Consider the following 71,391-nt stretch of genomic DNA (forward strand, 5'->3'; position numbering starts at 1 on the left):
AGCAGAATGAGGCAGCACAGAGGGATCTGCTTTCCTGCAGCAAACATAGGCTGTTACTCAGAAGAATAATAGGGCCCTGTTGCTCTGGCTGCCAACCCCAGGGCATTCTCAGGGAAGCTCCCAGACTGACCTCCCAGTCTCCCTTGGCTGCCTCCCTGTACGCCTGCCCAGGCTGGCCAGCCTGGTCATTGCATCCCCCCACACACTCCCACAAGAATCTTACACCCTGTCCTTTCACGGGTCCCAGCCAGAGATCAGGACAAAAGCTTGTGAACCTGCACTTGAGACTGCTCCCATTCAGGAAAGTGTCTAATCATATGTCTAAGAGTGTCCTGCACAGGGATGCACAAACACACCAAAACAGGAAGATTTTGCCCTAGAGACACTTGCTGCCAGAACCTGGAAGCCTCTGGAGGCCATAGCTCCTTCTTCTCTCTCCTCCTGTTCCCCAACACTTCTGGTCAATGTGCTGGGCTGTGTGCCAGGGGAGCAGATGTACTACAGCATGGTTTTTACTCCCATATCATAGCTGTCTCCAGCACTGATTTTGACCATGGTCATTTTTAATACAGCAGCTGACTTGGCCACAAGTGAAAAATAAAATATGATCTCTTGCAATTGCAAACTGCCTAAAGCCATCTGAGCTCCTTCTCCTCTGGGAACAAGAAGCAGTATCTGTGAAGTTCCTCTGTATCCAGTGCATCTACTAGCCCAAACTCCATTCCTTCTTCATTAGATTTTCCCTCTTCATCTCTTCAAATCATATTGGGCAGCTGCAGAAGCCAGGATGAATTTCTGCCAGGTTAGTACTTGTAAAGCAGCAGAATATTAAATTTTTCAGCTTGACCCTGCTCCAGTGCTAAGGTTTTTAATGAATGCTGCCTGTTGCTTGTGTTAAGAAAAATCACTTCCAAGTCTGAAGCTCTAAGGAGCATTTGCTTTGTGGCTGAAGTTTCTTATCCTGATATCAGACAGAAAAGTATATTTTATTTCAAAAATGATGATGGAGAAGTAGCTTTTGAGATTATATTTGCAGGGAAGCAACTAAGACACAGCTTGTATATTGATACAAAATGTTGCAAGGCACCAATTTCTCCATTCCCCTGGTTTCACACTGCAGCATCCAGCAGCTTTGCCCCTGTGGGGTGAAGGGCTGCAGCTGCTGCAGCTGCTGTGAGGCTGGATGGGACCACCCTGGCTCCAGCTTCCCTCCTTGCTCTCCCAGGAGCAGTGAGGATGGGGGGAAAGAGGGAGGAAGCTACACTGCAGCTTCTTTCCCCATGGAGTGTCAGGGACTGCAAAGACAGATGGAGGCAAGGGGCCAGAGAGGGGACCAAGGTACTCACTTGTGGTGGTTGCTTATCCCCTTTCAATGTACCCTCTGCTGAGGACAGCTCATGTTCACAGCCAATGGCAGCCCTGAAAAGCACTCACAGAACCTACTTATTTGGGATGGAGAGAGGAAGAAGAGAAGACAGGACACAATGTATTTATTATCCACCCCAGACATAAACAACAAGCTGTTAATTACCAGACTGTAGCACATACAGTTGTAGCATACATGGTTTCTACTGGAAACTGTTGTTTAAAGAAAATACCAAGCATGGTATTCCTTTGGCTTCTGGTTTGCCTGTACTGAGCATGTTGCTTGGTACTTTAGTACAAGCCTGGTACATTTCCAGTTAACCAGAATTTAGCTGGGAAGAAGCCTGAGCCATCCACCAGGTTTGCAGATGGGCTGGGAGAGGGGTCAGGGAAACTGGATTTTGTTCCACTCGACCTCACACTTTCCCCCTGTCTTCAGGGAAGATGCTGAGGGGGGCTGAGGGGGTCATTCTAACCCAGGTGTAGGTCTCACACATCTGGCCTCATTGAATTGGTTTTTAGCAGCTGCTCAGTGTCCAGCAGTAGAAGTGCTTATCCAGTGGGAATTAAGGGGAGTATCTGATTTCCCCAGATACTTTTGTAACTTTGAGACGAGTGAAAGAAGCTTCAGTTTGGTTCTTCCACTTTTGATGATATTTTAATAGTCATTAATTAACACCATTGTGCATTCAAGTACTTGAACACTTGTGGTTTAGATGCAACTTCAACCAGCACTTGAGGATGGGGATGAACATCATGGTCCATAGCCAACCAGCTGCAAAGCACGTACACAAGAAGTGACACACCACCATCTCAGGCAGCCATTTGACTCACATTGCTTTCAGCTGCAGCTTCTTTTCTTGCTATTCCTCACCCCTTAAGAATCTCCACTTGTTACTTCATCATTTTCTGATTTGAGGCCAAAAGGTGAACCAACCTGGGTTAGCAATAACCTCATCTGTATGGAGGCTGTTTTCAACACAAATCAAGTCTTCAGTCTCTTCATTGTGTGTCTTGACAAACAGTCTCACTGACACAACTGAGAGAACAGGGCTGGAGAGAAATGAGTGGGCAAATGCAGAATGAAGTCTCACTTGAGCAAGACCTCCTCCAGAAGTGTGCATGCCATCCAGGTGCTATTTCCTGCTCATGCTGCTGCTGCTGCTATGCTTACTGGGGCTGCCTATTGCTCACACTCTCCAGAACCTGCGTGGGCAGCACAGTGGTAAATGCACTCTAAATATGAGTATCAGCAACTGCTTTACATCTGCTGAAGAACTGAATGTGTAATGGAGAAGGCAGTAGTTCAAGTGGTAATCTCAAGTTTTTGCTGCAGTTGGTTCCTCAGTGACTCTTCCCTAATTCCCATTTTTTCTAGTTCTACTTCAATTTCATACATTAAAACACATAACAAAGAATTTCTATCCTTGTTTATGAAAATTTGTAGCCAGAACTTTAGTTATTGAAATAGCATGGACTTAAGTATAATTGGTATGAATTTTCTGATGAAATTAATCCAGATTTTACTCCCTTCTTGAGAACAACGAAATACGTGGTGGTAACTTATACTTCTACAAATCAAGTACTTATTGTCCACCTACATTTTTTCAGCCTTCTTTCAAATCACTTTATCTCCTGCTCTCCAGAAGAGAAAATTTCAAATGCTTAAGTTCAGCCTGTAAAAGTTGTTCATGGGTTGGCACAGAGTGTGAGCTGAGACAAATGTTGTCCCAGGCTATCTGTCACTTCAAAAGCCATCACTCCAAAAAAATGAGAAGCTGATTTTACATTAAGGCATCCATTATCAGATCCTATAGACACATTATAGTGGAGACTTCTATAGGTTGTTTAAGGACCAGGTTTGTATTTATGGAACCCAATGAATAAAAAGAGGGAAAATTAATTTCCTGTTTTGAAATGAGTCTCAATTTTATCATAGGGAAAACTACATCATGAAGCTGACTGCAATTTAATGTACACAGCTTTCCTATTTAGCCATTAAGCAGATTATTCTCTGCTGGATGGATGTGTCTTTCCTTTTAATGTTAATGATAGTCCCACATATGCCATGACAGAATAAATGTCAAACTATGTGAACCATTTAATCCCTAAAGGAAAATGGAGTAAATCCTTCAAGCAATGTAGGATCTGCCAGCAAAGTGATGAGAGCCTGTGAAGGGTAAAGACCTTCTAGCAGAGCTGAAATGTAGGGATGTTGTTTTGCCAGCTTTGGCAGCAAAGACAACTGAAGATGTTCCCATCCATCCTGTTGCCATCCCTGTCCCCTTGTGCTGTCATCCCCTGCTCTATGAGTTGAAGCAACTGTAAAAATGAGCTCCTCACAGGCCTGAGGTTTAAATCACCCCTTCAGAAGAAACCAGAAACCAGGTTGCCCATGTTGGTGTTTAACCCAGCTCGTTTCACAGTTCTGCAGACAGTTGTACCAGAGGCACTGGGAGCAACACACAGGGCCAGAGTCCAGGAACAAGCAATTAGGGAAGGGCTGGGGAGAAAACTTCCTACACTGGCATAGGAGGGAGCAGGCATGCTGAAGGATGTGGAGTTATGCCAGGGTGCCTGCCTTGGCACACAGCATGGCTCTGCCACCTCTGCACAGGAACACTGGCTCATGGAGCTGTGGCTCACCCAGCTGATGAGGTGAGCCACAGCTTGGTGAGCAGGGCTTGGTCAGCACGTGGCTCCTCACCTGAGCCTTTGCCTAGGCTTTGAGGTGGACTATCCAGTTCTCCTGGATCACAGCCAGGTTATTCAAGGTCCATCCCTGTTGTCTGCCCTCTGAGGCACCTCTAGAAGTCATGGACACATGCCAGGGTAGCATGACAGGGGACTCCATGACCCAGAAAATCCTGAAGATGAATAGAAAAGACAACACCAAAACATTCTTTGTAGTTCTCTATGTAGCCATAAAGCAATTGTTTAGATGGACAAAAAGAGCATGAGCTGGATGAAAACCAGCTCTAAGATTCACTGATTAAGCTGAAGAGGAAACTGGGATTTTACTCTTTTAGTAAACCACTGAGCTATGTCAGTAAAATCAGCTTTAACTGTGTATTTTCACAGACATTTCACAACCTAACAAGTTTATCAATAAACAAACACAGTGGAATCCTTAATATCTTGAGTGCTATCTTGCCAGGAGGTCAGAGCCACTGCAGAGGAACTAAGCTGGTCCGGCCCAGTCTACTCCCACAGACTGAAAATCCAGTGGGTGACCCCAGTAACAGCCTACCTGCAGACCTGGGATACTTTAATTCCCTGTTCTTTGTCACAAAACATGTATTTATTTAAGAAATAAAGAAGATTCTTGCCTTTGGAGTTGAGATACTTAGAGGTCTTTTCCAACTTTAGTGGCTCTATAATTCTATGATTCTGTGATTTCTGAGGTAACCCTCATGGAGTTGAAGGAATGCAGTCAATCACAGCAGAGGGGAATTAAACCAGACCTTTGTCATCAAACAGAGAACAAGTCATTAGATCAAGTTGTTTCCTCGCCACACAGGGCCTTCTTCCATGGATGAGTCAATCCAGATTCACGTGGAGTCTCTCACATGGTACCAACAGGATATGAAAGAGAAAATAGCCAGGAGGGTCCACACTGCAGATCTGGCAGGTCCGCCTCTGCAAGCCCTGTTTGCCACCCCACCTTCTCTTGGCCTCCAACACTGATGAGGACTTTGTAAAGTCCTGATGTGTTGCTGTGGTCAAGACACCTCCACATGCCAGCAGCTGCTGGCAGTGGCTCCTGACCCTGGATCTGACCTGCTCTTCTGGCTGGCTGTGGTTTGGTGAGCCACATCCCTGCTCCCACATTCCCTGCACTGGATACCATTTGCTGCAGTAGTATCAGCAGCAGCAGACAGGAGCAGGGAAGAAGACAGAGGACCGTTCAATGGATACTTGAAAGAAATGCCCACCTTAGCTAGGAGGGGCTGCGCTGTCCATCAGAAAGGCTGTGAATTGTGACCTGTTTTGGAGGTGACAGTGGAGGTGTCAGTAAAGATGTGACTCTGTGCAAGGTTGTCCATTCAGAAGCACATGCCCTCCATCTCCATTGCCAGGATAGCTAATATGAACATTGGTTATTTCATCAGTCTTCTCCTTCTTGGAAGTTTTACTTCTCTGCCATCACAGCTAATGAATCATTTTTATGAGATACTGGGAATGCAGATTGAGAACATTTAAGTACCACTGCTGGAAAAGAGTGCATGCATTCTGAGAAATGGCAGCTAGGTGACAGGCACTGACTGGAAGGTTCACTCCGCCAAGCAGTAGCTGCAAAGGCAAAGGAGAGCAGGAGTTCAGGGATGTGCAAGACTGCATGAGCTGCCCATCAGACATGCTGGCTTCAGTGGCAGTAGTCAGGAGCACACTATTCACATCTTCTGTGTGATTTGCTTGCGTGTCTAAATGTCTGATATACAACAGCAAGCATCAGGCCACTGCAGATGACTGAATGGCTGAACTTCGTCACTTTGCTTTGACCGTACTCTGGGCAGGTCCCTTCTCCATGGGTAAGGCTTGCCATACAGCATACAAACAGCGCTGTTGCAGGGTCAGTGGGAGGGAGGAGACTTTATTAGGAAGGAAAACATGACTTTTATTGTTCTGAACGTCAGTTGGTGGTGAAATGTGTGACAACATGTACAAGTTCATGCAAATGGACATGGTGACAAGCTGTGCCAAGGGTGCAGAGGACTTTAGCCTCAGCACTGCAGCAGTGCCTCCCTCACAGAGCAGCAAATAGCCCTGTCTGTTCAGTGTGGTACCTGGCTGGGTGTGGAGCACTCTGGCAGCAGGATAGCACATAAAGATAGTTGTAAGGATCTGGGGTCCTGCCAATGCTCTTTTTGCAAAGATTGAAGCTGAGTGACAGGGGAAGGGGCCAGAGGCTGGCTGCAGCTCCTGGAGCAGATCAGGTGCACAGCACCTCACTGGGGACTGGTGAGGGGGAAGAGGGGCAGTGGCTGCTGTTCATTGCTTGGGTTCCACACTGACAACTTTTCCTCTCTCCAGAAACACTCCAGTTTTGAGATGTTATCTCCTCCACTTCTTAAGTGTCTCTGAAGACTGTTTAGTGGTGGTTCTGGCAGTGTTAGGTAAAAGGCTGGACTCGATGATTAATTAGAAGCCTTTTTGAACCTTAATGATTCCAACCCAGAGATTCTAACGCAAGTCTATTCCCAGTTTCCCTCTTGAGCTCTTTAATGTGCTGATGGACAAAAGCATGTTTCTGGGGCCTTTGCTGATCTGCTGCTGCAATGCAGTCTATCTTTTAGCAGGGATGCTGCAGGGGGCCTGTTACCTACTTGGTTGCTCATCTCTGCCTGGGAGGGCTTAGGGAGTGCTGATGAACCCTGGTTAATGATTACTGGTTCTGCAGGTAGTGCCCTCCCTTTTTTTCGATGACATAACAAAAAAATTGTACACTGACAAAATCTAAAGGAATTTAGCAAGAGCCTTGCTCTGGTGATGCCCATAAAGGTGCTTCCTGCAATCCTGCAGAACTGGAAAAACACACACTCGTGCACTGGTCCTGATGCAGAGTTGGAGAGGTCTCAGCAAACATTTCATCATCCCTTTTTATATCTGCAGCTCATGGATTGCTGCATCCATAAAACTGTCATGCCCTCAGGCTCAGATATTTTGCAATGGCAAGAAAGAGTCCATGGTCTGTGCTTTGTAATTTAGGTTTTGCATAAATAATTTTATTGCAGCCTGCTACACTGACTTCAGAAGGCTCAAAAAACAGAGCTGAATTCATCAAGGTCAAGGCATTCACTTTCCATAGCTGGAGGCACATGGAGGAAGAGATATGTGACCAGCAACTGGTTGACCACCCTAGGCATGGCAGCCAAGAGGGTCATTGACAGCTGGGTGACACATCAGCAGCCTTTGTCATGAGATTATGTGAGCTGGGCACAAACCCACATGCTCAGCTCCCGGAGCTGCCACTCCCCATCGCTGCTACATGACTCACAGGCAGCTCAAAACCTTCCCTGATAAGGGGTTTGCAGAAACAAAAAGCAATACAGTAAACAGGGAGTAATAGGATAATAAAAAAGAAAAACCTTCAAGAAGAGCCAAAATGAAAATTTCCAAACTTTTATTAACCAAACCAGACAGTGTGAAGGCATAAAAGCTGGCACTGATTTTCTGTGTGAATTGCTGCATTTCTAGCACTATGTGTCCTCCTGAACCAAGACTGCCAGTCTCTGCTCTTCACTAGAGCTGAGCATATGATCCTTAAGGATGCAGAAGAAAATGGAGAACTGTGCTTGGAGGGTTTCCAGCTAAACAACAGGGAAAAGGGCAGCCATAGGCTTGAGTATGCTGACCAGGAGAAAAGCTGGGGAGAAAAAGGCATATTTTGCCAACTGCACGCCCAGTGAGCAGTGTGTAGGGTGAACGCAAGCTCACGTCCACTCAAGGTAACTAATTTTCTCATTACTGAGAAGTGTGATGCACATGTTGGCAGTGTCCTGCAGGCACTGGTTTCAGGTCTCCCCTGACAGGGCTGCTTGCTGCAAGGCAAAGACATGGAATGCATGGACAATGTCTGCTGACTGGATATGGAATGACTGTAACCTGCTTGTCAGCCTCAAGTAATTTCAATGTGGCAGAGATTGAATCCCTTACAATGCCATTCCAACCCCAGAAGCTGAAAAAGTCCAGGGAAAACTCAGCTCCACCTCCAGTCCTGGGCTGGGGTGGCAGGTAGAAGGAGTGCCTGCATGAAGTAGGCTGGGATTGCAAGGATCTGTGCAATCAGAGGTAACATCTGGTCAGCAGCTGCTGCGTGGCTGAGGCCAGCGTGGCATGGTGCACACAGGGGAACACTGAGAGCAGAGCAGTGTGACCAGCAGCCACACCACTGCAGCACTGGAGTGCACACATACACACACAGGTATGGCTGGGGCAGAGCTCTGCTGGGACATTGCTTCTGCTGCTGTACAGTCCAGCTGTGATTCCAGAAGAAATGGGTACCATTGGAGGGGGAGGCACCACCTTCCACTGCCCCATGCAACTTTGACAATGCTGGCACTCATCTTCCAGCTGCTTCTCCCCCTTGCTTCAGGTTCTCAACCTGTCTATCTGTCTGCAAAGGAAAAGCCTGTCTCCAAAGCAGGACTTCCTGTCCCACGAGATGATTATTTTCTTCCCCAGCCTGATCCCTTCTCCAGCAACAGTCGAAACTGTCAGAGAGAACAAGCAGGGTCTCACAGGGCAGCAGTAAACTTGCTTTCATCATTCCTGCAAAGCTACCATCAGCTAGAGCGGTTTCAAAATGTAGGCTCTGCTGACCTCTAGGGGACTGCTACAAACCCAAAACCATCAAGGCTTCCAAGCTCGTGGCACGTTACAGCCCTTCCCAGGCTCCTCAGGAGCCCTGCGGTGGGGATAGCACAGCTGACACAACCCGCTCCTTGTCTCTTTAGCACTACTAGGAGCTGTAAATAAAATCCTGGCTACCACACTGCCTCTTCCATCTCACCCTTATGGCAGCAATACTTCAAGAAATGTGTACAAGAAAGGTTAGGCTGTTGGGGAGATATTGCCTGCTATCAGACTGCCTCATGTAAGTGCTGCTTTTCAGCATGGAGAAGCACTCTGGGAGTTTGGGGGGTTTCAGTATCACTTTGTCTAATAAAAGGTATAAAAGCCTTGCCTTGGTGTCACAAGTACAGCACTACTTGGTGAAAACCATGGATGCATATATCTAGGCATTGGAAATAAAGTTAAATGTGCTTTTTTATGGCATTTCATCACTCAGTAAACAAGTGCAGAAGCAAGAACCTTGTCACAGAATAGAATGAATGTGAAGAAAACGTAAAATCTGATGTGCTCCTTAAAACAGCCCATGGTGCTGCCAAGGGCAGTATCAGCATTTCCCAGCTGGCTGACTGAGGACAGCTGTGCTGGGGAAAAGAGCATTAGGCAGGAGCCAACAGTGGCAGCACATACGGCCTACCTCCAATGGACCTGCTCTTGATACAAAGCCAAAGCCTATCACAGCCCTAGAGTATCCTAATTCCTTGATCCAGGGAAGGTGTGACATGACATAACTTTGGAGAGCTGGAGTGTGGACAGACTTGAGCTGGGGAAAAAACTGTGCTCATGGCAGTGCCCCCAGCTGCAACCACCACCTTGCAGGGCAGCTCCCCACCATAGCAGGGCAGATGGCTGTCCCTGGGCTGAGGTCCATGTTACAGACAGCTGATGTCTAAACCATTTAAATTCACTTGACCTTCTGACACAGGCAGAAGCCCATCCAGCAGAGCTGAGGGCAGCAGGTTCCAAGCAGCTGAAGAGGTGCCTGGGAACAGCACTGCTTCTGCAAGAGCAGCTGTATCTGTAGCCAGAGCCTGAGTGTCCCAGTGGCTTCCACCATATGCAAAAGTGTCTCAAGAGGCTGTGGGGCCTGTGATGTTGGGATCATGCTCCAACACGAGGGAGGCAGTCCTGGCAGGCACTCCATCAGCCACAGGAATGACTTTATAGGCAGTGCTTGGGGTTCTGGGCACACCAGGACATGTAATTAGTGTGCTCCCATGCAGTGCTCATGCCCTGGGAAGTGCCAAAAATACAAGGCAAGTGCTAAGTTAAAGCAATTCCTCTTCCATGGGCTAGATGTCAACGCACAGAGGCTCATGACAAAAGGTAACAACTGACTTGACTCTTTCAACTAAATCAGGGTGAGAAGATGTCAAAGTGGCAATTAAGAGTGAAGTGTTTAAAGAAAAGAGACAAATTATTTGAACAGAATCACCATTTTCATTTCAGCATCGTTACATGTCTCTTAATTACAACAGATGTCTCCCTATTCTGTGCAAAACAGAAAAGGACCTGCGAGGTCTGAAATACTGGCTCATACACAAATACTACCACCAATTCCTGGCTTCTGACAGCAAATCCACTGCCTCAGACTGTGCCAAACCAAACCACCTGATGATTCTGGGTCCATCAGGGCTGGCTTTGCAGTGCCCAAAGCTCAGATGACATCGTTTTCTCCTCCTTACACCTATAAACACCATGTGTTATCCTACCATGCAGCAGCAGTGCCCACTAAAGTCAGGCCTGTACCACATGCATTGTAGCTGTGTTTTAGTCCCTCTCAGATTCACAACTGAGTTAATTTTGCTCGCAGAGAAAAGACACCATCAGTCATCAGTTTGGTAAGCTCTTTAATGGGAAGCTCATGGTGTTATGACACTGCTGGATTTGACACCTTGGTGGTGGACGAGGAAGGAGGATCAGAAGGCAGGCAGTGCTCCACTGTAGGCTCACATCTCTGAAAGTGCTGAACAAAAGGGCAACTTCTTTTGCTGACTCCTTTCACAGCTTAATAGTCCTGAAGACAGAGAGGTCTTCCAGCCAGAAAAATTATGGAAACCACACCAAAGACAGCCTTGGCACGGCATGGCACAACATGATTTCTGCTTGGTATGTTGAGGGCTGACTAGTCCCTGCATCAGTAAAGGAAAACTTGACAAAAGAATTGCACTGACTGAAATCCAGAGCTGACATTTCTACCACCCCTGAAGATGAAAGCTTCCTTTACATGCAGTGTTACCACAGATCTTTGCCTACAGGAGCATGCTGGTACAGAAAGGGAATTTCAAAGTTCAATGTATTTTACATGAAACCAGTAAGGTTTATCATAGTCAGCAATAACTAGTTCAAAGAAGTTTGGGGTTTTTTCTTGTAGACAAATGAAGGCCCTTTTTGTTAATCTATTTTTTTTTATGTCCAAGCTCGTACTGACAGTGTAGCGTTACACAGCTCTGTAAAAACTGTGGTTTGCAATAATGCAGATGTGCCTTTAGGGGCTGTCTTTCTTCAAAAAAAATCAGCAATGAGAAAAAAGTCAAACAGATCATGTAAAAGACAATATGGCTCACTGAACTGGTAAATGTGGTTAAGTGAAGAGGCTTCCTCTGCCCACCTGCCACAGACATCAGACACCAACAGTGCAACTAAATCTTGAAGTCCAATAAAACCCCAAAGTGACAGGATCTGCCCTCTAAGGACCAAATTTAAGGACTCTATTTAAATATCTGCATTGGAAGTGATGTCTCCTGAGCCTTCAGCTCCATGGTTACCCTGCAAGCACAACATCAAGTCCAGCTTGTTACAGGGTCTAGAAATTGCTGCCCTGAGTCACTCCTGCCTGGCTCTCACACAAAGCTTTCCCAGCTGCAGCTCTCTGCAGAGACAGGCTGCTGGGGAGGAGGGGAGATCCTGCCAGAATTAAACACATAAAACAAAGCATTTGCCTCTGCTCAGCAATTTACAGAAAGGGGCATCCAGCTATTGCCCCTGAAGGGATCTTTCCCAATTTCCCATGTCCTCTGGCCAGACCAAAAACAGCCAGCAGAGAAAGAGACCTCCCAGTGACCAAGGCAACCAGACAAGTCTCATTTTCTGATGTCCAACCTGGAGAGTCTCAATGGGTTATGATTTTCAGAGACTGGATTATCTGGCTAGACATAACTGCCTGTGAAAAGATACTGGGTTTGGCACATGAATGACTGCTGTCTTCTGCACAACCCCTGTCTGGCATGGACCACTCACTCAAGGGACAACACATCTCCCATGCCACCTCATCCCCCTGTACAGAAAGGACAGTGTGACTCACACTGTGCTCAACTGCAGCTCCACTGATGCACCTGGCTTCAAGCTGTGGGATGTAAGAGGTGCTTCTCTCCTCCTTCCTATGCTTCCCTTCTTCTGGGAGTGAGAACTTCTGAGAAGAAAAGAATGGTAAGGATGGACAGGAGGGAAATATGGACACAGGATAAGGATGCAACTTCACCTCCTGCCACTGCTAAAGCTAACACTGAGTAAAACAGCCATAGACATCAGCCCTGGATCCCAGACAAAGACCAGGAAAGATGCTGAAAGAGGCTGGGAATATGTCCTGAATGGCAGCTTTCCAAAACAATGTCAACAATATTACTGTAATCATTTTTACTGTCCCAGTCTCATGTCCCACCTTGCAGAGGGGTAAAGGGCAGGGACCTACTAAGCAATGCTGCAGCAGAAACTCCTCCCCACTGCCCTCAGCCACCCTATGACACAGCACATCTTCCGTGGGTCACAGTGGCAAGATGCAGCGGCTGACATGCGTGTCACTGATGCAGGCAAGCTAACTATGGCTACTCCCAGAAAAAGTGGCATTCTTACATGCATGAGACTTTCAAAGGCACAGCACTATGCATGGAGGGAAGCTGCCTGGAAAAGAGCTGAGAGCAGGACAGAAGGTGGAGCTGAAGTCTGGTAATGGTTCAGGTCATCATGCTCAGGGTTGAGCTATTCCCCCTGTTTCTGTGAGATAACACTCTCACAAATTTTTTTCTCTCATGAACAAGTCCTTTTAAAGAGATGATACTATACACCTAAAAAAGGAGCTTCCTGCACCCTGACTGCTGCTCCTACCAACTCACACAATATCATAATGCTGGAGAAGAGGAATAGGCTTTTCAGCTTGCCTTCTCAATCCCTTTCTTCCTCTACCATCTCAATGCATTAATCAGGCACGACACTAACAGGAAAATACCACTGAGCTCAAGGCCTCAGTAGTGTCCCGAGGAGCTTTTTCATAAACTGCGTGATCATAAATGATCATCGATATGCAGATATTTGGCAGGATGGCTTTGGCTGTCTCACAAATATCAGCATCTCTCTCTGTGAAGGAGCTTTGCTCACTCTTGCCCCTGCACTTGTCACAGTTCTGAAATCTGCCTTTCCATCTGGCAGATGGAAATCCCATGTATTTCTCATCACCCAAGCAGCACTCTGCTTACTGCATTCATGCAACCCATATTCAGAAGCACCAGTTCTGCAAGAGGCTCTGCTCTGCTGTATTTATATTTACTTAGAGCATGAAATGCCTATGAGAAAGGCCAAGGGAAAAGGGAAACCCTTCTGTGTCCTTTCATTACCAGTTTGTTCTGAGGATAGGCAATGATTACGTCTATCTCCCTTCACCCATAGACCTAAAGTGCTGTATACACTGCTGGACAAATAATACTAACAGTCCCCTTTAGAAAAGGCTTAAGGTGGGACTTTCAAAGGAGTTATCCTGCACCTCTTAAATTTTCCAGAGGCCTGCATGCATAACTGGAGCCCTGCCCTGAATTCTCAGTCTGAGACCCACCTATAGCTCAGGGCAAGGCAATGGCAGAGCTACAAACCCACATCTCACTGAGTACCCAGGCCTGCAAGCAGTTATGCATGTGTTAGCACATTTTGTGTCTCAGTCTGGCAGCCTAGTCACAGGGTCATGCTACCCCTGATTAATTACTGAATGGCTACTAATGGCAAGATGTGGTAGAAGGCAGGGAAAAATAAAATACAAATGAAATACAAAAACATTTTGTCGTACAACCAAACCAGCTCCACACCTCTTGCATCATTTGGCAAATATGGAAAAGTAACACAGTAATACAGAAATGTATTTGGTCAAAGTAAGGAATCAATATTTTTTGATATAATACATTCTATATTAATGCTCATTCACATTTATTACATGTAAATCAAATCTTCTATGTATAAAATTCCAGTTTATTCTCAGTGCTGCCTGGTCATGCTTCAGTTCAGCAGCAGGGCTCAACACATTCGGCTCCTAGCGAAGTGAGAGGAAATGAGAGTGCTCAGCTTTCTGCAGGGCCAAGCCTCCTCACACATCCCCTGGTCCTGCAGGTCCTGCCTGAACAAAATCTCCCTGCCTTCAGTGGGAGTTTTGCAGGGGACAGCGCTGCAGAAGGGCTGGCTGTCCAGCACTTGCAGTCTGTGTGGAAATCACTCAAATGGCACATGACATTCCAAAGAAAAAGTGAGTTAGTGAATACAGAAAATCATAATAACATATCTACATAATTTACAGCATTGTTTGCTTGCAACTGTACTAATGCTCAACTGCTCATTAACAATTCAATCAATATGCAGGAAAAGGTAGCAGAGTGCAGTACATATTACAACCTGCATGCAATTACAACACTGGATCTTAGTCTTTCCTCATTTCATGAATTCCTGCCTATCCTGCTGCCACCAGCACCCAGTTCCCACTGAGCCTTGTGGAGTCAATCCCTCACAGCATTTAGGCCAATCCCCATCTCCGCCACAGGCCCCTGACACCACGCAAGGCGCATTTAGCAGCAGGCCCCCAGCTACCACCCATGTCCACCCTGCACCCTCCCCTCTGCTGTGCCAGCACTCTGTGCAGCCACACGCTGAGCCAGGCTGTGGGACCAATCCAGCTGGAGGCCTGCCTGTCTGTAAAAGGCACAGGGCTGTGTCCCAGTCAGGCCAGGCTCTCAGCCCAGCTCACTGTGCAGGTGTGAGTAGGGTGCCTGCACCTGCACATCGGTGCCAGCCACCTGCCCCTCAAACAAATGGGTGAAGTGCCCAGCAAACCTGAACAGCAGGACTTTGCCTCCAGCCTGCACAACTGTAAATTGCTCGCTTGCACTACAGTAGAGCAGAGGAAAGTCAGCCCTGTAAGGTCTACTTGTGTGAGCCACAACCCAAGGGTTGGATGCTATGAAGAGAGTGGTTCTTCCAATGGAAGGCTCTGTTTAAGGTTGTAGCATCTGTCCTAGCTGGAGAAGAAAGAAAAATTTAGGGGCTTAAAGCAGGGGTGGAAACCACTGGTCTTACACTTTATTTCAGTAAGCAAAAAGCCTATTGCTGCTCTACAGTGTTATACAGTGAACTGCCACAGTTCTCACATCACTAGTCCATAGAAAAGGTGCTGCAACTACCATGTCTATGCCTGCATGCTGAAAGAATGTACAAAGTTGCATTAAGCTCTGATTTTCTTCCATATTTCTTTTTTATATTTTTAGACTCTGACTTTTACAGTGTTGCAGACACTTCAGTGCAGACTCCGGTAACACACATCATCCCAGTTATGGAAGATCCTTGCCTCTGACAGAAAAATCATGTGCTATGCATCTCTCAAACATCATAAATGTAAACCATCAAGAAAACTTGCTCTCTTTAGTAACCCTGGAAAAAGAGTCTTTAAAAAATCTATTGCAAAGGAAACATCATTAACAACAGGGTTTTCAAAATGATGCGAGTTATTTATAGGAATTGTCCAAGCATTTTCTCTTCTCTCACTCTTTGTTTTTACAAAGCTAATTCTGTATAAAAGGGCTTTTGAAGCGTGTGACCTTCATTTTACAATTTTTAAAAAACTGGAAAAAAAGGAGTAAATTTAGAAACATCGTTCTTGATTGTGGAAAACAGCTGTATTACAACAGAATTACCTTTGCTTCTTATATTTTCAGTACAAAAGGCAAGTAAATAAAGACACCCTGCATCTTCAGTCTGGCACTCATCCAAGTTACTTGGAACTACATAAAACAGGTAAAAAGTATGAGGGGTCATCTTCTCCTTCATACTAAGAGCCTCACCAAACCCCTTGGGGAGCAAGTCCCCTGATAAGTAAAACCTCATTAGATTTTATATCAGCTGAAGCAGTATTTTAGCTCCCCTCAAATAAGGTGTACATGCCCAGACTTGCTCAAAGGCCCAGGAAGAGGTCTGGCAGAATTTTAAGAGCCAGGTGCTGGTTGATACCCTTATGGCTTCAGTGTTAAGTTGCATTCAAGTTGCGTTCAAGGAAGATTCTGGAAACTACAGGCCTATCAGTCTCACTTCACTGCCCAGTAAAATCATGGAAAACATTATTCTGGAAGGTATATAAAAATACCTGGAGTACTGGTCACAGCCAGCATGGCCTCATGAAGGCGAAGTCCTGTTTGTCAAACTTGACTTCTTTTTATGACAAGGTAATCCATCTGGCTGATCAAGGGAGGCAAGTTGATGACATGTATTTGGAGTTCAGTAAAACTTTTGATACTGTATCAAAAGCATCCTTCTGACCAAAATGTCCAGCAAACAGCTGGATAAACATGTCATGGGATGGGTCAGTAAAGGTTCATAGGCTGGGCACAAAGGGTTACAGTGAACAGGGTGACATCAGACTGGTGATCTGTCACCAGTGGGGTTCCATCCTTGGCCCTGTGCTCTTCAACATCTCATTAACAACCAGGACACAGGACTTGAAGGAATACTAAGTAAGTTTGCTGATTACACTAAATTGGGAGGAGCTGTCAACTCTCTAGAGGGCAGAGAGAGATGGGCAATCACCAATTGTGAGAAGTTTACAGGGGCAAGTGCTGGATTCTGCACCTGGGACAGGACAACCCTGGCTGTGTGTAAAGACCAGGGAATGAGAGGCTGGAGAGCAGTGCTATGGAACGGGGCCTGGGGTCCTGGTTGATGACAAGTTGAATGTGAGTCAGCAGTGCCCCGGCAGCCAGGAGGGCCAAGCGTGTCCTGGGGGGCATCAGGGACAGCATCTCCAGCTGGCCAAGGGAGAGGACTGTCCTGCTCTGCTCTGTTCTGTTCTGCACTAGGGCAGCCTCACCTTAAGTGCTGGGGGCAGTTCTGGGAGCCACAATGTAAAGAAGACATTTAACTATTAGAGAGTGTCCAGAGGAGGGCAAAAAGGATGGTGAAGGGTCTGGAAGGGAACCCTGGTGAGGACTGGATGAGGTCACTTGGTTTGTTCAGCCTGGAGGAGACTGAGAGGAGACCTCTTTGTGCTCTTCAGCATCCTTAGGAGGGGAAGAGGAGGGGAAGCTACATGTCTCTTCACTCTCATGACCAGTGACAGGACCCAAGAGAATGGCCTGAAGCTGTCAGGGGAGGTTTAGGTTGGTTATCAGGAAAGGTTCCTCACCCAGAGGGTGGCTGGGCACCTGAACAGGCTCCCCAAAGAAGTGGTCACACCACAAACCTGACAGAGTTCAAGAAGCATTTGGATGACATTCTCAGGCACATGGTTTGACTCTTAGGCTGCCCTGCGCAGGGCCAAGAGTTGGACTCGAGGATTCTGATGGGTCTCTTCCATTTCAGCATATTCTATGATTCCGTGACTCTAATGCACAATGCCACGAGGTCTGAGTAATAATTTGGCAGTGTATCAAAACCAGCAAAGCTTAAAGTTAGTTGTCATGCAGAAGTGGGACAGGTGACAGCTATTTTTTACTTGATTTGTAGAAAGCAGCACTTGCCTTTGGATCACGTGGCGTCGAAGTACCAGGGCTGGTTACAATGTGTGCTGCTGGTACCAGTTATTCCCAGGTATTAATTCAGCACTTGGAAACTCAGGTGTCAGTGAAATTACATCAATATGTCTGACACCCCCTGGATTTCCTATGTCCTATTATTTTTGTTAAGCCTTCATATGCACTTCTGCAGCACCAACCATTACTAAACTACTGTTTTTCAGGAGAAGTCTCTCCATGTTTGGTACTTTGTCAAAAACCTATAGCTGTTGAACTAAAAAGAAAAGCGCAGGCGGTGTTTGCTCTCTGCGTGGTTTCCTTGGAAAGGTCACGGGTGAGGACTCTCCCCACACGCCTCCTACATTCTCAGTACTCTACATTCATGTCAGCAAACACTACTCCCGAACACAAATCGAAGAGACAAGTCAGCGACAAAACTACTTCTAGACTGATAACGGCAGAATGCTACCAAGACAATTCCATAGAAAACCCACTGAAGCAGGAGCAAAATTCAGGTCACTTCTTAGCAAAGCTCATCACGGATTATTATTTTTTTTTTTAAACCATTTTTTGTAAAACTTTTATCTTGGCAGCCAGATATCCCCTTGTGATGTGCTAATTCAAACAGGCTAACGTGGGACCACCTGACCCCACCTGGTACCAAAGGCTTCCGAATTTTTTTATAGCTTCTCAGAAAATCACTGCTGACTGACACCCATCTGTTGGTGATCGGCTTCTGGCTCCTCTTCTTCCACATCTGCGTTATATTCTTCAAATGCATCATCATCAACATCTGGAAGCCCAAGTAACTACAAAGAAGAGAAAATACTGTGTAACAGTGAATTACCCACTTGTGCAGCTTTGCTGCAAATCTTCACACAAATCCTACGTGCACTTCTTAAAAACCTCAAACCCTGGAATAACAGTACTGCTTAATGATTTTGACTCTCATTTTTTCCCTCCTGGGATAAAGAAAGATTTGAAAATGCATCCTTACACCAAATTAAGCGCTCAGAGACCGGAAGATAAATAAAACCAAAACAAAGCACTTGCAAAAAGCTTCACATTCTTCCCTGAGGTCACATTATGAATTGTTGAGTGTTTAGACTTGGCAGTGGTTTAACTTCAGAAAGAATCATGATAATACTGTAGCAGTAGTTGTCTTGGTTTAAGTTTGTTTTTCATCAGCCCTATAAAAGTAAAGAAGAAAACATCCTCATGAAGGACTGCCTAGTGTGGAATAGGCAAGGAGTCCCTAAAAGCCCAAAGAACCCATCATGTCAAACGCTCTTCTTGAAGCCTTCACTCCATCACACCAGATAAAGTCTTGCCTGCTGTGTGAAGCCCTTGCAGTAAGAATTACTGTGTATTCTACTGAAATGCTGTCCCTTTAAACTTCTGCAAATTAGATTTAGGCTTGCAAGCAATTGCCAGTCCATCTTGCTTGGATAATGTTTGGATGCCTCCACCTGATGGCTCCAACCACTGCAATGTCACCTCTTTGGTAGAGGAAGAAGAGCAAACAGCCATGTTTGAACTTCTCCCCTCTCCCCCCAAAGGTTGCCACGCCAACAGAAGTCAGGAAGACAAATAAACCAAATTACAATCAAAATAATGCATCTGTTGTGGAAATCTCAGATTCCTCCACTAACAGCTATTAATAGCCACAAAGCAAAATCATAGGCCTGGCATTACTGAGAATACCATGTATTTAGCTTGCAGGGCTGGAAGAGCAGCACAGATGCATGTAACACCCTCTTTAGTGATGCAGCTGTTAGCTCTTGAAAGAGGAAAAGCTCAGAAAAATCGTGAGGAGGGTGACACTCTTTAGGTGAGAGCATGGAAATGAGAAGGCTGCAATGAGGCAGATTTTCAGGGACTTAAACTGATTCAGTCTGTGATCGACATTCAAAATTATTCAGTGGACATAAATAAAAGGCATAGAATTAGCTTCTGGGTGCAATGAAGTTTGTATTCCTCACTGTCACTGGGAGAAAATCAGATTTTTGTTACAGGCTTTCTTTGGCAGGGAAATGGAAGGAGAAATTTGCTGACTAAATCCCCTCCTTCGCATTTTAAAAATACTTACAGAGAGACCCCAAATGGAAAACGTTTTTGTTTTCTGACAGAACAAAGTAATTTTTCCTTCTGCATACATATTTTTCAAATCAAATGTTTAACTGAACATGAACTGCTGAGTTAATTTTCAGGATATGGGGGGGTTTTTTTGTGTTGAAGCTAAAATTAAAATACTCAATTTTCAAAAGGCAAAATTAAGGACTCTTTCTAGACCTTGTTATACACCAGTATTATTTTTGATAAACTAATCTGGTATATTCAAATTAGATGTGAATGTTGTACTCCTGTTTGTATCACCTGGCAGAAAGAGTTTTGATTGCATTTTTTTTTCCCCACCTCTGGTCATAATTCCTCTTTGATTTGCAAGGAAATGAGTCACATGAATCTTAATTTTATGGGATACTATACTGCAAAATTAGCATGGAAAACACAACGTGCACCACAAGAAGTCCAAACACACGCACAATCCCAAAGGATGGGGAGTATATCCTGCTTTTCACACATCCCCTCTCTCTTTGCCATCAGGAAATCCAGCTCCTCTTTCCCTGGAGGTGTATATCAGAGGGAGCAGTGTAAATCAGAGTGATGCTGTAGGCTTTAGTGGTTTTACAGAGGAAGAATGGGGGTGAGGTGGGATGGGATTCTTCTCCAAGGGAGATGCAGTTTCATTCTCTCGCAGACATTTTATGACCCTATCCAAGCCACCAAGGACCTCAGCCATGCAGGTCTTGCTTTTAGGTGTCATATCCTGTTGCTTCCCACAGGATTATCATGGCCCCTCACTGCTATTAACCCCTTACTGCTCTCTGGACTGCAGTGACAAATCAGCCCACACCTTCAACACCTGAAGGGAGAATCAGGGTCCAAAGCGCAGGGAGCTCTACAAACATTGGGACAAAACAGAAGGAGGGCATACAAAAGGTAAAGACAAAGTAAGATGATGAAGATGGCCTGGGCTGATCCTAGATTGACTCCCTTATCTTCTTTCCCACACACTAGTTTCTGCTTCTAGTCCATAACTGCTATGTATTTTGAAGTATCAGCTATGCAGTAGACTTGAAAGGACTTAACTGCAGTGGAAAACATGGAGAAAAGACATAAAATAGAAAAGTGCTGTAAAAAGAGAGAGCTGATTCATCAGCAGAAAAGCCAAGGGGAACCAAAACTGCCAGGCAGGGATGCATAGCTTAGGAGGAGGTCAGGGGCATGGTGAGGAGGGAAGGAGGGAGGGTAACAACCAGCAGCATTGACTGAACGACAGCTATTTATTTCTGCTGGCCAAACCACCCATCTGGAGGTAAAGGAGAGTCATGGGACATGCATGAACACAGTGCACATGGAATAAATGGCTTTTACACTGCAGACTCCCCACTTCAGATGTAGGCTTTCCAGGCTGAAGAGGAGCTCAGTGTAGGACCCCTGGAATCTGCTGCTGAGTTGTATGACTCATGCCTTGGTTTCCTGCAAACTTTGCCAGTTGGTGTGATGTCCTTCAGGCATTTCTTGTATTTGTCTTCCTTAGCCCTTTCAAAGTGCCCTGATTTTACAAATAACCTCTCAGTTACTAACTCACGAAAGCAGAGTGACACTGTCTCCTACCAAAAGCTGGCACACAAGCACACTGTAAAATAAACCATGTACAAGACTGAACTTTAGCAGTCCATGTGATGCTACACTAGAGATAACCAGTTCTGTTAAATCCCTGTGGGAACGACTACATCTCCAGACAGATATGCTTCAAAGCACCAGCACGGGCACCTCCTGGCACCAGAGCATGGCACCTCTGACACCAGAGAGACCAAAACACAGAAGGAGATGGGATGCTCTGAGGCAAATAATAGTATTTGAGCCCAGTGCTATTGGTTGATATCATGTGCATTTGTGGTGTCTGGCACATCTGGATGCTCCCTGAAGAAGTGGATAATAAGACAAATCACAAAGTTTTGTAGAAACTGACCCAGGAAGGCAGTTTCCTGCCTTGGGTAGAGAGAGCATGCCCCTCATCATCTTCAGTAAAGAAACACTTTGAGAGGTGTGGATAGTTGTTGCAGGCAAACCAGCACTTTTTAAAAGCCTTATCTAAATAAATATCCTGCTTGGCACTGTGTTTAGGCACATAAAACATTAGGGAGAGATCCTGAGAGCAGCGAGGGACAGTGAGCAGACCTACACCACCCTCATTGCCTTCTGTGCCCAGGGAAGACTGATGAGCAGAGGGAATTTTCTGTCTCTCACTGAGAGAGATGCCAACTGCTGGGCATTCATATTTTCACTGTCTCCAAAACACAGGGCCCAGCAGCATGAGAAGCCAGTCCCTTCCCACTCCACAGCCCCAGGGCAAGCTCACGGAGACATGGCTGGGCTGTTATCATGAATGTGCAGAGCAGGGCTGAGCTGAGTTACTGGAAAAAGTTGTTTTTGGAGCCCTCAGTTATGGGAAGGCAGATGCTCATGCTGTGCAAAACGGCATGAAAAGCTGCAGATGCACTGCCACTGTTTTCTTCTAAATATTCCCCTTCAAAAGACCCCAGCAAAGAATTTTGGAACTGTCTAATAATCACAGATGTCTACTGGGAATACCAAAATGAAGAAGACTTTCAGAAGGTGCTTTACAGTGCTTAGCAAGAATCTGCTAAAAACCTGGTCCCCAGTGTCCCAGACTGAGAGCCAGAGCCACCAGATACTTCAGAAAAGTCCAGTCTGACCTTCAGTTGCAGTTTCTTCCTGAACTGCCATTTTTCACACTGGAGTTTGCCAGAATGGTCTCTGTCAGCTGATTTGCTGGGATAAAGAAGAAATGCCCTGCAAATGCACTGGTGCCTTGAAGTTGACAGCAAGGTGGTCTCATTAGTAAAATGGGTCCAGTTCAGAAAGGACAGGAGACACTATGAAGTGATGCCAAGGAAATAATTTCTCAATCTCACAGAAAAGAGGTTTAGAGGTTTTGTTCTGGGAAAGGCCTGAGAGTGCAAAGTAGATGTTTCCATACATCTACTGTAATACCATTCAATTTTTAAAATCTTTCCTCCCATGTATGTGCTATTTTTAATAGTTACTATTAGGAAAAAATGTCAATACACTCCTTAATTAGACTTGTCTACACACAGCCATACCTCAAATAGTAAACCCTTACGCTGATGCAAATCTCTCAATACTGGGTGAAAGGAGAATCTGAGAAACTTAATATCTGTGGTACAACCACGAGAAAATGAAGAGGTACTTGATTACAGTCTGAAAGAGGTTTCTGGCAACTGAGGACACCATTTTTGTGCAAACAAAAACAAAATTAAATTCAACAGCTAGGAAGCAAAACTAGAAAAATGCAGATTGTAAACAAAAGAGTTATTCAGAGCACCATAACCAGCCATGAGAAGAAAAAGTGCCCAGCAGTGTTGTATCCTTTAAGTCACCTGAAGACTGCATCAAGAGTCAGTGTCTTTTGGAAAAGACACATTCTAGTTTAGCCTCATTTTATATGGTCAGCTGTGGGAATCATGAGGTGAAATGTGATGTATTAATGAAGGGCTCAGGATACATGAGCATAATGGTTCCCCTTGCTTTCAACCTTTTTATTCTGAAGAATAGCTCAACTTGCTTTGACTGAAGTCAATTTCTCAGTAACTTAAATGATGCTGGAATAAATGTGGTTTAAGTGAAATAAGTAATCTGTACCAATTTAATTAAGTCTTTTTAAGTCCTCCTTAGTTAAACCAATGGAAGTTCCTCATCAAAGGCACAGCTTCCCTGAGCAGGAGAAGAGAGCTATGAAGATCTCAGAGCCCAATATTGTTCCGGAAAGCATAATTATATTTTTTGCATGTTTTCACAATTACAAGCAGCTGTAGTGACAGATCAGATTTCCAGTCCTTTCTAAGAAAAGTGTGCATCTGTTCTATTTATTTCTAGCCTCTCAAAGGATTCTTTAAAACGATGCTCTTTTATGTCGACCAGCTGTGGTGATCTGTGCAAGGGTGTAACATAGGGAGGGCCAGTGTTTTCATATCGGTGCTCCAGGCCCTCCCTTTCACATTAAATACTTGAGATACATCTCCAGTCTTCTCAACTAGTCAGCCAGAAAAAGACAGGAGGGGAAAGCTGAGTATAAAAACATCCATTGGTGAACTTTCTTATGAACACGACAGGAGAATGGCTCTGGCTACAAACCTTCCCCTGCTTTGCACCAAGCCCTTAGCCAGCCTTAAACATGCAAAAGGAGTATTTGGCAGAAATGAAGGACAACGGCCAGCCTAAGACACCTCACCCTGATGAAATCCTGGCTTTGGCACAAATCTTAGTGTTAAACAAGGACAGAGAAAGCTGAGTAGCAGCAAAACAGGAAAATACAGGCCCCTCCCCACAAAACCCAGTTTCTTCTCAAGCAGTGACCAAACCAGTGCGTGCAAATACCAAGTGGCAATCATCCTAACAGCAAAATCTGCATCACTTGGGGGAAAAATCCTCAATCATAAAATAAACCACCCTGAGGAGAGACCGTACTTCCAGTTTCCCAGAGGTTTACTCTTGCTGTTCATATTCTTGCAAAACTCTCCAGTTCCAGTGCCAGGAAACAACTCTGCCACAAAGTCCCATGGCGCTGACTCGTATCCCGTTCCTTGGAGTCAGAGCTGTATCAGCAGGATGCGAGTCCCTGCCCGCTGCCACCAGCTGACACATCAGTTAGCCTGCCATCCCACACAGGAATCTCATCCTCTCAAGCACACAGATGGAAATAAAAAGGCAGCTGACTTCCAAGAAACAATTTCCAATTGCCTGATGCTAGCTTATGCGCTAACACTACTGTACCCAGGCAGCTAACTGGAGAAGAAAAACCAGCTTGCTCTATCCAGTGCTGTCCTATTAAAAGTCACAGCTAACTGTCAATGTTTAGAAAGGAAAAAAAAGCACTTACAGGTCTGAAGGATTTGAAGACTTTTTCCAATATTTCATGGAGCGTCTTTTTCCCACAGGAGGAGATGTAGTCCTGTGCAAGCTGCAGGAAAGGTAAGCAGTCCTCACTTTCGCTCCACACATGCTGAAAGCCAACAGCAACACAAGAAAGGAAAGGCATTAACAGGAATTCACGCCAACCTTTCCATGTGATTTTATAAGGTGACATGTTGTAAACATCTGCCAAAGTACACCGAACCTCCTGCAGCTCAGACCCGCCCTGGGGACAGGCATTGCAGGCTCTTGCAGAAGCCATGTTTCCGAAGGGGAACCTGGATTTTATTAACATGATGCATCAGAAAACAGGGAAATCGATCCAGAAGCAGAAATGGCTCATGGTTGCACCAGCCGTGAAGTGTACACGCACTTGGCACACACACGTTTTACCTATAAAGGTGCTTTTGCTCAACATCAGCCCTGCTCAGACCTGGGAGTCATGTTGGGTTTTCTCTTTTTCTGCATCATCTGCTGCAGTGAAGCCCTCAGGAAGAGCTAAAGCATCTCTTTGTCTTCTGGCATTAGTGCAAATATGATGCGACCCTGGAGGTGGAATTTGATGTGTAATTCTCTCGACGATGCAGAAGAAAAGATGCAAAATCTGCCTGCAGGCTAGACACAGAGCCAAGGAGAGATGTTTGGGCACTCACAGTATCCTGACACTTTGAGCCTCCCACCCTGTTTTGAGATTTACTCCTCCTGGAACACAATCTTCTCTTCCCAGGCAGGCACATTTAAACACACTTGAGACCTTCCTGCTCTGGAGATGCTGGTTCCCCAGCCTTACACTCAAAGCTTCTCTCAAAACTGATGTTTATTCTGCTGCTGGGAGGTTGTTTGAAACAGAGCTGGCAAGCAATGGAGGGAGCACCCAGACAACAACAACGCTTCCTGTGCCCAAGGGCACACGCTAATGCATCATCTTAAACACCTTCTGTTTGAAAACTTGGTGCATGGGACTGTCTTAGGCAGCCTGCCACACAGAAAGTGCAATACTGCCAAATTGGTTTGAGACTCTTGTACCTCTCTTTTTGCACAGCAGCTCTTTTCCCCGGAGTGCCTTTTACTTGCTATAAACAGCAGGTTATGCTTAAACAAGGAAGAGGAAGATCTCTCCAAAGCTTAACTAACATTCAGGGAAAGACTCAAAACGACAGATGTTTCAATCCCTAGCATAAGACTTGCATACTGCCTTCCTCTTCAGTGTGAGTACCTGCCAGGGACACAGTGTTGCACTTAACGAAAGAAAACAGTATTTAACATCACCTAAACTGCACCTTTAAGATAAAACCTGTAACTGCTTTGCTATGAACCTCACTTGACCTACATTTTCTTTGCTGCTTGTTGCACTTTACAAGCATAAACATAGTGAAATGTTTTGTTATGAAAAAAACCCTGCATTACCAAGTAGGTTCTGCTCTTTCCATATAACCAGAGTCATGTCTTAACCATTCTGGCAATAAAAATAAGTTCTTTACAGTCTTGCCAACTCTCAAACACACATACCACAAGTCTCATGATGCTTCATGCCATCTTAAGAGTCATGGGCCTTGTAATCCTATAAATATACAACTAAATCTCAGTTTCTGTTTACAACAAAAAAAAAGAAGAAAAAAAATCTGCGCTTTGTGATTCCTATGGCCTAAAAAGGCAGAACGTACATGAAGTGAACTGAAATGAGCCTTCTTTAAAATACCAAATGAACACTTCCAAATCACATTTTAAAAACAGCCTCTGGAGAAGGTTTTGGAGGTCTGGCCCATGATTTCTTCATACTTGGGGTTAGCAATAACTGTTTAGTTACTCCTAAACGTCAGAGCTGAATGTTGCTGCTTGGCAATTCCTAGCTCATGCCAAACCTGTTGCAATTGCTTATATATATAAAACAATTATGACTGCTGAGATCCTCATTCTTGTTTAAATTGTGGCTTCTTTTGACTACCAGAGCTATACACAGGAGCTTCCACACAAATGAAAATCAGGCCCTGCCCTTTAATAAATCATTGCTGGTTCATTCCCCAGGGCAAGTTAACCCCGTGTTGTCCAATTGTGTTTTTACAATCTCTTTTCAAGCTGCACCACATTTGAGACACCAGTGTGAATTCATCAGCAGTAGGCAGAGGAAGATGACCTAACACAAGAGGAAAACCTAAGAGAATAACCTGATCACTGAGTTTTTGAGAAGATTTTTTTGCATAGCATCATAGGACAATTAGCAAGTAACAATTCCAAAAATCTCTCCATCTGCAGAGGATTTAAAATGTTGACTGTAGCAACAAATGCATTATGAAAAGTTTCATGTGCCATTTGTGCACACATCTCATTCGGAAATGGGCTGATTTAATCTTCTCCCTCAAAAACCTCAGCCATAATAAAGAGCAGGGCTGTGATGTCTGTAGGTTCAGCTGCATCTACAGCTCTCTGTGGTGGCTCAGTGCTGCACCCAGGCAGCACAGGAACCCTCTCAGCACTGACTCACCCATCTCCAGAGGAACCTGCAAAAGGAATTTCAGCCTTTCAAAATAAAAACAAATGCAATTTCAGGATTCAGCTCCTGCTTAGAAAGTTCAGTAAGACTGCATAAATGGACATGCTTTTCCTGGAAAACCCGATGCCTGAGGATCTCTCTGCAGCGGGAGAAGGTGGGTGCTGGCAAACTGGTGGAGCACAGTGCTTGGTTGTGGCTGTGCAATTAAAAAATATTAACTCCATCATCAGAGTATTTGTTTTCCAAGCTTGCCCAGTTTTGCTCACTGTTGCTTTGTGTCACTACAAAAGCACACAGCCACTAATTTCCACGTAAGATCATGGTTGAATCATTTAGTTCAGCATCCACACACAGCACATAGTCGAGGAAATCAATAGTGTTGTATCTGGAGGGGTTTGCTTTCCCTCACACCTTTACATGACTCAGTGTAGCTGGATGACAGAATCACTTGCTGGCCCACCTTTCTCTAAGCAGCCCACTTGTTGTGCAAGACAGCAAAACTTTTTATTTATGGGGATAATTTGACTTGCATAAAATATTCACACCTGCTGACTCTGTTCTGAAATATTTTCAGGAAATCTTGCAGCAATATGGCATCATATTTTTATTTATTTCCTGAAATATTTTCAGGAAATCTTGCAGCAAGATGGCATCATATTTTTATTTATTTTATTTAGTTACTTTGAATACCAGTAATAACATGGTGACAAAACTAATGACAGACTGCAAAGAATAGCATCACAACATCTTTCTCCTTGATTATGGCTACACAAGTCAAATTAATTTCTCGAGAACCTCAGGATCATCAGGAGCTGCATAGTACATTGTTCAGCTATCTAAAATGCTGATTTGGAGTTTCAGTGTCCAGGTGGTACTGAAAATGCCAACAAGCATCTACATGGGTCTCCTGCATTTCTAGCATGTTAAAAGCCTAGCCTAAAGATATCTTTTCAGGAAATGAAAACTATCAGATTGATATGATGTGGGATCTCTGATGTTAGACAAAATTTAGTGTTTTTCTCCCCCAGATTGCATCTTGGCAATCTTTCCAAGTTTTTCTCCTCTCCTCTTTCCTTTTAAGTTCATCATGCTCATCATTTCCTCCTTACAAGTGGGTTATCATGGAATTCTCTGGCACCTCCTACATAGCTTTTTAAGTCGCATCATTATGAAATGACGATGTAAAGAAAGAACAAGAATACCAGGCATCAGATGCTTATTAAATGTGAGGCTCCTTTATAAGAAGCACAGGGTACAAGAAGGCTGTGAAGTGTGTCACTGTGAATTCTGTTCATATTTACTCACTTTCACACTCCACACTGTGTTAAAGGAGCCATGCAACAAGGCTTTAAAGCACAAATGATAATCAGTCCCTTGGCTTGTATTAAGTCTCCTTAAAATAAACTTTAGCCTGTGATTGCACACAGAAGGCAAAGTTATAATCTGGAACATTAAAAAAAAAAAAGGAAAGTGACTGGAAAAAACCAAGATAATCAAGCTGGGAGAAGAAATTAAGTCCCACAGTGCCCTAGGAGAAGGAAACAGGATGCTGGAGAATCTAATCACTAGTGGGTCTTAATCATATTAAAGAAACACCATCTCTTTAAAGAAAAAGAATTAAGAATGACACCTATCTGCTTGTCTTAAAAGTATTAGCATTACAGAAAGTGCCTCAACTAATAAGGCTAGAAAAGACAGAAGAAAACATCACTTTTAGTTTTCCAGTGCTTATGTTCCAGATTTGACAGGAGTTGGCCCTTTGCTCCTTTTTGCTAGTGGTGACTCTGGGCAGGGAGTTCTTCCCACACCAACCGTGGAATGAAAATATTAAAAAAAAAAAAAACAAAAAACAAAAAACAAAAAAAAAAAAAAAAAAAAAAAAAAAAAAAAAAAAGGGAAAATGTGATTTCAAACACACACACAAAAAAAAAAAAAAGGCCAGCATTGGAATAGGGTCTGAAGCTGCCTAAGATTTTTTTTGAAGTTGACGAGACTTTGTATGAAAGAGCTCAGTCAATTAAATTATTGAACAGCATATAAAGAAACAATACATGTTTAAGAAAAATAAATGGACTTTCTTTGCCTTTTCCAATATAATTAATGTTCCATCTCAGTTTTAGCCTAGTGCTGCACTGGATTCATATGTATTCCTGTTTAGGAGTGCAGCAGGCATGGCCCTTCTGGGTACAGGCATCTCCAGAGAGCAATGAGCACTGGGGTCTGACAGGCTCAGAGGTGCTGGGAAGACAGATGCACAGAGCTGTTCCCACAGAGGACTCAGAGAATCCACATGCTGAGATACCCCACTGCTACATCTGAACGTCTCAGGAATCCCTGGACAGATGCATAACTAAACTCCAGACATCTTCTTTCATAATTCAGCATGACCATCTACTCGGCACAATAAATAAATAAATGTCATGCTCGCTGGGATCTGTGCTCCTGGAGAAGTCACTCCACTGCTCTTTGTTTCCACGGACCCATCTGTCAAATGGGCTCACTCTCCACTTACCTGTTGGAAAGGGAATTAGCGAACATTTGTCAAGCAAGTGGAGGGATGAAACTTGCTTCTTGAATGGAAGAACCTACAACATTCCTACAATAATGGTGCTAGGAGCTGTTTTGTTAAAATAAGCAAACCAAAATCCCTTCATTGAAGTTAACTGGCACTTGGCAGCTTACAAACCCCGTGGCGAGGCGCCGCTTTTCCGTGACTCTTCCTGCACTTCTGCTCACCACCGGGAGGGTCTGGCCGAGGCTAAAAGCACCCCCCGACCCTTCCCAAAGACAGGGCTTGCGGTGCCGGAGCCTTTTCCGCACAAACTCGGCGCGGAACTCCGCGGGGGCCGGCGGGCGGGGGCGCCGGGCCGGCACCTGCACGGACCCCGCGGCGGGCCCGGGGAGCGGCCGGCGGGTAGGGGGGAGCGCGGCCCTCCTGTCATCCTGACTCCATTTTATTTCTGCCCATTCTCCATTTGCCGTGACAGCCCTGCCAGTCCTCCCGTCCCCGCGCCGTGCCCCAGCCCCGGCACCCCGGGAGGATGGAGGGGCCGCAGGGGAAAGCGGCAGCTGCAGCCCCCGCGGGGCGCGGGGCGGGCTGGGGGCACCGCACCGCTCCTCCCGCCCGCCCGGAGCCCGCAGCCACCCCGGGCCGGGCGACGGGGAACGGGGGGGTGGGGGGGGTGTCCCTGCCCGCGGGGCCGCCCCCCACCGGCAGCGGACTCCATTTTGCAGATGGTGGGAGGATCCCCCCGGCCCCGCCGCCCTCCATCACCGCATCCCTCCCTCCCGGGCACGGCCCCGTCCTCCGCCCCCCCCCGGCGCTCCCCCTCGGGTGCTCCCGCCGGGCTCCGGGGATCCGCACGGACGGAGCGTCCCGGAGCGGCGCGAGCGCTCCCCGCGCGGCCCCGCAGACGCGCGGGGGGAGCCCCGCACGCCCGTGACCCCCGATCCCCTCACGGGGCACTCACGAAATTGTCGCCGCAGGCGGCCTCCGGGCACAGCACGTAGAAGGAGACGCCGGGCTCGGCGTAGAAGTCCATGCGCCGCTCCGTCTCCTCGGCGGCGATGAGCTGGAAGGGCGTGCGGGCGCACCATCGCTCCGCCGCCTCCGCCAGCGCCTCGAAAGCCATCGCCGACCCCGCCGCCGCCGCCGCCGCCGCCGCCTCCCGCCCGCGTCCCCCGCGCCGCCCGCGCCTCGCGCCGCCCCGCGCCCGCCCCGCGCGCCGCCCCTCCCGCCCCCCGCGCCGCGCCTCGCGACCCGCGCGCGCTCCGGCACCGGCCCCGCCGGGATCGCCACAGACAATTGGCTCCCTCTGGCAACTGGGGAGAGGGGAAAGCAAAGATAAATAATAAAGGAAAGCCCCACGCATGAAGGCGCTGACGGTCAGACCGTGCCTCGCCTCGCCGCTTCCCATCCCTCTTCCCTGGAGCTGGGCCGGAATCTCGGCAGCGCCCATTGTGCTGGGCACACGGGTACCCCCTGCTCTGGGTTCCCTGGGAGCCGCCCACGTGTGGGCTGTTGGGCTGCCCAAATACAGGCAGAATCACCCCGTGACATTGGAAAGCTTTCCGGAGGTTCCTCCCAGCCCGCTGTCCTGTTAACGTGGATCTGCGGGTTTACAATGAGGTTTGCATTACTCTTCCAAGCTTATCCCAAGGGATTACCTATATGTCCAGCCAAAGCATAGGAGATACCAAAGCTGATCTGCATTTATAAAGGGCCTTAGCTTTGCATTGGCGTGCACTGCGCTGCAAAGGAAAACAAATCCTCACAGGCCTGTGTGGGTTTTCAGCGGGAAGCCCAGGAATTCACAGAGATGAACAGGAATTCATAGAGGTGAACGGGAATTCACAGAGGTGAACGGGAATTCACGGAGGTGAGCGGGAAGCACAGAGCCCGTACGTGGCAGTGGGCAGAAAAGTTTGCATGGACAAAGAGAACAGTGGCCTCTGAAACAGCCCAGTGACTGTTTCTGGTCTCCTGAGTGCTGTTCCACTGCATTCCCATGGCAGGTACCAGAAGCCCAGCTGACTGTGCCAGTGTCACGCATCGAGCGCTCCCATCTATGTATCAGTTGGTGCATAAATCACTCGATGTAATGGTGAGGTCACCAGAGGTCTTTTCCAGCCTTAATGACCCTGAGGTTGGCTCGGCTGCAGCGTGGTGGCAATAACGATTCTGTGATCCTAAGCTGCAGAGGGAATGTGGCTGAGCATGGCAGCACCAGCAAGGCTGCTACAAGGACGCATTCCCACTGCCTCTGGCTGACCTGGGGCACACCCAGAGCACCCACAGTGCTGTGCTCAGCCCCACGGTCACTGTGTCCTGCCACTGGCTTGTCACAGGTCTGGGCATGGGTGCAGCAGACCTCGGTGCTAGTGATACCAGGGACAAAATCCTCTACTGGCATTGCAGCCCAGCACTGAAGTGCCAGGAAATGCCAGCAACATGACTGCTTGTGCAACTGTAACTCAGCTCCTTTATGCAGGGTGGGATGGCAGTGCTTGCTGTTTTTTCCACCAAGAGATTTTCCATATTTTGGATAATGCCCTCATTCGTGGGGTGCTCTTAGAGTGGTAAGTGCCGAACACTCCTCATTACACTTAGAGCTGTGTTCTGGATGTGCAAAACATGGTAAAAATTATCAGTGTTCCAAAACTCTTCTAGGTCTAGGTGCCTTAAATCTCAGAATCTGTGTGTGCTGTTGCAGGTACTTATCCTGGTCCTGGCAAATGAGGCACCATCAGTCTCCTACCTCCTGCATAAGTCTGGGGAGGTGGGTGCAGTAATACCTGCAAAGCACTCGCTCTGTGCAGTGCCTGTGGAAGACCTGTGGCTCTGCAGGCAGCCTGGGGCTGGAGCAGTGAGTCCTGAATAGCTGGAAAGGAAATCCTAAACCTCTTGCCACTTCCTGAAGGAGCCAGGAGTCCTGCAGAAAACCAAATGTTGCCGCAGGCTGTCAGGGTTCCAGGTGTTGGCACAGCTGTGAGTCCTGTGCAGGACTTCCCTGCTTTAATATTCTTTCATCATTGGGTATTTGGTGTTTTCCTTTCCAAACACATTTAAATAGTTAGCACAAAAACAGGACATGGAAAAATCTTTTCTCCTAATATGTGACATTTACAGCTTGCCTGCAACCAGCGGGCAGGGAGCCACCAGTGGGGCAGATATCTCCCCTGCCACAGGGCTCAGCCACCAAGGTCAATCCCAATCCCACTGTTTCTTTGTGCTTCCCAGGGATCTGGCTTTGTTTTCTATTCTCCCCAAAGACTGTGCTGGCATTGGGTGAGGATGTGGTGGTGGGAGTGAAGCCTTGCCTTTCCTGCCACTGTTGGGGCCATTGGGTTTGGGGCCTCCCAAGGTGGGCAGCCAGGCACCTGTGTCCTCCTGTCTGGCAGTGCCCTGGCCCATAGCAGCAAGGGGAGGTCATGGCTGTGTTGCAAACAGGCACAGTTTCAAATAAATGGGGTCTCAGTGTTAACTCTTATGATTTATGTGCCTTTTCAAAGCCCCACATGAGCATCTTTTTAGTCCTTAAAACATGACTTTGAAGTATGTGGTATTCATTAGCTCCCTTAGGTGGAGTAGGGAAACTGACAGGTTTCAAATGAGATTTTAAATATCTTATTGCAGCATGCACTGCAAAATCCTTTGTCACGTTTGAGGGTGCAGCCATTCAAATCAGACAGATGTGATTATTTGTTTATTTACATGTGATGAGTCTCTCTGCTCTAACACCTGTACCACAAAAGCAGATTGTAAAAACAGTCTGGTAAAGGGGAGTGCTTTTGGCAATGCAGAAGCACTGCTTGCAGAGCAAGCCAGGCTCAGTGGCCCTGACCATTGTGCTGATGCCAGGGGCTGAGGGATGGACACGTGGATGTCAGGCAGGTGCAATGCTCACAATACCCTTAAGCCTCTCCGCAAGTCAAAATCAGAAGCACCTGCTGCTTCTTTTACGAGATGAGGAGATGGCCAACAGTGCTGTACAATGCCTCAGCTTCTCTGGAATAGTGTCTACTGGAATCACACACATGGTTTTTCTTCCTACTTGTTTCAAATACCCATGAGCATCCATGCCCCAAAGCACGGCCACATAAGGGGAGCAAGTACTTTCTTGGGAAAGAAGGGGGGAGGATCAAGGAGCTATCTGCTGTAGCAAAGATGGTTTACAGAGGAGAAACCAGAGGAAAAGTAGTTTCCCCTATCCTGAGGGGATGCACTTCTGTTCCCACCTCCTTCTGAAACGTAGCAGCTCTGATGCTTGCCATTGCCCTGATCCAGGCCATAGAGAGGGCAGGGAAATGTTGCTGGATCATTTCAGAGGGATGCCAGTAGCCAGTAAGTATGGCCAGCCAGAAAAGGCATTTCACTTTGAAGAGCATATGGAGAGCATTAGGAAGGGAGAGCACGTGCACTGCCACAGCCATGCTAGTTGGAACAAAAAATATAAATACCAGCATTCTACTGGTGACTTCTGGTTTTTGCAGGTTCTACACCTCCACAGAAATTAAAGAGTCAGGTGAGAGGGGAGTGTCAACATGAGGGCTGAGTGGATAAACTAATTTTCTGCCTTTTACATGGATTGGAGGAGGTGTGGAGGGGAAGGTTTTCCTAGTACCTCGCTCACAGGAGTTACCCTTACTAAAGCCCTTGCCTCTGCAATGCCTGCTGATGAGTGTGGTCTAGAAGGGTAAGGAGGGGCAGAGTACCTTGCTAGGTGTTTTCCGTTTCTCTGCTCGCCCTGGATACAATGACACTGGGAAAAAAAATGTAGGGAAAGCGAAGCAAGAAGCTGTGGAAGGTGGAGGAGCAGAAGGGTTTCTGAAATGTGCCAGACAAACACAACTCACCTGCAGTTGTGGTGTCTCTGAAACACCGAGCCGCTGCTCTCCTCTACAGTGGGTTAGAAATCTGACAAATTCCACTCATGGACTGGCCACCTTCAAGATGTTTTTTCTCTTTTTTTCTGATGAAGTGCCCTCATTGGTCTGCTTCTGGTGAACTGCCAAGCAATTCGCATTAATTCGCCTGACCAGCTGTAAGAACCCAATTGCCCTCCTGCAGCCCTCATTAAGCACCCTCCCTGCTGATCCAAATACAGAAAGGTCAGGAGGGTGAGCTCCAGTAAATTACAAGAGATACACCCTTAGCTGCTGTGCTGTGTCAGCTTGTTCTCTGGCATCTCTACGCTGTATCCTCAGCTTGGTCTCCTAAGGAAAGATTGGTTCCCTTCTTCCAGAAAACAAAAGCATCAAGAAATCCTAGGGGAAATAAAATAGGTGAGGAGGGTTGATTCCTTCGTGGACAACCCCTCATAGACCTTCATACCATGGACCTTTAAAAAGAAAATATTTCTTATTGTTATCACTACTGGTTCATTCACAAACATGCTTTTCACACATCCAGAGCATCCTTCACACTTGCACTTGCTTGAGAGAGGTGCTGGGAGAGCTGTCCCTGCAAAAGCCTACACAGGGCTTCCAGTGGTGTTTGCACCCTCACAGCATTTCCACTGAGCCTTTAACACCATTACATGTCCTGCTGCAGCACAGCAGCAGGGTGTTGTTCCAGGACTCAAGCTGAGTGACTGTTGGCCAACAGATCAGTTCTAGGCTGGAATCCAAGAGCCAACATGTTGGTATCTTGCAAATTGTTCCCACACCTTACTTCCCTGCTCCTGGAGATACTCAGCTTTCCAGACAGCAGTCTGTGTTTATCTTGTCTCTAATGAGGAGCACAGCTGTGGCTGTCCTCATTGCTTTAGGTTCCCTTTCTTTTCTTTTTTTTTTTTTTAACCCAATGGTAAAGGGAGTTGAGGATAGAGCAAGAAAATTTTGACGAATAATCCAAGCCAAGAACATGTTGTAAAGGGAAAATGAGTTAGAAATGCACAATTTCTCAATTAAATTAAAATGTTAGAAATCTATATAAAATGAAGATCCTGCTGCTCCCACAAATCCTCCTTTTGAAGTCAATGGTTCAACATCCTATGTATTTGGCAGTAAGAAATTAAACACATAAACAGTGATAAGATCTGGGCTATGAAAAATCCACTTACTTAATTAGCAGCTTTTCCTGATGGCATTGCCAGCTCCAAAATATGAACTTAAATTTTAAAAAGGCATCAAACAAACCCTGCATCCGTCCTCCTCCTAGTTCCCGCTTTTTAGAAATAGGAAGTTCATGTGTTAAATGTGAGGGAGAATATACTGATGTGCTGTCACCTTCCTGGTCTTTAGGCAGACACTTTTGAGGTCTGTGTTGCTGTTGACATCCAGGCAATGGATGGTGGTGTATCACACCACATTGCTGGGTGCTGTGCAGGAACAGCACAGTGTTCCCCAACTGGTTTGATAGTGCCATGCGCTTATTGGCAATGGCATGTTACATTTGTGAACAGTTCACTGAAATGTGATGGAATATTTGATGACTCTGCAAGCTGAGAGTGATACAAGGCTGGATTAACTGTGTATCTCTCCACCTGAAACTTTTCATCCATCTTCCCTTTATTCTGACCCTCAAAGCCTGGTACAAAGCCCTCATCCTGTCACATGCTGGTAAAACCAGCACCAGCTGATGTTGAAAGAAGTTGGTTTTTCTTGAAACTTTCTGAAGCTCAGGCTGCTTACACATTTCACATTCTGTGTCCTTTTGGAAACTGTATGAATGAGGTAGGAATGAGGAGTTGTGAACTTTGTTTAGGATCAGCTGAGGCTCAGCAAGCATCCAGCCAACATGGCCAGACATGAGGCTTAGTGAGCCCAGACTGGATACAGGGGTGAGAGAAATTGGGAGCAGAGCACTGGATACCTTCTACCCTTGCATCTTTTTTGGACACAGAAGCTGGTACATCACAGTTCCTGCCTTTTTCACCAGGAAGGATCTGTCAACACTCTTGTTTATTGCTGGGTCTGTGTATCCATGAGCAGACCATGTAGCCAGGAAAGCCAGGTGGGGGAGACATTATGAATTGGCTTATTAAGAGCTGAAAGGTGACTTTGCAAAGACTTGAATGTCATAATGCACCATAATCTCTTCAGGCAAACAAACAGGATTTGTCAAATTGTGATCCTTTATGATACTGAGAGGGCACAGAGCTGCAGACTGTCCCTGATTTCCAAATGAATTGCTCCACTAATATAAAAGATATTCTCATAATAGTCGCAAATTAGTTGATTGCTTGAAGTGCCAGAATCCTTAATGCTCTGCTATTTTAACATATGGAAATTGATTCAACACTTACCATCTATTTAGAGATGTAAATTTATTGAAAAAATGCCACTTCTTCTTAAGCTTTAGGCAAGCTCTGATACTTAGCTTTCTGGGCACAAGCAGGTTTTTAAGAGGACTTACGATTTTAACTGCAGCAATTTACTTTCCTTCTAAAGGAGGGGAGAAGCAGAGGAAAATTGACTGTATTGTGTACGAGGGAAAAAAAGGATACTGGTACAAGCACTGGTGTGAACTGACACAGATAGCACAGTATCTGGCACATCATACCCTGAGGGTCTTTTCCCAAGCACAGCACTGGCCCAGACCTTGCCCTAACTTCTGCTGCAATTGCTCTGTAAGTCCACAGAAATAAGCATCCCTTATTTCTGACACAGCCACTTGCTTTAGGGGAAGAGTAGTGAAAAACCGAGCACAGGCAGTGACAGCAATGACATTGGCTGGGCCAACACCCCGTGGAAAAGAAAGCTGCCCTCCTTTCCAAGGTTAGCCTAAGCTCCTAAAATCAAACAGCCTCAGTCTCTTGGGATGCCTTCCTGCAAGGGCAAGCCCTGTGCTGATGTCATGGGCATGAGGCTGCTGATAGGATTAGATGGGAAAGTCGAGCCTGGTCCTAGCTGTGCTGCTGACAGCCTTCCTTTTGATTTGGCACAGTCACTTAGCACCTTATGAGATGGAGATTTGTGTGTATTAATTAGGAATACTGTTCATGCCTTACAGCTTGTGAAAATATGAGTTTCTCATATAGAAAAAGATTTTTTAAAAAAAAAATGGTTGTCTTAGGTATTTGATCCTCTGTTATTATTATTCAGTATGATTCATATATTAATGCAATACCAAGAATGTCTCCATAAGGCCTAATATGCTTCTGGGATTAAGCAGTATTTCTTAATGTGTTTCTTATCCCAGTATTTTTGCAGAGAAGCTGGAATGGGGCCGGTTCATGCAATGTGCCTACACATTAATAGTTAGCCCAGGTCAGGAGAGCACTTACAAAGTGAATGCCCCAATCATCCCTACTTATCCTGCTGTGGTTTGCATCATGAAGAGGGCACAAAAGGTGGCTTCCTCTCAGATGAAAGGCAGACAGCGTGCACATTGCAATCTCAGCACTCTCCTGCATTATGGATCTGCTCCCGGGCTGTACTGCTTGCTAGCACAGACACAGCTGCAATATATTTATTGCACTTTAAAATCTCTTCATGGCATTTAGGAGGTGAGTTCACTGGCTGGATTAATTAACCATCAAGCTTGGTATTTTGACTGGCTAATGGTTAATCAGGGGCTTTATTTTCTAGTTTACACCATCTTGTTTATGATGTTGAGTCCAGCCTCAGCAGTATGGAAGAAAAATCTGGCTCTGTTTCTGAGGTAAGACATCTTAGTGTCTTGCATAAACCTGAAAAATTAATTTGGAGTAAGACAGGGTTAGAACAGAGCTGGCTTTGGAAGTCACTTCTTGGAGTCTAGCTCAATCAGGATCTTTACTCCCAATAGGAACTTGTGATATCCCTTGTCTTCAGACTCACTAGCTCCTCTTGGAAAAGAATGGGAAACCACCACAGCCTGCAGCTGCTGAGTGACCCCCATCCCTACCCTTCCCTTCTGCCATCGCTCTCCAGAACCCAGACCCAAATAACCCTCTCTCTTCCCTAATTACACAATAACTGCATACCTAAATATACAAACTGTGTAGCTAAACACTTCTTACATTGTGAAGGAGAGGGTGACAGCTACCAGTAACTCTCAGGACATTCAAAACTTCTCCACCATAAAGATGGCTGACAGAACACTGCCATTACTGGGTGGTCTCTCACCTTTGTGTCCTCTCCACTTCAGTCCCATCAATGGCCCTGCTGTCACCTCCTCTGTGCAAACCACTCCCAGACATCTCCTCCCACTCAGCTTCCCAATGCACGTGTGGTACAGCCTGTGGCTCCGGTGTAATTGACCATTTTGGTACATGTCCCATACACTCACACAACGTTTTGTCATCTTTGTTATGTGTGATGAGCATGCAGGTCTCATAGCACAGTCTCTGTATTCCTTGCAGACTATCATAATCTTTATACTTATTTGAAGCACTGGAGCAAAATCCATGATGCTCACTGAAGTATTTGGTAGCTGTTTTCCTGAGCAGGTGCTTGTTCAGTTTTGATAGTGTTGTTAGTCTGGCAGTAAGAAAATGTTAAGGAGGTGCCAGAGCTATGGAGGAAAAAGCCAATTCCCAAGTTATGGAGGGGTGATGGCAGAATTTATGGGCTGACTGGGGTGGCAAAGGAGCAGAAAATTATATCTTACTGTGAGTATGCAGGGCATGCTTTCCCTCAGAGCTGACCCTGTACAAGTGTGCATCAAAGATTTTCCACACAATATCCTACAACAAAGCTAGCTGGTCTGGAAAGAAACACAGGTCAAAATTGTCATGTAAAACCTTCAACATGATATTTAGTGCATTTTTACACACAACACTTCACAAAGCCCTATTTTTACAAAAGCTTATGAGAATGAAAATTGCAGTCAGAGGTACCAGAACCTACAGGTTCTGTGGGATTTCAAGTCAGATTCATATAATTCCTTCTGAGATATCCCATCAGTCGTCTCATTTAGTTGTCAGTGCCATTTAAAAAACATGCAGTTGAACTAAATCCAACAGCACACAGAAGAACAAAACATGTCAGCTTCACTCCAGTCCCCACTTCCACGAGCATCTGCCTAAAAAGTTAGGGAAGTGGGGGTAACTCCAACACACAGGACACACAAAAACTCACTGACAGAGCTAAACAAAACTTAGCAAGGCAAATCATTCCCTCAAAACTCTTGCACAAATTCCTTTAGCAAGGTATTTTCAACCTAATTTTTCTCCAACCTCCAGTCCTCCCAGCCACAGGGCAATGGTAGCGACGAATTTTGTGTCCAATTTACAACAATGCTGTGAGATCAAGTCAGGCTAGCTCAGGCCATGGCTCCATGACAGCATCCTCAACATATGCAGCATCAGCTTGAGGTCTTTCACCCTCTGTCATCTTGCACTTTCTTCCTCTTGTCCAAAGGAATAATGCTTAGTCCTAAAAAGCAAAAACAAGGAGGGGGAGGAAGATGGGTCCATTCACAAGGTCTTTGTCATTTACAGTATTTACAGTAAGTTTAGAGCAAGGATAAATACAGCCAGTGCATTTGTAATGTTTCAACACCTACCCCCTTTCCTGTAAATTCCTGCAGGACTTTTTGGCAGCAGAAAGCATAACTATGCTAGAAGTAATGGAATTACAAAAGAAAGAAAGGAAGGGAGTGTAAGCAGTGGGAATAGGAAGCAATAGCTAAACAGAGATTTTCCCATTTTATATACACACCCTTCTCACATAAACCAGAGGCAGCTATTACCTAACTGACTGTTAGTTCTGTTGATCATTTATCTTCTGAGAACAGGGTTTGGGTGTAGGATCAACAGCTTTTAGTCCACATGTCTGTCCTCCACATGGCAGCTTCTGTTTGTGAGGCAAGCATCAGCAATACTCTTTTCCTTTTGATGGCACTCATATTTGTGTGAGTATAACAAACTGTAAATAACCAGACAGACCCAAAATGTTGTCATTCACCATCAGCAGCTGAATCCACAGTTAACATCAGAAGCCTTCATCCCATCAAGATGCCCATTCCTGGGCAGCTGTGTTTTCCACAGGATCTCTCTGACTCAGCAGCTAGCACACTGAATAATGAAGCATAGACAATTACTGAAAATAAGTGTTCTCCAACACATGCATTTCCAGGCTATGTTTCTCTCAGTTTTCAAATTAAAAAAAAAAAAAAAAAGTAGACGTGCACAGATTGTTGAACTTTTTAGGGTTTTTTGACAACTCAAGTAAATGGACTTTGAAGCAGAAAAAGTACACTGTAAAGCTTGGCACATCAAACTCTTTCTATACATAAACAGGCCTATATCTAGTCTATAATACAGGAAACTGCACATCAACTAAGGCAGAGCATCTTCGAAATAGATGTACTACCCACAGTCAAACGCAGAGCTATTCCCAGACGTGCTGAAGAAAAACCTTTCTCCATCAGGCTGCCTTCCCCACAAAATCAGTTCAGCCAAGACTTGTGAGAGGAGGGGATGCTTTGGGGGAACAAGAAAGGGCAGTGCAGCCCACTGTTCCACATGTGACTCTCATCAGGGGCCTGGGACACCTTTTTCCCGGAGGTGGCTGTTCCTCTGGTTTGGCTGGAATGATTCAAACTGTGCCTGCTGGCAGGGCTGCTCAGCCCTTGGGGCTGGAACAAGGGCAGAGATGGGTGGATGTTTTTCTGCACATGACTAAAATCTGGGACACAAGCTTGGGCATTGCTGCAATTATATTTTAAGACATCTCACCCAGACAAGCAGATGACTGAATTTGTCCCTTTGGAAACCGAGTGTTTTTATGAAAAAAAAAAAAAAATTTGTAACAATTTTTGAAATTGTGACAATCTGCTTAAATCATGATTGTTTATTACTCCTACAGCAATTCTAGTTATGGGAAGTCATAAACAGGCCATGTTTGCTGGTGAAGTTTAAGGAAAGCCAAACCACTGAAATGGATGAAGTCCCTGAACAGCAGAAACCATCAGAAACCAAAGCTGCCTTGAACTGCTCACCCTGCCGTGGCCAACAGGCAGCTCTCCGTGAATGCAAAGAAATCCTCAGTTTCAATTCATTCTCATAATTGTACTCCACATACACTGTTAATCCACATTTTAACTAACTGGCATATAAAAGAAATTCCTGCTTTATGTGGAAGAATTACTGTGTGGTGATAAGATGTGCTAGTGCTAAAATCCTGCAGGATTAGAACCTACCACAAATAATCAGGAATACTTTATTTCATTAACAAGCCTAATCAAAACATGTTAGTCAACAATTTTTCCAGCATGTTAAATATATTGCTAACTAATTAGGAAAATTCAAAATAATTGCTTGGATTCAATTTTTCCATCCAAATGAAACTTACTGCAAGTTATGAACCAATGAGCAGGCATCTAATAGGAACAGACAGACAACAGTTAGTGTCTCTTAATACATAAAAAACCATAAAATTTCAAGGGCCATTATCAAAATTCCAGGCTGGCAATGGCTTTAAAACACACAGGTGTATTCAGAAAAAAGTCAACATATTGCTGCTGGTGGTGGCAGCCACCTCTTCTGATGTAGAAGTTGCCTATGCATGGTTCACCTCCACAAAACACAATCCAAGTACCTGAGAACTGTGGGAAGGGTGGAGATGCCAGAGAGCTCCTCAGGCAGGAGATGCCAGGAGCAGCTTGGGACAATGGCAGGGAGGGAGGGGCTGCTCACACACTCATAGGACTGGCTGGCTCACACCCTCCAGCAGGCTGTGGTCACTCACCTCCCTGTGGAAAAGGGCACATGAACAGCTCATGAACAACAGGCCACCCTTGATATGTTGCATCTGAGGGGGATGCAAAGCATGGCCAAACTGAGTTTCAAAGTGTTGCAGTTGTGTAAAAATATCTTAATTTGGTTACTAACAAACAGAGAAAGGGAAAAAAAAATCTGTCAGGGAGGGGTGAGCAGGAAAACATGGCCTGAAGCACAAAACAAGGCAGAAATTGATTATTTGAATGAAGCTTTCCCAACTGCCGATCTGATCAGCAATTAAAGCAGCAATTCAAATCAATGTAGCCTGGTGTTATTTCACCCTCTAAAGTTTCATATCTTTTATTTACACATAATTAATAAACTTCCTATGACATGTCCTGGATTTTAGAGTACCGGAGAAGGTAGTGGATCGTAAGGAATGAAAATGCTGCACTCTGCTGCTTTTCTATTTGAGTGCAAATAATATCAACAGAACTCAGGCATTCACTCCAGTAATGGGGAAATGGCATCAGAAAAATGTCTCTCTGCTTATTCAAATCTTTAGATGGGGGAGAGTCAGGAGCAGCATTAACATTTATTAGACTGCAAACCATACTATGCAGATCTCTGACACCAAAGTGTGAAATCCTGAATTGGTACAAGCTTGTAAGACAGACCATTTTTACTGTTAGAAGGAGAACAGAGAAAAAAAAAAAAAAAAAAAAGAAGAACAATTGTGGCTTTTCATCAAGTATATTTCATAATTGTCCATTAAAATACATACCTACATCACAAAACACTTTAAAAAAACCAAGTATTTTTAATGTATGTACAATAATGCAAAAATATGCCTAAATATGTATCTAATGCAAAAAAATAAACCATTTAATAAAATCTCCCTTCAAATGTCCCCCTGCTCTTCAACATATTAAAAAAAAGGACAGAGCTCAGTAAACAAACAGGAGTTAAAACACAAACTGACAGATGAGAGCAGTGCAAAGCAGAGACCTGAGAATGGGAAGGCATTTGATTCAGCTTCCCATTCCTCAGGATTACACCACAACAAAGGTGCAACTTGTCCTATGTCAGCAGAATTTTGATTTTAAAAAGTCACAAGAGGCTGCCTATGGCACTCATTTTCCATGTGAGCAAAAAAGTTAATAATAATCCAACTAAGCACCCTTTAAACACCCTTTAAACAGGGGTGAATTTCACCCTTGGCAAATATTTCATGTTCTGTGTACTCCTGCCAAGCACAAAGAGGTTCATCCAATGAACAGTATGGACTAAAGTCTACCTTTACAACTGTGGTGGGACAGAGACTTCTGCTGTTTCATGGCTGCTTGTTTTGCCACCTCTTCTTTTTGCACTCTCTAAGAAACTGCAAAGAGGGCTCCAGTCTTAGAATTTCAGTAAGTCAAATATTTTGCATTTGTGGCATTGCAATGTCACTAGTAGTTGGGATTTTAAGTATTTCTGAAGACTAGGTCTGAAAGTCTGAGTTAAATGAGACCCTTCAGTTTCTAAAGCGAATTATTATCTGATTCCTACTTGGATGAGTTTAGGTGATTGATGTGTATCCTTTATCTTGCTAGAGTCACCGCCCTTAGAGCACAGCAGGCAGTATGTGACACACAGCTCTTGTTTGCAGAAGCAATCTGAGGAGGTTTCAGTATTGCTCCATACAGGAAAGGTGGCAGGAATTGAAGCACTATTTAAAAAACCTGCTCATAAGGCACTGATGCAGCAAGGTTTGTGACGAACATGGTTTAATCATTCCTATTGTCCAACTGTTTAAAAGTCAGTCTATTAAATCCACCATAAATAGCAATAAAAAGGCATTAAAAAAAGTCCCAAACCAAAGAAATCAATCTAGTATTGAAACTTAATTTATGGCAGTCCCACTTCAGTGCACACATTGGCTCCTGCATGTTTTTTTAAACTCATTGTAGGCACATGCTCACTCTATATACAAAAGTTCCCCAACAAAGTCATGATGCACTGCACATACCCTACAAGCAAGAGATTTTCATATGACCTCACATAATTACATGTTAAACTTACAGATGGTGGACAGGAACATACATTGGCTCACTCACTGTACATATGTACTCAAACCTTTAGCAGAATAAGAATATACACAATATGTACATGTAATTCACACAGTAAAACAGTCCTCAACATCTGCTATTTTGTAGGGCTATGCATTTCTTCTATTAAAATTCCACACATGGAACCATCTCTGTGCCAGCTCCTCTTCATAAGCAATAGGATCACTTCAAGGTAAATTAGTTCTTCATGTATATGTAACAGAAACAGCAAAAGCTCAGCCTCTAGTCATCACTGTCACTCCCAGACTCACTCAACTGCAAGTCATTTCCTATGGAAAACAAAAACCAACAAAACACAACAAGTGAGTAGGCGTCAATTCACATTTCATGGCAATCAAACCAAAGAACAGTCACATTTACACTGCAAGATTTAAGTAAGAATAACACATGAAATGAATGCAAACATCATCTGTGATTTAATTAAACTGCCCAAGAACATCAAGAGCTGCATGGGGCTAATGGCTGGATTCAGGCCAAACCAAGCATCCTTGTCTCCAGAGCCACCAAAGGTGCTCCCTCGTGGGACAACAGCCCTCTCCATGCTAACAGCTGCAGAAAACATTCCACAGCCTCCACCCACCAAAGCTCCCATATATGGCTCTGGGACAAGGCATTGGGGAATTCCTTGGCTTTCTTTACCCTTTAAAAACAGGGGTTTTTTTGGTGTAAGGCCATTTGGGTAGCCAAGGCAAGGCCTCCACATGTCAATAAACCAAAAGGGTTGTTAAAGCCATCACAACTCAAGGCTGAACGAAGCTGACACGTGCTGTGAAGGTAAAGGCTGCCCTCCAAAGTGCAGAGATTGGATAAATGGCCAGGATATGGATCAAACCTACTGGCTCTGATCCTGTTTTGCAGAGCAGTCATGATTTGGTGAGATGGAGGGGATAAAAAGGGGCAAGAATCATGCTTGTGTTCTGATAATTGAACCTTACTCTCCCAGCATTTTCCCACTACCCTCCCCTCAAAACAGCTGCAGGGCATCTATTCAATAGACATAGAGACAAGACACGGGAGACAAGGACTTGGGTTAGGGGTGATTCTCCTACAGCAAAAGTGTTTCAAATCCAAAGGCAAAAGCACTGCATGAAGAGAGGAGCTACCCTGGTAGTTCACAGAGTCTCCTGCAGTCAGAGGCTTCAGATCATTAAACCCATGCAGTACTGTGGTCCAGGAGAAGCAGGGAGGAGGCTGCTCACAACCAGAAACAGGGAAATGGGCACAGTCCTAATGACTTTGTTGAACTTTCAATTTCACTTAGTCCTTCATTACTGGCAGCAAGACTGACAGGTCTCTAAGCTTTCCAGCAGGGCTTTTTGGTGGGGTCTCTACAATACACGTATCTTCTCAAAGCTGGAAACCCTACACATATCTATATTCAGACTCCACCAGTTCCCTATGAATGGGTGCCAAGAGATGTGTGCAAATATGCCTCAGGAGGAATTAAGAACAATTTATGGCAATTGCAAATTCAATATTCTAACTCTACCGAGTTGGAATGTACCTGATGTAGTGCAAGGAAAGAGCAACACAGAGGCACACCATGTCTCCAGAGAGAGTCTCATGGGACAGAACTATGCTTTAAAAATGTTCCTGACACTTCTTAAAGGGTGAAGTGAGCTTGTACTGATTCAATGCTTGCAACACCATAGCTGCAATATTTTAACAAAATTTTCATTTAAATTTCCCTTCAAAACGTGGTATTTGTGAAAATGCAGCCGAGACCAACACAATAAATCTGCTGACAAAGCAATACTGAAGACCACAGAGACTGCACTTAGGAACCCAGGACAGCCTTGAGCCATTTACAGTTTTTTACAGACCTTTAACAATGCGTCAACCCCACTATTTCCATTTAATCTGTGTATTCACATGAAAATAAATCCCATCCTCCAGTGCACCAGATCCTCCCACACCAGTGGCTACTTGGAGGCCTGAATCAAGACCCGACAGGGACAATAGGGACCACTGCACTGATACCCACAGGCTCTCCAGACCTTCAGACAAGTCCCAGCCCCCTGTTCATACAATCTGCCCATGTATTTGAGCCAGTGCAGCTCCCTGGAACTACTATTTGGCAAAGGCATTTCATGAAGTTAGCCTATCATGCTAAGAAAATGAGTGGCCATAATCAGCTTTCACGGTGGTAAGACACAAGCATTTACTTACGGAGCGTGTTCATGAGCTGATTGCTTCCTTGTGGCCTGCTGGTGCCATTAGCAACAGCATTCCTGTTGTTGTACTGCTGGTGTGGTGGCTGGGAAGGGGAAACGTGTGCTGGCTCTTCCCCCTCGCTGCTGGAGCTTTCATCTTCACTCCCAGATGAGCTCTCTGAATCCGATGAGCTGCTTCCACTGCTGCTGCTCATCTGCTCAATAATTTCAACCTCTGCTCTCAGTTCTGAAATAAAAAGGAATTCATCTGGTTGATACCACAAATACAGGGCCCCATGGAATTTTGGAAAGAATGTGCAAATGCGATGGTTTTGTCAAGTATAGTTTATCACACCAAAATATCTCACATGAAAGGAAACGGAAACAAAAAAATCCTGAAAACTTTTTTACTTATTGCTATAGCTAAATTTTAAAAACCAACAGCATAGGTTACTATCATAAAACCTTCACTCCCACAATTATTCTTCATATACTTCACACTCCTGAAAGCACTTTCAGCTTCATTATTTCTGACAGGCCATGGTCTCCATACAAAGTAAGCACATCAGCTGATCACAGAAATCTATATCTGAACTGTTAGATGCTGGTGATATTTAGGCTTTTGGAAAACACAAAAAATGGTGTGTTGGGGGGTGGGTACATGTACATGGGCAAATGATTACAACAGAAACTGCCTTGACTTCAGATAACGTATGAAACTGCTTCAGCACAGCCACACAGCCCATGTAAACAAACTTCAGAAGCAGATGGATGACATTAAATAACTTAGGACAGATGAGAATAGCTGAGAATTTTCACATATTGGGGAGTGGCAAAAATACCATAACCTGCTACAGAGCTTACAAGTAGCCAGGAAATAACGAAACTACTCTGAAACTAGGAAGGAATACAACTCAAGACACTGCCCACTTTAGGATTTCCAGTGCAAAGAAACACTGGAACACCAGGACAGCACCACAACAGCCTCATCAGCAACAGCTAGTGCTGGCTGAATGGCTGGTTACTAAAGAGATATTAAGGTATGTCACCCCAAATGATACAATATTGTTAAATTTGTCATAATTATAAGTGGCTTAAACACTAGTAGAGGACAACTCATTTGTATCCACCCACAAGGCTGAGTATCTAATGACTCAGTTCATCTTGACAGGTTTCCAGGAAAGAACAACATCCACAGATATAATAAGCATGGGATGTGAAACCCTCAAAATTCAGGCTTTTGTTGTGCTAGCAGCAGTACTATACCCACAGGGTTAGAACTCAGTGCTTGCCCTGGAAACTCACAGACCAAAGGGACAAGAATGAAAGAAGGGAGAGATGAGGTATTATCAACCCTACCTAACAAGTGGAGAACTGATGCCAGAACTGAGTAATTCATGTTAGGTCAGATGTGTGTCACGAGTTCCTTTTTAATAAGACTCATTTTCCTTGGGCTAAAAAATAGCCCAATAAAAATAAAAGAGTAACAGTTAAAGTTTTCTAAACTTTAGAGAACTTAAGAAGTCTAAAATAAAGAGTAACAGCTAAGTTTTTGGCCTCCGCAGTCTTTGCTGGAGAGAATTCCTCTAGCTTAGCATGTATCAGTTTGAGAAATTGTGTTTTCTCTTGCCAGATTTAAAATCACTATTTTTCACTTTCAAGGTTTAGAGCTCAATTTCAAGTGCTTTGGTTACACTCCAGCTGGGTATTTCAGGATAGCAGCGCTGTTTCTCCAATTTATTTCCTACATCTAGATCTCTGCCTATACCATCTGTGCTCTCTGTAATTTACCAGTATGCCAGGTAAACCCTACTCTTTCAGCTTGAAGACTTAGTATAAGAGACCATTGGAAGAGAAAGGAAATATGATTCAACAGAATCATATATTGATTCAACTGGCCAACAGCAGATAGCACTTTGTACTGTAATATCTTTCTACCTTATTGCCTCTCAACACAGTCTTGCAGGCTTTAAAAATACATTTCAGGCCTGGAGTCTGATACACAAACAAATGAGCACTTGTGAATCACTGTTCTCAGCCTACTCATGTTGAGGCTTTCAAATTATAAATGTTCCTTGTATTTAAGGCTAGGAAATTAATAGGGAAAATCTAAAGGAAAGGTAACCAGGAATAAGGGTACTTTCTCTTTAAAATGCCCAGGTTTAAACTTCTTTTTCCCCCCAGCTTAATGATGTAAAATTTCTACATTCTTCTAGTGATGGAGTAGTTAGTTGCAAATTACAGTGATTAGAATACATTGTTAGAATATCCTGGATTGCAGCAAGCACAATCACCTATCACAATCCATAGTGCAAAAAGATCCAACAGACAAGTCTAACACAGGACAAGTGCCTGAGAATTACACATATATCACTACAGAGCTGGAGTCTGTGGCTGGATGGAAGAATGTTGGCACAGTGACTGAGAACACAGAGCCCATATGTAAAATAGAGTGAAGAAGGTGAGGTGATCTTAGGCATTGGTAGTGAGAGGGAAAAGTTAAAACAAAAACACACTGCAGAGAACTAGGAAAAAAAAACCCAAAACTAAGCAAGAAGTGTGGACTCGATAGAGTAGGTGAGGAGATCACTGAAGGAAGTGATGCTGCCTGGCCAATTTTAAACAGAATTGGAGATCAGTGTGAGAATGAAGAATGGGAGGTTTTCGCAGGGGAAGCAGAAAACTAAGAGACCATAAAAGACATTTGGTTATGAGAAAGGAATGAGAGAATGCCTTGGAAGTAGTGCTAAAGCCTGCTATGCTGAACAGAGGCAAGAAAAGGCAAAACAGAACCAGTACCACAAGCTTCAAGGACTGGGATGTTAAGGCTGTTATCAGTGACACTGGTCACAGGTAGAAACTTGGTCAGAGCTCATCTTCTAATCAACTTCTGCCTCACAGGCTGACAGCTTCCCCTCAGATCTCTGTTGTCTCTCATTCCTTGAGCCCAGAATTTTAAACATCTTGTCTGAGAAGATGAAAGAAAAGCAATTGTTTCCACCGATGTTCTGGTGGCTGCTGCAACACGAGAAGTCTGTCAAGAGAAATTCAGCAGGACCACTAAGGAATTCTGTTGAAAACATTCTTGTCTCACACTGTCAGTGACTAAGCCAATGACATCAAAGCCTTATAGGAAAATCACAGCTGCTTTACAATGGTTCAATTTTGTATTTTCCCATTTGACTGCTATGCTTAGTACAGCTATAGGTACTGAAGATGTGGGTTAAACATTTCCTCATGATGCTTCCATTAAAATAGCTGTGTGTCTATGTGCACATATATTCTAAGCTGAACAAGGAAAGATTTGACCTTTCCTAGACATTTCTGCACCATAATATCAAACACCTCATGTCGTTGAGCCTTTGCAGTCTGAAAGATGACAAGAGTCAGGATGTGCAGCAGTTACTTTTAAAAAAGCTCTCCATACAGTACAGTTTTGAGCACTTGCCTTAATTGAGTCTACATCATCTGAAAAGGCTGACACTGCTTTGGGAACCTTAACTGCTCTACATTTCACGTTACAGCTGTAAGATTTCTTTCAAGAAGACAAAATGACCATTTTACACTGGCGGGCAATGCAGATTTTAGAGTAAAAAAAAAATAAATTCAAGGTCAGAAATCATTATCCAAACAGAACAGCCTTTCTCAACAGGGCTGTCTTCTGTATATATTCAGTATCAAACACCCTAAGAGTGTTTTACTGTTCCTACTTCTCTCAATTCCAATAGGTTATGCAGATTTTTTAACTAAAGCCTTCACCTCAGACTGCAAGAATACAAAGAACTGCCAGAGAGAAGTCATTTAACTTTAGGGAGGGTTAAGTTTGAATGCCTATAGCAGAACACTTAACTGGTAATAATAGAATGCAAGGTGGAGAAGTCAACTTGATACTGGCACCCTGAGCATGTGGAGATGGCAGCTAGAAGAGGCAGTATTTTATACTGATGTGCAGAAAACTTGACTGAGGTGTTCTTGAGAGACAAACAGTGCTATGGCATAATCTTCACATTCCACAGCTACAGTCCAGGTAAATAAAATCTGCTCAGATTTTTAAGCACTGAGTCTTCAAACCTGAAATATGATTCTGTGGGTTTTTTTCTCAAATGTTGTAACCGTGTCAATATTATTGCATGCTGTAATTTTTCAATATTATTGACATATATCAATATGTTGCATGCTGTAATTATGTCAATGCTGTTGAAAACATTTCTGCTAGGATCAAATTGGTCTGATAAATGTCAATTATTTTGTGCAAATAAATGACTGTATTGTGGTATATGTGTGCAAATATTCACAGCTTAATGAGACATCATCAGATGTAGCTGAGTGTTCAAAAGAACAAGCTCCTACCCTCTCCTATGCTCCCTTCAGGCATGAGGACAACATAGAAGCTTGAAGAGGAAAGGATTTCACTTGTGCAAAACCCTCAACACAGCCTCCCAAAAGCCTCTGTCCATAAAGGAAGGCAGTGGTTCAATTCCAGATGCTCTGACTCTGTCCTCAGACACTGCTGTTTGGACAGCTGTGTACTGCGACAGAACTGACCTACCTGAGAGTTCATTTCCAGCTCATCTGTAAGGGAGGGGTGAAAATGCACAGCTGAAGGTACCAGGGAAAGCAGAAACCTGCACTGAGGTTACCTTAAAACTACTGTGAAACATCCTGAAGGCTGTGTGTCTCACCACACCCTTATGCAGGGCATACTGGAAGCAAGAGGGTGTCAAAGTGCCTTTCAAGAAGCTCCTTTGGGAATTTTAAGTTCTGTGCTGTGTTCATTAAACAAAACCCACAGAATTTCAGCTTTCTGTTTATCTTTCTTTCCTACAGAGGAAGTACTTCAACCAAAACTAAAACTACTACTTGAATGGAAAGAATACCTGCTCTTCTGACTTACAAGTCCATGTTAATAAAAACACACATTAAGGGAAGATAACAGGATAAGGCAGACTACCTTACAGCTTTTACAGCTTGTCATTGCCTATATTTCCATTGTGGAATGGTGCCATTTTAATTCTACATTTTTTAAGTAGGTTCTTATGATATAAATGGTTTATCAATGCTGACACTCTAGATCATCAGTGCTGGAAAGGGTTATAGATTATAAGCAAAAACACCCCTGCCCAGGCTTTTGGCTCTTCTGGGGCTTTGTACAACTCCCCCTATAAAGTACCAAATTAAAGTCCTATTTTTAGTAGAATTCAGGTGCTCTAACTCTTGATTTTGGAAATAAAACCGCACAGTTTATTTATTTGGAGGTACTTTCATATAAAAGATTATCATGTGGCAAAAATATATTAGGAGAGCTCTGAACAACATGACTTATACTTCAGACCACTAGAAAATTATCTTTTAGAATAGATGTCACCCCGGACAAATGTAATTATTTTACTGTAATACAACCTTTACAAATTGCTGTATGTATACAAAAGAGTGCCCCAAAGGTTAAGTAACTTATTATATCCTACACGAAAAGACATTTAAAATCCACAACTGATTTAAATTTAAAAAATTGATATATCACCTATTATCATTTTTCTTACCTATTATACAGAAAATAAAAATAACAATGCAGCTAACAGAATCTCTCAGAGGTTGATTCTGGCTGCTGACCAGCATCCAAGTATTGAAAACACTACTGCTGCAGAAAAGTGAGACCAGTCAGCACCTATGCAAACACGCAGCTTAGCAGCAAAAGTGTCACCTAGTGATTACCATGAACTGAAAAAAAACCCTGCTGAGTAATTAATTTCATCTGGGCAATTAACATAGGCAAAATCTCCAGACAAAAATAGCTATATGGGACAGAGAAAAAAGAGAATGAAACCCAGAAAAAAAAAAAGCAGACAGAAAGAACAAGCTTAAAATAAAATAATTGTGTCTGGTGTCAGTGCCAGAGAACCACCAAACAAAAATTTAAAGGCTTCTTTATCATGACTGTATTATCCACAGCAAAAACAGGTATCACATCAGTAGGAAAAGAAGGCATGGGCAAAGAAAGTGCATCCTACCCACAGCAAACACTAAGAAAAAGATCTGCCTAAGCAGAAGAGTGAGTTGAGCTTAAGTTTAAGGTACTTTTTAAATAGAAGTTTAGCAGCCATAAGGCAGGTGTGCCAAAGCTGCAAAGGAGTGGTTGTGAAAGAGGGTAAGCTGCAGGTTTGTTCACTCTCTCATTCCTCCCCTACTAGCAGTGCTTGGCATGGTGCAAGCTTGTCTTGTACTGGGAGCACAGCTGCCTAGCCCCTCCATCCCCCCAAGCTCACTCAGGGCAGGGTAACGTTCTCCAAGTGACTTGACTGTAACGAGACCTTGGACCATTACACTTTGCTATTGCTGCTGTGGCGGCCTAAGACACCCCAGCACTGAGCTACAGGTTTCTGAACTCACATTAATTGTTTTTCTTCTTTCCCAAACAGAGAAATAGTTTGGAAGAGAGAAAACTACCCAGAATGAGGAAGTTTTCTCATGCCAGTAATATAGCAATATAAAGATCTATTCTAGTAGAAGAGAATAAACCTGTAGCTCCAGCACTGAGCTACAGGTTTCTGAACTCACATTAATTGTTTTTCTTCTTTCCCAAAGAGAGAAATAGTTTGGAAGAGAGAAAATTACCCAGAAAGAAGAAATTTTCTCACTCCAGAGAAGATGGCAATATAAAGATCTATTCTAGTAGAAGAGAATAAATAATCAGTATACTAAGAAGAATAAAGAAACAAGCTATAAAGAAGTCAACACAGCTATCAAGTACCATCTTTTAATCCCTGAATGTTTTTAGAAATTGCACAGTCATAGTTTTTATTATAAAGAAGAAAGACAAAGAAACTACAAACCCTTCTTTACCTCTCTTAATATCGTCCAGCTGGGGCTCTGGTGAAGGATTATCCTTCAAAGGAGAAGTTTTAGGTCCAACTGCTGGCTTGGTTGGGGCTCTGAACTGTGAAGGAGGCTGAGATGCTCGGGCAGACTGTTGCTCTATTCGGGCTTGGATCTTACTGCTGCCCTCTGCTCTGAAGAAACAACCAGACACATTTAGTGGTACTGTGCAACTATGTCCAGCTTTTTCAATATCCTTGTGCTAAGGCTTCATCTCTGACTTCCTTTTGTACAGATGTCTAATTTGTTTTACAAAGATGAAGACTGAATTACAGCTTTCTGTATGCAACACTTACTTTCAATAACAAAGAAACATATACAACTACACTGCAACACTTACAAAATGTATTTTCAAATCCAGATGTGGTTCAGTGATGCCAAATTCTCTACTTGAACAACAATGAAGGCTTTAATTTAGCAATTAGCAGTTGTATTTTTAAAAAAAGAATGATCAATCATAGTAATTTAAAGTAACTACAAATTCATTCACAACAAAATCCTGCTTAGAACAGTTGCAGCAAAAGAAACAATTTTCTCAGTTGCAATTAAATAATCTCAAACTGAACTCTCTTAGAGGTCAACTTGGCTAGAGTAATCACTCTTACTGCTAAATACAGCATACAAGTATTTAATTCCTGGGTTGTATCCATTTGCTGTTAGCTCTTCAAAACAGTTTAAGCCATTTCCTTAGTGGAAAATAGTCTTCAGAATAACACTATGCCAATCTGTTCAGTTCAAACCAGGTATTTCTGCCTTTTACTGAACTTCTGATGTAATTGAGACTGCAGAACAGTCAATACCCTTGGCAGAAAAAGAAACCCAAAAAAATCAACCACAAACCCAAAGTAGGTTCCTTTACAGTACACCATAATAAGGTTAAAGGGTGTGGTGTATTTACTGCATAACAGCAAAGCCTTTGGGGTTATGGCTTTGTGCAGCACAGAAGCAGCTTGTGGATATGAGAGCTCAGTTTCTGTTCTAGGAGGGTCCCAGCTCAGCAGCGTTACACTTTGTGTCTGGAAACTGATCCCATAATGTGAGATAAGTTAAAGTAGCCCATGTTGAACGTCCTGGGGATTCACCTAAACCACCTGTGGTACCAGAGCTGGTACATGAGCATTTACAGGGATATCTCTGTGCCTCAGTGAACTCTAGATTCAGTCTCACACAGAACCCCCTCTTCATTCATCAGTGACATGCAGCTGTTGGATACCACATTAACGCAGCTTAAAGTTTATCTACAGCAGAAGTAAGGAGTTGGCAAGGCACTCACTGTATCAAGTAGATGGTAAAAGTCAAAGATTTCTAGCACTAATTATGCTCATGGAACTACAGATGGTTTTATGTGGATTAAGTTCACTTACTCCCCTGTGAATGCTATCAAGGTATTAACACTAAAACCCCTGTTCCCACAGAGTGCCAACAGGTCGTTAAAGATCAGAGTAGTCATGGAAAATAAGAGGCACTTCTAATCTAGAAAATCAATGACTTTGCAAAGCACTGCTCATCAAAACAGGGACCCTCAAAATTTTTACTACCTGAGAAAATTTTAAGTATTTTTGCCCACATGAGACTCAGAACTCAGTGTAACCAAACATCTCACAGAACTCAGGCCCTCCTGCACTTATTTGCTCCCTTCTGACTTAAGCTTCACCCAGACAAAGTCCAGCAGAACTGAAATTGGGAATTCAAATCTCATCTGTGATGTGCTCATATCCACTTGACAAGATGAATACTACATGGATGAGTTTCCACATCACTGACTCAGAGGCGTGCTACAGTCCATTTATTTTGCACTCAAGGTGTTCCTGGCAAACACCCAGCCAACTACCAATGAGCTGCAACCCACATTTCCAGTAGTTTTAGCAGCTAAGGGTTCTATAGTGCAACAAAGTGTTTTTTAATGTAACACTTCTAAACTTATTTAAGAGTCTTTTCTTCACAAGACATTCAAATGACTGCTTTCTCTTTATGCATCAACCTGTGGTTCAGTGATGCTGAAAGATCCAGACACTTCAGGTACTTGCAGAGCAGTAGGACTGGTAAAAACTTTCCAGCTGCATACTTTGTAGCAATTGTGCAGCAGTATTGGGTCAGAAAGGATTTCTGGCTTCATCAATTCTTCTAGGCAAAACACCATAACCATTATTTCTACAGCTCTGCCCACCTTCACCAGCTGCAGGCTTTGTACTTGTGTTCCACTTAATATATTGCTTATCCAATATGGGAATGAGTGTTCCTTGTTCCCTAAGATTATGTTATTGAAACATCGTGACTCCCACAGGAAGCTGCAGGGAACAAACCTAGAAAGTCCAATAATCTTTTTGGCAGTCTAATATTTTCATGGGTGTTTTTGGCTAACTAGAGATTATTGAAACACATCCCATCCTTCAGCCAGCGTCTAAAGCCTGAAACCATCACAGGTGTTTCACTGCAAACTATAATTATGTCATTTCAGCTGTGGAGAATTTGCAAATTCTTTACTCTTGGATTCACACTCCTATTTGCATTTTTAGGCATGATAATTGGCCATGTAAAGCTAAGGTTTAGTAATTAAACATCACTACAAAATAAGAGAGTTCCGTTTCAAAACCCAGTCTTAATATGAAACTTCAGCAATAATTAATCCCATCAATTAACCCTGTCCCCAGCTTTACCTTGTTTTCTTGACTTGAATGCTGCTACTAAGTTTTTCCAGCACATATTCCCCAGTGTCATGATTGATAATAAGCACACAGTCCTTCTGATATGGCCTTTTATTTCCTTTAAAGACAGTCATTGGTGGAGTTGAACCCTGGTACAAAGAAAGAGCACATATTTGGTTATATTACTCTGTCCAAAAATTTATGAATACTAAGAGGAAAGAATGTAAGAGGAAAGAATGTATGTTTTGTTCTGAAAACAGAGGCTAAGAACCTAAAGTTTAGTACCTACAGAAAATATTCATTCATGAAGAGAGAAATACAGAGAAAATGTGCAGTAGATCAGACATTTCCTCATAGCAATATTATGCCTTTCATCATTTTAAGTGTCCCTGTTGTGACAAAACATCTTCGCCATGGCTGCCTTTATTTACAGTTCTCATTCCCAAAATGGCAGCATAACTAAATTTGCATAGCTGTCCCTGACAAGTATCAGAAATCTTCTTGATGTTTCTGCCCTGGAAATCATGGGTTTGGATAAGAAATAAAGTTCTAATTATTTGAGCAGCAGAACTATTGCCCAAGGAAATATGTGGTCAATTGAAAAATAATTTAAACTGCACTGTATATTTTACATAAATATATATGGCAGTATTTTCACAGTGCATTACAAGCAATTGTCACTGACAAACTATGTAAGAGCAGCTGCCTTCTCCAAAATCAGATTAGCATGCATATGTCCATGCAATTATACTGAAATGTCTTCTCAAAGGCAAATGGGGTATTTTGATGCCTTCCAGAAAGTCCCCAAGTCCACACAATGCTACATAGAGCCTTAAACTCTAAAGGCTTAGACTGAGAAGCAAAAAAAGACAAGAAACTCATGTGATGGTGCACGCTGGCTAACTGGTAATGCTGAGATCATGCTCAGTTGTACTACATCCTTGTACAGCCTGGCCCATACACTGGTTTTGACATTACAGCCAGCTGAACCCATGGTTTATCTGCACATAACAGCATGGATACACACCTGGCCATGACAAAAAGCTGTTACTCAAGGGGTTATGTTCTCAACTATGCAACATTCTCAGGCTTCTCTGTAATGTGTAGATGCTGTATAAAAGAATGTAGATTTTAAAAATAAATGTTTATTTACATGCACCTTTGCACGTACAGTAGGAAAGCAACCGAAATTGGGAGGCAAATGAAAAAACCCTGCAGTCTCCTATATATTATTCTGAGCAGCAAAAATGAACAATCACATTTTAGCTACTCTGAAAGCAATTCCTATTCTCCATGTTGTTCACAGATAGAATATATTTGAATTTAAAATAGGTTCTGAACAGTAAGTGTGAAAAATCTGAGTTCTTAACAAAGACACAGTGAGATTCAGAAATACAATTCAGAAAGGATGTCTCAAGAAAGTCTAGTCTTCAAAGGCATGTTACATTTTTATCATTCCTACATTTAAGAGAGGAAAGCAACATTTAAGAGAGTAAAAAGAAAGCTTAAAGTCAAATCCTGCATGCTGTTGACATCTAAGCCAGGAAAGGTATAGTGCACAAAGGTAATGAAAATTGATCAAAGTTCGTTGGCTATCATTCCGCTACCCAGAAGCCTCCTATAGCAGCAAAGACTGTGATTTTGGCTAAATAATAAGTAGAAGAATTAAGTCCCATTCTTCTACTTAAAACTAAATGTTTAGGGTTTATGTTGGTGCCTAAGTAACAGTGGCTTACAGATTTTGCTATTACAGGACAGAATTGTTTTCACCTGTGAGGGTTTTTTGCCTGACAGAGTTCAAGAAGCGCTTGGACAACGCTCTCAGGCACATGATGTAATTCTTGGGATTGTTCTGTGCAGGGTTAGGAGCTGGATTTTGATGATCCTTGTGGGGACCCTTCCAATTCATGATAGTCTATGATCTTCTGTAGTACTCTAACAAGCAGAAATTTTCCCTTCCCCAATCCAAATTGTTTTTCAGTTATTAAAGTCACTAAATGCACATGCAGAAATAGTACTTCAATTTATCCAAGCTGCAAGAGACACCAAAATATTTCCACCAAACAAATTATCAGAGATATTCTCAGGCACTAGGCAGTTTCAAAAAGAAAACCTCAACTCAGAATTTGAATGCTATCCAGTTGTTGGACAACTGGGAAGCAAAGCAGCATCCAAGAAATTCAGTGAAACTTGTCAGGATGAAACGATCTCAAAACCTCTCATTCTTTTCCAGTATGCCAAGTATTTTCCAGCTTTCTGTCCAGAACACAGGCAGCACTGCTTTGGAACAACATACACAGAGTGCCTTGGCTGCCTCAGCCTTTGCAGCATACCATAAACTCAAGGCTGCTCATACTGAGGGGAAGATAATCAAATTAAGCTCCTCAGTACAGATTTGAAAAGGAGCATTACAAGTGATGCTGCTCAACCCAAAAAAATCAATGAGCAACTCTGTTTCCAACTAATCCAAGATGAATGCTGCTGTTAGTTGTGCTGTTACCTGCTCTCCAATAGCACTACCATGCTCACCATTTCTACAGACAAAAACTCACATAAAGGAGTGTGTGACCTCCTGCAGCACTGAAGGTGACCAAAGCCATATAATGAACAGGAGCAGGGTGAAGCGGCTACAGCTTCACTCAGTGAGAATTATCACAGTACCTTCACCTACCAATTAAAACCACAGATGTGCTGGGAACAGCAATACCAAAAGGATCTGACACACAGCTTCCAAACTGACCGGTGCCCCCTGCAGCTACCAGACCCATTGATGTCTGTGAATTCTGGTTTATTGGCTTGACACATGGCATCAACTTCAGCTAATAAACAAATCTAGTTCCAGCACATGAACACTTTCTTTTGTTTTGGTAAGGAAACCACTGAACCTTCAATTACAAACCAGCTGCACCTATAAAGAGATTGATCACTTGTTTTATTGCTGTTTGACCATCATCCTCACACAGTAGATCTTTATGGCATCATTAGGGAAGGAAGTGGATGGGAAACTACTTCATGGCCACTCACCAGGACTGTCCCCTCCTTCCACTGATGAAGCTAAAGGCAGGGAACCCTCTATGCCCTACCTGTACATGACTGAGAAAGGCAGGAGCATGCTTACAGGTCTGCCTGTGGGTTCTGAACATCCAGCCTTGACTGAAGCCCGAGTGACATTGCCTTTACACAGCACTAAAAATGGATGGGAACCAGGTGTACAGCTTCAGCTAATAGTAAAATTCTCCTTGCCTTTTAAGGAAGAGTAGGAAGGAAGGAATCAAAAGTAAAGAACAATTTGGCAACCTTACAAATATAGCCCTTTATAAAGAGCCAACTGTACAGTCCTTTCCTAACGTGGTAAACTATAAGTCTGGCTGCTTAAATATTGAACCCCCACTGTTAATAAAGAAAGTGAAAATAACATTTACATTAGAATGTAACAACAATGCAAATTTGTTGGAGAGCAAACAGGAGCACATATATAAGAGACTTACTGGAATATGTGGCAAAGTGATGGTAACATCATCTCCTTTACCCACTTGGAGATCCCCCTCACAAGACGTATCAATTGATGCTGGCTTAAAATCATCTAAAGAGGAAAACAATTGTGATTACATTTGTTAGAGTCTCCAGAAGCATCAATGTGCCCTGCAAAGAGCCACCATACATTTACTGTGATTATAGGGAATGGTAAAACACACACTAGTGTCTAAAGCAGGGCAAAATAACACACCAGTACACTGTGACTACATGTAGCAACTCTGTCATGTGGTGGTACCATATTCTGAGCTTCCTTTTTAAAATATAAATAAGGTAGTAGATCTTGTGTTTGAACACCAAAGCAGACTTCTCCAAACCCCAGGCTTTGAGTGGCACTTGGTTTTACTGACAAGTGTAAAACTGTATCAATCAGACTCAAAAGAGTAACAACTTCCAAAACCCTGGGCTCTGCTTAGCTCTTGCCAATTGCAAGCCTGAGGACTCCTCTGTGACAAACACCAATTTAATAACACTTGTGGAGGCTGGTAAACTGGCTGAGAAGATGACTACAGTCCCCTTGAAAGACAGTCCTTAAACAACAACCTCTTGGCCATGATGAGGAAAAAGCTTCCCCCAGAATGCATTACTACCATATTGATATTGCCATATGTTGATTCTATATATCCCATTGGCCTTTCCCCTTTGTTCCACACCGGTGCCCTCCTCTCATGTGTTCTGATGTTCTGCCCCCCCCCTTGCTATCCCTATATAAACCCCTGCTCCCTGAGCCCTTTTCTGGCAGGAGCTCAATAAAGCCCCTCTGTGGAAGCCCATATGAAGACTCTTCCCTTCCACCAGGATGTGTTTTTAAAGACACTTCTCCGGGAAGGTCACGGCACTCTCACCACCTCCGCCTGCCATGACAACTGTAGCTTTGAGTGGCACTTGGTTTTACAGGCAAGTGTAAAACTGTACCAATCAAACTCAAGAGAGTAACAACTTCCAAAACCCTGGGCTCTGCTTAGCTCTTGCCAATTGCAACCCTGAGGACTCCTCTGTGACAAACACCAATTTAATGACACACACTCATTTAGTCTTACTGATATTTCAGTAATTTCTTTAATGGCCATCTTGCCTCCACAGTAGTGCTAAAAGCTCCACATGGGTGGAGGAGATCTCAGCTCTCACTTCTGAGGAAAGAGAGACGTGCTGATCTTACTTCAGCAGTTTCATGCTGCTCCAGAGTCACTGTGGACAGAAAGGATCAGTAATGGGAGGCACTGTACTGGCTTTAAACTTACACTTGTTTTAGGTATTTATGCTCTGTTGTACAATGCTTTGTCTCCCAACCAAGGCACTTCTGTTTAATGTATTCATTTGAACTGAGAACATTTTAAATTAAAAGTATTTTCCCCTCATTATTCTGTTGTGCTGGTAAGCCATAAAATAACAGGAAAAAAAAAACCTATCAGAACCTCTAATATCTTGAGAGAGGATTTAGACAAACTGAAATAAAATCACACAGCTATAGGCTAGTTTGCCTTGTGTTTGTTTTTATAAGAAGCCTGCATTCAATTCTAGCATCCCTGCATCTGAAGAGGTGCAATTATATTAACGATTGAGGCTTTTAATTACTGTATTAGTTATGAAATTAATACCTCAGAACAAATTTAAAATGTAATTCCACTATGAAAAACACATTTGCAGGAGAAAAACTCCAAACCCTGGCTTGTAATAAATTCTCATTAAGAGGATGTTAATATTTAATTGAGTTTTACTTTGACAGCACAACAAGCAGAATCAGACACACTTGACTTAATCCTCATGCCTTAACTGCCAGATCAAATCATAGCCTTCAATTTCAATTGCTCATCTGAGCAATCTGTTTCTAGCTGTTGTTTCCCACCTACTTTATGTGCAAGCTTGCTAAATAAAATAAACCAGCTGTACAAGAGATAGTGTCTTTGCCAAAACGGGATCAAGAATTCCAACAGCACAGTCACCAACTTAAAAGGAATATCACTACCAGACTTCTTTCTTAGGCACAGCAATATAGAGTTACTTTAAACAAACACTCAACTAATTGTTTTCATTTTGTTAGCACGTGCCTGGATAATGCTCATGTAGATGGAGAGCACATATTTCCCTCCAAATATACCCACAGCTCTTTTCCCAAAAATCAGATGTTTCAAGATGTGTTTTTCAAGGATAATCCAGTTTATCAGTACAAGAATGAAGTATCTTAAGAAGGCCGAAACAAATGCAGCCTACAAAATCCTCTCTTTGTAGTTTGTGTGAAGAGGATTATGGCAATAATATAATGTTTGGAACCCAGATAAATCATTCCAGAACAACAGTTAGGGGAAAAATATACCAAGACAATGAAGAAATCTCATTTAAAAGTCACAGATAGAAAATAGAGGATTCAGAAAGATCTTCTGAAATAAAACTGCATTCTTCCAGTTGTAGTCTGAAGACCTTTGGCTTTGCAATCCTGTGGGAAATTGGTTATTGAAGCACTTTCCATTCTAGAAATCCAGTATATTTCCACCTGGATATAGTTTGGGTTTAATTCACACAGGATCAGGCACTTGGGTGACCAGTATCATTGAAACTACTATTTGTGGCGTATCAATATGGGCAATGAGACCAGGCCTGTATTTGTGCATCATAAGCCAAAATATCCTACTGTTTTTTGTATAAATTCTCCACTTTCACAGAAAACTACTAAATTATAACTTTAGTATTCTTTACATTTACTCTTGATGGTTTACCAGTCATTTTAGTCCAATAAAAATTGGACTAGTTTTGCTCAGATTTCTTGCCCCACAAAATTAATGTGTGGTAATACAAGGAGTTCCTCTTCAAAACAATCTATCTCAGGATTTATCTTGCATTTAGTAGGAATTACTGTAAGTGTCTGAGTCCCTTCTGCTTGCTTTCCTGGCATACTGATTTATTACAGCTGGCTGGAGCCGGGACAGCCAGGGAGAGCTCTTCTGTGATACACATTGCTTCATCAGGAAAACACCCAGCTACAAACCCAACTCTGGATGCTCGGGCTGCCTCTCCAGGCCGGGCCTGCGGTGGCACCTGTCCTGCAGTTAAGTGCCACAAAGAGAAAAAAACAAGACGGCAAAGCCCCCCCTTATGGAGGAACTCTTCATGCTTCCGAGCGATTAATGGCAAACTTTCTAAAGCTGGTCCTTCGCCTTGGCCTGCCTCGTTCAAACCCCCTCCCCGCCAGCATCCACCTTCCCCTTCCTCCCGGCGGGACCCCCCTGTGGGGAAACACTCGTGGGGAGGAAAGACGGGCGCTGAGGGAGCGGGAACGGGGGAGACGGGTGTGGAGGGACAGCGGGGAACGGCAGGGAGCAGGGCGCTGAAGGGGACAGCAGGGAAGGGGGAGACGGGCGATGAGGGGGCAGGAGGGATGCGCGTAAGAAAGTGGGGACGAAGTGGGGACGAGCCCCGCGATGGCGGAGCGAAGGGGGCGAGGGGAGCAGCAGGGTGGGCACGGCAGAAGGAGCAGCGCAGCCGGGGGACTGGACGCGAGCGGGGAGGAAGAGGCGGCCGCGGGGGAGGCGCTCACAGCGGATGGTGTGGAAGGAGGCCTTGGGCCGCCGCTCGAAGCTCTCGCCTAGCTGCAGCGGGTGCTCCTCCTTGTCCAGCAACGAGTTCGCCGAGCCGTTCATGGCCCCGCTCCCGGCCCGGCCGGTCCCTTCCCTCTCCTCCGTGCGCTGCCGCCCGGCGTCCTCCCGGAAATTCTTGGCTTTCCCTTCCGGGAACCCTCTCCGGGGCTGGCGGCGGGTACGGCGGGGCGAGGCGGGCGCCCGGGGCCGGGCTGGGGCTGCTGCCCCGGGGAGGGTCCCGGGGGAAGTGGGAGCCCGGCGTTCCCCGCCCTCGGTAGGGCAGGGCAGGGCAGGAGGGGCTTTCCTTCCCTTCCCTGCCGGGATGTCCAAGCCCCGGCTACGCTGGGGCAGGAGCTGCTGGAGGGAAGCCGGTTCCGCGTGGGGGGACCGGAGGATCACACGGAGGTGTTACATGTTTGTGGGCTTAGCTCTGGATTAAACACCTTTAAAAGGTTCTTTAGCCTAAGCATGGGCTGTTGCGACTGAGTTTATCATCGCGCTGCCTTCCCACCGCAGCAGAGGCGTCACTGAAAGGACCGGCTCGCGTTTGTTTGTTTGCGTGTGCGCTCCTTCTGTGATGGAATAATGGAGCGTGCCTGGGGTATAGGCGGGTGTAGAAATACGGCAGAAATGTGGCTGATTAAGTTTTTGGTTTTTTGTTTTGATGATATGCTCTTCTTGAAGAGACATCCTTTCGAAGGAGCCTCCTCTTCATAACCTCTTGCGCTGTTCTTGGAGGAAAAGAGGGTGTGTCTGTGGCAATGGACGAAATTCTGACAGTTCTTCATTTGCACGCTTCCGTATTTTGTGTTTGTGTTTCTGTCATGACGTATATATCATGATAGCATCATATATAACATGTACATACAATCTATGATATGTGGCATAGAATGTATTTTATCATATGATAAAATACATAAGTGAAGTAGTACTCTTGTTTGTTTGTTTGTTTGTTTGTTTTAGGGTGTGTGTTATTGTGGTTTTCTCATTTCCTCTTTGGTAAATTGACCCCAATGCCTGGCTCCGGGCACTGATGTACATGAGCGGTGTGTGTTTGCTGCCTGGACTTCCCTGCGATTTACTGGGCCATGCAGGATTTGATTGCCATGTTCCATCATCCAGGATCTGCATGTTTATGACAAGGCAGGTGTCAGAACCAGTTTAACATCAGAGAAAATGTTTGACTCCCTTCCCAGCCTGTGTGAAGCTCTTTTTGTGAACTTCTGAAAGTAAAACCACCTGTGATTGCTAAAACCAGCGTGAATCCTCAGAGGAGGCAGTGGGATGAATGCTGGCACAGGGCAGCTCTGGGCATTTTGGCCACAGTACTGGTTTTGTTCCTTCCTTAGGTGACATGTTATAAATGCTGTTGTTTTCACCAGTGTTTTCTCACAGACCTGAGAGCAGGAAGGAGAAATGCTAATGTGAATGCACTTTGTTTCATTAATTTGAATGTGACTCTCGAATGTCATCTGTTCTTAAGTTACCCTTTTTTTTTTCTGAAATGTTAGAAGTGAGGTTAATGAGAATCAAAGCCCTTGCTTTCCTTCTCAAATCTCTTTTAGTGAAAATAATGTTAGAGCTGAACCAGCTTTTTCTTGTTGGGTTTCTAGAATGCAGAGGGAAGACCAGGAGACTCTGAAGTATCCTCTTTAACTTTGACATCAGTATGATGTTGTATAGAGTTCTTAGCTTAGATGAAGGTTTTCTGAAATTAAGAGAAATCTGGTGACATATAAGTCCATCAAGTAGGACAGATCATTAAAGTTGTGGTAAGTGCATACTGTAATTATTTCTCATTTTAAATTCTGCTTCTAGATTCTCACTTATTTGACCTAAATTAAGTGATGGAATCATACACTAAAGAAAAAAAATCATCCTTGGGTCTTTGGTGTTCATGTTTGTGTGAAAGAATCTAGGATGTTTCAAGAAAAGGTGTCAGCAAATTGCTTAAATATAGTACCAACATCTACTGAAGATGGTGCTTTCCAAAAGAAAGGCCACAGTGCTCGAGTCCTTAGCCCAGAAGAAGCAGAAAAACTGGCAAAAGATCAGGTTTTGGTGTCTGAGTTCAAACAGCTAAAACTGGAGAAAGAGGCACAGAAGAACTGGGATCTGTTTTACAAAAGAAATAGCACCAACTTCTTCAAGGACAGACATTGGACAACCAGAGAGTTTCAAGAATTAAAGGCATGTCGTGAGGTGAGATCTGTACAATTCTGCTGTGAAAGATGGGATTGATTGTTTCCAGGGGAGTTAATAATATTTAGAAGAAAGCCATTGGGTAAGAGCTGACACCTGTAAAGTTTGCAGTGCCCTGTGTGTTTTCTCTTAATATCAAAGACAACTTCTCAGAATCATATGCATCAGTTTAGTTCCAGTTTATATTTGGCCCTTACTGGATGGGGGTGCTGTTCATAGCATCCTGGATGCTGAGAGTGCAGTCTGGAATATTTGGTTTTTGAGTCCTAAAGTAGACAGCTTGTCTCTCTGTGTGCAGGCTGGTGCACTTCAGTACACTGCTTTAGAGAAAAGCATCCAGGGCTGAACACAGTTAAGGGGAATAGCCAGATGCATCTGTTGTTCCTTACAGCTGTGTGAAAAACAAGACAGAAATAGCACAAGTCTGTTGATTACTTAAGAGATAGATGACTGAAGAAATATTAATATGTTCTAAAATGATTTCTAATTTTGTGGAAATTCAGGATGTCTGGGTTTTAATGTCAGATTATGCAGTGGCTGTCCACTTTAGTTTTTTTGAAGAATCATAATTAAAATTGATTATAGCTTTTAAAATACTGGTTGAACAGTGCCTCTGCTCATGTGATGAGAAAACAAAAATTATGTTTTGTCTTGTATTGCTTCCTCCCCAGTTTGCAGATCAAAAGCTGACCATTCTGGAAGCAGGCTGCGGGGTTGGGAACTGCTTGTTTCCACTCTTAGAAGAAGATAAGAATATTTTTGCATATGCGTGTGATTTCTCTCCTAGAGCTGTTGAGTATGTGAAGGTTGGTGTGATATTTGGAACTTCTTTTAGTGTTTTTTAGAAGCTTCTAATATTACAAATGACTGTAACAACAGACTTCTCTTGGCTTCCTTTTTGTAGGAAGGGTGGGATATGCTTTGCCAAAAAAATTGAGATTGATGCATTTCAGTGGAGATCCTATGTAAGAAGCCAAATCATTGCTCCAGACTTGGCTTTTCAGTGTCAAATTAGAGCATTATGGTATATTATTTGAATGATTTATGAAGATAGTTTTTTTTTTTGGGTGCACTACTATGTCTCTGCTGACTGTGCAGTAAAAGCAAAATTTTGTTTGTCATGGAAGCTTGCCCTTAATAGAGGGAGTCCCAAGGAGAACCTTAAAAACAAGGCTGGGAATTATTGTTAAAGGGATTTGTAACCTGATTAGGAGTAGGTATGTTTACACTTAGTTATGGGTACTGCAGTCCAAAGTGGAGCCCTGCAGCAGAGTTGGTGGGGGCTTTGGGCATTAAAAGCCATTATTAAGTTTGTAATCACAGGTAAATTTCTATATATCTGTTAACTGAAAGCATTGTGACCAAGAACCACAAGGCACAGACAGCATTTATCATGCAAAAGATGGGAAGAAAAATGCCTGTGGCAAACAGAAGAGGACAGCAGCTCCCTGGGATGCTGTGGCTGCACACCAAGATGAGGTTGGGCTGAGCCTGTGCCCTGGGTTTTGGATGATTTAAGGGCATCTGCCTCCACAGCTCTTGCTGAATTTATTTTTTTTGCCAAGACTGGGGTTTTTATTTTCCACAGCAAACCTGTGGGCTAGGGCAGCCCAGCTGCAGATTATGTGACAGGAACCCCAACTGTTTGCACTCTACCTGTAGCTCAAGAGCTTTACTTTCATCACCCTGTAATATATAATTTCTTTCAATAGAGTTTATGTATTCTTTAAAGAGTAGAAGCAGGGGTAGAACAGAAATAGTATGTTTTCTGAATTGTCTTAATGCACATTCCTTTTCAAATTTGTGGGAACAGGCTATTCTTCTAATTGTAGTTTCACTACTGTAGTTAGCAGCAAAGCATTTCTGATAGCAGTAGCCACCGGTTGGAGGTTAATATTATCTTGCCACTCTGTTTTGTGTCTCTCTACTGATTAATTTCACAAGATTTTTACTTTATTGTAGCAACAAATGCTGCTAATTTTCAGTGAAAGCTTGCTCTTTTAATTTCCCTAGAAAAATGCCTTATATAGTACTGAAAGATGTAAAGTGTTCCAGTGTGATCTTACCAAAGATGATCTTCTAGACAATATACCAGCAGATTCTGTGGATGTTGTCACACTTATATTTGTGCTTTCTGCCATTCATCCTGACAAAATGCATCTTGTCCTGAGGAACATTTACAAGGTAAAACCAGCTGATTTTACAGCCCTTAAAGCCCTTTCCTTCTTTTTAGCTCAAAAGTATATTTTTTTATCTGAGAAAATTACTCTCTTGCAATGGTGAGTTTTCATATTATATTCCATGGATGTATTTCATTAGTTCACTGAGTATGCAGGACTAAAATATGTTTTACAATGTCCTTTTTTTTTTCTTCTGGTATTGTGAGATTGTTTGGATTAAGGCCTAATTCATGTCATCAGCGTAACAAAAATATACATAATATATGGCCTTAATGTACTTGAAAGGGGCCTACAGGAGAGATGGAGAGAGATTTCTACAAGAAAGAGCATGTAGTTACAAGGAAGGGGGAGTGAATTCAAAGTAAAGATTAGATTTAGATTAGGTGGTAGGAAGAAATTCTTTAGGGAGGTGCTGGAACTGGTTGCCCAGAGAGGCTGTGGATGCCCTCCTTCTGGAAGGGTTCAAGGCTAGGAGAGATGGGGCTCTGAGCAACCTGATCTGGTGGAAGTTGTCCCTGCCCATGGCAGGGGGGTTGGAACCAGGTGATCTTTCAGGCCCCTTCCGTCCCAGGCCACTCTGACTCTGTGATTTTAAAGCTGTGACTTGGGCTGTATGCTGTGAATAATGTTTATATATTGCAGAGCTGTCTGTGTTCATAAGGTGTGAGTGATAGTGAGCCAGAATTAACTTCCAGAGATCCAGTGACCTGCAGTTAGGATGTTGCTGTTATTATGAAACATATTTGACCTGTGGTGATTTAACAGTGGAGTGTTCAGAAGTCAGCATTAATCTAGAGAGACTCACGCCTCTAAGCTGTCTTTGTTAGTTGGCAGACTAGGACAGGCCCACCCAAAGGGTGATTTAAACAACCTGAACTGTGACTGTTCTGAATTTTCCTGAGATATCGACATTTTTTTTCCTATTGCATATGTGTGTGTAATAAGTCTTGTATTTCCTGATAATTATTTGGTTTATTATCAGCAGTTTGAAAAAGGAATATTAGGAGTTTTTTTTTGTATAGCTCCAGCTGTTTTCCAAAATCAGGATTGGTTCTTAGCTCTTATAAATATTTAGATATCTAAAATCAGTGTGGGCAATGACCATGTATTTATAATTTCTAAACTCCTTATGGCTTCCTTTCTTTACCAAAAAGCAATGTTAAAAATTCATTTTGCACTTTGCTAAAGTGGTTTCTTATTTATTTCGCAACATATTGCAACATGTTTCTTTCACCCACGAGAAAAGAAATGTCACAATATTCCAAATTTTATTGTTAACCATTAAACAAAATCAGGTGCTAGCAAACAGGATACTAGCTAACAGAAAAAATGCCCTGATGGGAATTTTTGTTAAACTGTGTATTTTCTTCTTTTCTCTCTGTTTGAAGAGTGTTGCTAACTGCTAAGTTGCTAATTTAGCTGATCAGCACCCAAATAGGTATTCTAAAACTAGTTATAGTCTTTTATTCATAGGAAAATATTTTTAAGAGTCAATCCAGTTTTTGCACCACCTTTTTGTGGCACAGGGAATAAATTGTGTATCTGTCTATAGATATAGATATCTATCTCACTGTTGTATTGACCATGCTAGTCTACCTTGTCTTAGTTACCTGTGTCTGCATGTGTACAAAAATAAATATACCTATATATGACTAAATCTGTTTAGCTTATTAAAGCCTGTGTGTATTATGTGACAGGTATTAAAACCAGGCAAGTGTGTCCTGTTCCGAGACTACGGCCTGTATGATCATGCAATGCTCAGGTTTAAATCAGGCAGCAAACTTGGGGAAAACTTTTATGTCAGACAAGATGGGACAAGGTCATATTTTTTTACTGAAGGTAAGACATGTTGTAGAGTGCTTTCTTTTCTGTGCATCTTCTGTTCAGACTTTCTCCAGCAAACTGCCAACATGCCCATGGAAGTTTTATTTTATGTGGATGAACTATTAAATTGTGGTTTATTTCATTTACCATTCTTTTTGGGAAGAAGCAGTTATTTAGACTGGCAGAACTTCGTGGAGCGCCTTCTTGTTTATAAGCTTGTTGTATGTGCTATAATTCTCCAAGAGCAGGAGTTTCTGAATTAGCTGAATTTCATTCGGATTTGTTACCTAAGGGGAAAAGAGCAGTGTACAGTAGGAGAATTAATCACCTTCATGAAGCAAGTAAGCAGTTCTTTTGGCATCATTCTTTGTGCAGGTGAGCAGGATGAGATCTATTGACTTCTAAAAGCAGAACCATGACTGCGGCACTCAGAAGCTCGTGCACAAATCCTGCTGGGATAGCACTGACTACCTGTGGTCACTCTGTCTTCTAGGGTTTGTTTTTTAGTGAAGACAATGCAAAAAACCATTTCCATGTGATACACTATTCAGTTTTTGTTCAGTGCTCATAATGGTTTAGGAGGAAGGGTAGTTACTGCAGTTTACTGGTGGAGAATTTGAAGCACAGAGACATGAAGGAATTTGCTTAGAATCTCACAATAAATTGGGTTTACAGCTTGGCTATAGCTTCTAACTCCCAATTCCTCATGCTAAACTCACTACTCTCCCCATCACTTGTAAGCATTGTGTAACAAGAGCTGTGAATTTATTTATGTGGGGTACTTTGTTCTTAAGCCTAAAGCAAGATACAGCTGCTGAAGAGACCGATTTGGAGCCAAGTGAATGTTATTCATATTTTATGCCATAACATATTGACCAATTGCTTCTGATACATAAAAACCATTAATCTTGTCTGAGCTCCCCCTATTCTTCATAGGACAGTGATGAAATCTAAGATAATGAAGTGCTACAAGTTCATTGAAGCATTTCTAGAACTGTTATTTATTGAGTGATTTTTAGTTCTGTTTAAACAATTAGCTCTTACAAAGAGAATAGATGCTAAAGGGAACAAACAAGAGACTGACCTATCTGTGGAATTTTAAATCTCATTTTTATTGTGTTTCAGAATACTTTCTAAATGAGAAGTTCCTTGTTAGTATGTATGTTTCCCTTGCAAGAAGAATTGAGGTAGGGATGAGGAAGAGGAAGGAAGGAGAAAAGAGAGAATTTATTTTATATGGCTTGTGTCAGCAATTGTTTTTCCTTGGGCTGGTCTGTGACTGTCTCACACATCACCTCTGTTCCCATTTTTAATCATTATGATCTCATTAATTTCACAGATTTTCATATAAACATTGCTTAATACTTGAGAATTCTTTTGTTACTGGAAACATGACTCCCATCATTTCCACAGAGGTTGCAACTCTTGCTATTTTTAATTTCTTTAGCACTACTTTGGTACACCAAGTTATTGCTGCATGGGGTGATTTGAATGATACTTGTTTATAATATGGCAGATGGCAACACCAAACTTCTTCCATGGGGAAAAAAAAAATCCATTCTTCTACTGTTTGAAATAATATTAAATTTGTGGAGAAATGCATGCTTGTAGTTTTGTATTATGAAATATATGCAACTTCCTTACAATAAGATTTCAATGGGTTCACAATGGAGTGCTGTTTATTTATATTTCATTGGTGTGGGTGCCTATTTTACAAGAACACAGCATGTTTACAGCCATGGTGGGCCTGGGTTGATATAATCCTGCAGTGCCACCACAGTGGGTGGTCTCATCTTCCTCAACACACCATCTCTGGTGGTGCTTCCTGCACCCACATGATCACTGTTTCATCAAGCTAATCCCCCTGAGCAGTGAAAAATTGAATGTCTTTGTTTTCTATCAAGTAACACAAGTTTAGAACAACTTAAATTTACTGTGGAATTCCTGCCTGAGTAAGTGAACTGAGGTGCACGAAAGGAAAGATTATGATTTTTAATTAACACGACAAGTGAATAGCATGAGCAGACCTTCCTGCTGCACAGGTCACTCTGTTTGTGAGGTGCTTCTGCCTTCCTTAAGGGAAATAGGCTCTGAGTGAAATTTTTTTGTTTATGGAAAATACTTTCAGTTCAACTTAGTGGAATCTTGGTACCACCATATCCTCTTGGCCCTTTTGTCAGCTTTTCTGTTGAGCAATTGAATGTAATATAGGATGTTCTTCTTCCC

General features: G+C 43.5%; 3 protein-coding genes across 3 annotated transcripts in view; 1 reads left to right on the plus strand and 2 right to left on the minus strand.

Moving 5' to 3' along the window:
* Positions 1-10,555: 10,555 nt before the first annotated feature.
* MTURN (maturin, neural progenitor differentiation regulator homolog) lies at positions 10,556-30,641 on the minus strand. The gene is made up of 3 exons (XM_058800004.1): positions 30,450-30,641; positions 24,457-24,579; positions 10,556-18,277 (listed from the first exon to the last, which is right to left on the minus strand). The coding sequence occupies exons 1-3, from the start codon at positions 30,609-30,611 to the stop codon at positions 18,167-18,169; spliced, it is 396 nt and encodes a 131-aa protein (XP_058655987.1). The 5' UTR covers positions 30,612-30,641; the 3' UTR covers positions 10,556-18,166.
* Positions 30,642-42,833: 12,192 nt separating this feature from the next.
* EAF1 (ELL associated factor 1) lies at positions 42,834-63,135 on the minus strand. Its single transcript, XM_058810772.1, has 6 exons — positions 62,920-63,135; positions 59,342-59,436; positions 55,866-56,002; positions 53,176-53,342; positions 46,352-46,582; positions 42,834-44,451 (listed from the first exon to the last, which is right to left on the minus strand). Exons 1-6 carry the CDS (start codon positions 63,020-63,022, stop codon positions 44,405-44,407), a joined length of 780 nt encoding a protein of 259 aa, XP_058666755.1. The 5' UTR covers positions 63,023-63,135; the 3' UTR covers positions 42,834-44,404.
* Positions 63,136-63,546: 411 nt separating this feature from the next.
* METTL6 (methyltransferase 6, tRNA N3-cytidine) overlaps positions 63,547-71,391 on the plus strand; it is an 8,677-nt gene continuing 832 nt past the window's right edge. The window contains exons 1-6 of the mRNA XM_058813808.1: positions 63,547-63,706; positions 63,923-64,102; positions 64,778-65,161; positions 65,833-65,967; positions 67,175-67,345; positions 69,039-69,180. Coding sequence (XP_058669791.1) covers positions 64,880-65,161; positions 65,833-65,967; positions 67,175-67,345; positions 69,039-69,180 — 730 coding nt within the window. The 5' untranslated portion in view covers positions 63,547-63,706; positions 63,923-64,102; positions 64,778-64,879. The remainder of the gene's footprint in view (positions 63,707-63,922; positions 64,103-64,777; positions 65,162-65,832; positions 65,968-67,174; positions 67,346-69,038; positions 69,181-71,391) is intronic.

Source organism: Ammospiza caudacuta, chromosome 1 (assembly GCF_027887145.1).
Source record: "Ammospiza caudacuta isolate bAmmCau1 chromosome 1, bAmmCau1.pri, whole genome shotgun sequence".
NCBI lineage: Eukaryota > Metazoa > Chordata > Aves > Passeriformes > Passerellidae > Ammospiza > Ammospiza caudacuta.

Coding starts and splice junctions, on each gene's coding strand:
- EAF1 (XM_058810772.1), bottom strand. CDS start 63,022: ATGAACGGCTCGGCGAACTCGTTGCTGGACAAGGAGGAGCACCCGCTG. Junction 56,003..59,341: donor TCACTTTGCCACATATTCCA/GTAAGTCTCTTA, acceptor TCTTTGTACCAG/GGTTCAACTCCACCAATGAC. Junction 46,583..53,175: donor GCTGGACGATATTAAGAGAG/GTAAAGAAGGGT, acceptor TTTTTATTTCAG/AACTGAGAGCAGAGGTTGAA.
- MTURN (XM_058800004.1), bottom strand. CDS start 30,611: ATGGCTTTCGAGGCGCTGGCGGAGGCGGCGGAGCGATGGTGCGCCCGC. Junction 24,580..30,449: donor CCGCCTGCGGCGACAATTTC/GTGAGTGCCCCG, acceptor GTTGGCTTTCAG/CATGTGTGGAGCGAAAGTGA. Junction 18,278..24,456: donor TCTTCAAATCCTTCAGACCT/GTAAGTGCTTTT, acceptor TCTTCTTTGTAG/TTACTTGGGCTTCCAGATGT.